This window comes from Sitophilus oryzae, unplaced genomic scaffold (genome assembly GCF_002938485.1).
Source record: "Sitophilus oryzae breed Bouriz unplaced genomic scaffold, Soryzae_2.0 scaffold_2014_pilon_pilon, whole genome shotgun sequence".
Classification (NCBI taxonomy): Eukaryota; Metazoa; Arthropoda; class Insecta; order Coleoptera; family Curculionidae; genus Sitophilus; species Sitophilus oryzae.
In genome coordinates, this window is record NW_022146741.1 from 1,085,971 (window position 1) to 1,143,770 (window position 57,800).

The 57,800-nt window shown below is 31.7% G+C and overlaps 4 protein-coding genes across 4 annotated transcripts; 3 read left to right on the plus strand and 1 right to left on the minus strand.

Annotated features, from left to right (window-relative positions):
• The first annotated feature begins 5,049 nt into the window (after window positions 1-5,049).
• LOC115884103 (D-3-phosphoglycerate dehydrogenase) lies at window positions 5,050-28,069 on the plus strand. The gene is made up of 5 exons (XM_030902592.1): window positions 5,050-5,466; window positions 5,682-5,692; window positions 22,975-23,242; window positions 26,277-26,409; window positions 27,514-28,069. Exons 1-5 carry the CDS (start codon window positions 5,269-5,271, stop codon window positions 27,855-27,857), a joined length of 954 nt encoding a protein of 317 aa, XP_030758452.1. The 5' UTR covers window positions 5,050-5,268; the 3' UTR covers window positions 27,858-28,069.
• An 803-nt stretch (window positions 28,070-28,872) lies between these two features.
• LOC115884096 (28S ribosomal protein S22, mitochondrial) lies at window positions 28,873-30,565 on the minus strand. The gene is made up of 3 exons (XM_030902583.1): window positions 30,292-30,565; window positions 29,934-30,209; window positions 28,873-29,701 (listed from the first exon to the last, which is right to left on the minus strand). The coding sequence occupies exons 1-3, from the start codon at window positions 30,386-30,388 to the stop codon at window positions 29,052-29,054; spliced, it is 1,023 nt and encodes a 340-aa protein (XP_030758443.1). The 5' UTR covers window positions 30,389-30,565; the 3' UTR covers window positions 28,873-29,051.
• Window positions 30,566-30,817: 252 nt separating this feature from the next.
• Window positions 30,818-40,075, plus strand: LOC115884085 (GPALPP motifs-containing protein 1). The gene is made up of 4 exons (XM_030902570.1): window positions 30,818-30,886; window positions 33,598-34,659; window positions 35,588-35,774; window positions 39,401-40,075. Exons 2-4 carry the CDS (start codon window positions 33,608-33,610, stop codon window positions 39,545-39,547), a joined length of 1,386 nt encoding a protein of 461 aa, XP_030758430.1. The 5' UTR covers window positions 30,818-30,886; window positions 33,598-33,607; the 3' UTR covers window positions 39,548-40,075.
• Window positions 30,893-33,589, plus strand: LOC115884086 (phosphatidate cytidylyltransferase, mitochondrial). The gene has a single exon (XM_030902571.1). It carries the CDS (start codon window positions 30,944-30,946, stop codon window positions 32,000-32,002), a length of 1,059 nt encoding a protein of 352 aa, XP_030758431.1. The 5' UTR covers window positions 30,893-30,943; the 3' UTR covers window positions 32,003-33,589.
• Window positions 40,076-57,800: the final 17,725 nt, after the last annotated feature.

Here is a 57,800-nt window from a genome sequence, read left to right on the forward strand (position 1 = left end):
TTGTCCAATTTGACCCAACCAGCTTTTAAAGGGAAACACCCTTTTCTATAGGAGATAGACGAAAACTAACATCGGTGTCTGGAGCTCAGTTTTTAATAAAAACATGATGGTGAAAACCGCACATCGATGGTGAAAACCGCACATCGATGGTGAAAACCGCACATCGATATTCAAAAATGTGCTTTTTTAACAAATCGCTGTAAATTTTTTGACATGGAAAATTTTGTATTTTTATGAAAACATTTCCAAAGCACCTTTTTAAGTATAATTTTTTTTAATTAATAATTTAAGAATTATCAACAGAAAATTTGATTTTTTAGATGGGACACCCTGTATATTTTTAATTCATTGAAAAGAATTTAAAATTACCTTTCCAAAAATATAGCATACTTGATATTTTGCTAGATTGCTCTTCGAGATATAGATTTTTTAAAAATTCGTCCACTTTGAATAAGTAGGCTTTGAACGGCGCGGCGCCGACTGTGAACAATGAAAAATTCTGGCTGTGAGCAGCAATTAAAACGAAAATAATATTTGCAATGAGAGAGACAGAATTTTTTAACAATTTAAACTTCTACTTAACAACATCAACACATTTAAATTATATCAATAAAAAATAAAATTAATAGCAAACCAAGACATGAGATTTTGCTACAGGTGTTCAAAATGTCGACCGTGTTCTATATCGTACACTTAAAACCCCCAAAAAATATAATTTTAATGTTTCTCGCAGGACTTGACAACTCGACTTTATTTTTATCAGATTTTTGATAAGTTTCGAAATAAATAAAAAAATATTATTTCAAACTTGATCAAAACAAGTCGTAATTGGTAATAGCGCGATAATTACACCATTTAGATATGAACGTAAATAGCACGAGCGCAACATCAGGGCGACATATTAATTTTAAGAAATAAAATTATTTAATACCAATTACTTTTTTCTCTATAAAATAAACATATTTTCTCTTTGCCATTTTTCAAATATGCCCAAAATAATCTTGTGAGGATAATCTGATCTCCCTCTAAAGGTTGCCTACTACTTATGTTGAGACAAGATATATTTTTAAACTGAAACTTCTTAACGCGCGATGAGAGTAAAAATTCAAGGCCGTGACACACAAGCGCGTAATTTGAAGTTAGTGACACATCTAGAAGTACCCTATAATTTTGATGACGGCGATTGAGTCACTGGCGAAGTTAAAGAAGTTTGACGAGAAAAAAAGCATAATCCTTTAATTATTGTTCGTACATTGATATACGTATGAAAACCCTAGGAAACGGGCAAAATAAAAATTTTTCATATTAACTCCTGTTCAAGATTCTTTAAAAGAAAAAAATCTTAAAGAAAAATAATCTTCAATAAAATTGAACAGGAAAGCATTGAAATGAAAATTAATAAATAAATATAAGTAGTAGTAGTAACTCATCTAAACATTCAAGTGATGCGAAAATTGATAAGGCAAATTTTGTTGATATAGCAACCAAAGAAGTGCTTGTTCTTAATTATATTTTTAATTTAAATGATATATTAGGGACGACACTTGAATTTTTCCAGTAACTTTATTGTTTAGTTATTTAGTATACTATGTGTACCGGTTGGGTCAAATTGGACGCTTTTAAAGGGAAACACCCTTTTCTATAGGAGATAGACGAGAACTAACATCGGTGTCTGGATCTCAGTTTTTAACAAAAACATGATGGTGAAAACCGCATATCGATGGTGAAAACCGCACATCGATATTCAAAAATGTGCTTTTTTAACAAATCGCTGTAACTTTTTTGATGTGGAAAATTTTGTATTTTTATGAAAACATTTCCAAAGCACCTTTTTACGTAGAATTAAATGATTTAAGTATAATTTTTTTTAATTAATAATTTAAGAATTATCAATAGAAAATTTGATTTTTTAGATGGGACACCCTGTATATTTTTAATTCATATTAAATAATTACCAGCTTTAAACGGCAATAACTTGTTTAATTTAAATGGAACCCCCTGTATATTTTACATGAATCATATGCACAATTTGATTGTCTATCAAATTTTATTATAGATTTTTTTCCCAATCCCTTCAATTTTTCGTAGAAAATGCATTTTCTTATAATTTAGACCTCATTTATCAATATAGCCATGGAATATTGACATTTCAGATTTTTTAAAGCAACATATATGTACAAAATGTACAGGTAGTAAATATTGCAAGCCCATTAGTATACAAAAAAAGTATTTAGTAATTTTTTTTAATTAATAATTTAAGAATTATCAATAGAAAATTTGATTTTTTAGATGGGACACCCTGTATATTTTTAATTCATTGAAAAGAATTTAAAATTACCTTTCCAAAAATATAGCATACTTGATATTTTGCTAGATTCCTCTTCGAGATATAGATTTTTTAAAAATTCGTCCACTTTGAATAAGTAGGCTTTGAACGGCACGGCGCCGGCTGTGAACAATGAAAAATTCTGGCTGTGAGCAGCAATTAAAACGAAAATAATATTTGCCATGAGAGAGACAGAATTTTTTAACAATTTAAACTTCTACTTAACAACATCAACACATTTAAATTATATCAATAAAAATTAAAATTAATAGCAAACCAAGACATGAGATTTTGCTACAGGTGTTCAAAATGTCGACCGTGTTCTATATCGTACACTTAAAACCCCCAAAAAATATAATTTTAATGTTTCTCGCAGGACTTGACAACTCGACTTTATTTTTATCAGATTTTTGATAAGTTTCGAAATAAATAAAAAAATATTATTTCAAACTTGATTTCAAAACAAGTCGTAATTGGTAATAGCGCGATAATTACACCATTTAGATATGAACGTAAATAGCACGAGCGCAACATCAGGGCGACATATTAATTTTAAGAAATAAAATTATTTAATACCAATTATTTTTTCTCTATAAAATAAATATATTTTCTCTTTGTCATTTTTCAAATATGCCCAAAATAATCTTGTGGGGATAATCTGATTTCCCTCAAGGTTACCTACTACTTATGTTGAGATAAGATATATTTTTAAAGTGAAACTTCTTAACGCGCGGTGAGAGTAAAAAATCAAGGCCGTGACACACAAGCGCGTAATTTGAAGTTAGTGACACATCTAGAAGTACCCTAGAATTTTGATGACGGCGATTGAGTCACTGGCGAAGTTAAAGAAGTTTGACGAGAAAAAAATCATAATCCTTTAATTATTGTTCGTACATTGATATACAAATAAAATCAGAAGAGACCGCTCCAATTAATGCTAGTTTTCGGTAGCGGCTAGACAGCTAAATTTAATCCATAAGGATATTTCGGAGATTTTTCATTTTTTCCTTCCATTATAAGCTTAAAGCTCCACGCACACTGGTGCGATCACGGCCGCGATCACGATCACGATCAGGGCAACGATAACATGAGCGATCATTCTGGCACACAACAACGCGTTCACGTTCACCGCCGTACCTATATGTAGTGAGCTATCCTGTAGGTATACATAGGTACAAATTAAAAATGTGAATTATGTATACCGAAAAAAAACATTCTGAAATATTTACCTACAATATTTAAACTTAAACAATAGAAATGTATACATATGCACTATCCGATCCAATTGCAACTCCAACTTTGTCTAAAACTTTTTATTTTTAATTCTATTATTTTTGTAACTTGGATCGGATAAATCATATAGAATTTTGTGTATTTTTACAGCCTTAATTAGCTGCTCTGTTAACTCCATTTCTAAATTGCAACAAGAAAAAACACACAAAATAACGGAAAATTCCTATCAGTTGGGTCGCGATCACGCGATCAAACTCGACAAGTTGAATCTGATCGCCACCGCAGAATAGAACGCCGCCAGGCCGCTTGGTCTCCAAAACTCGATCGCGCCAATGTGAAACGGCTCATATGTATTCTTCAGCAACTTTTGGCCGCGGCCGCGTGGAGATCGTGATCGCGGCCGTGATCGCCCAACTGATAGGAAGTTTCCGTTATTTTGTGTTTTTTCTTGTTGCAATTTGGAAAAAACCTACACAGAGCAGCTAATTAAGGCTGTAAAAAATTAAAATACACAAAATTCTATATGATTTATCCGATCCAAGTTACAAAAATAATAGAAGTAAAAATAAAAAGTTTGAGACAAAATTGGAGTTGCAATTGGATTGGATAGTACATTATATAGACATTTTATTGTTTAAGTTTTAATATTGTAGGTAAATATTTAAGAATGTTTTTATTTCGGTATACATAATTCACATTTTTAATCTGTACCTATGTATACCTACAGGATGGCGCACTACATATAGGTACGGCCGTGAACGTGAACGCGTTGGTGTGTGCTAGAATGATCGCTCATGTTATCGCTGCCCTGATCGTGATCGTGATCGCGGCTGTGATCGCACCAGTGTGCGTTTAGCTTAGCTACATAAAATTCGAAATTTGAAGTTTGTGACACATTTAGAAGTAGGTACCTTAGAATATTGATGATCTGTCAGTGAGTCAATGGCGAAATTAAAGAAATTTGACAAACGATAATTATTCAGAAGCTATGAGGTATAATTACTAGATATTTTGGCATCGTAGTCAGCTATAGTATGTCTTCATGTATAGTGAAAATTAATATTCGTTCTTATCCACAACGAAGTTACAGGGTGGTCAAAAGTGACGCTAATACCTTCGAGAAAAGTATGGTACGGCTGTGCCAGTGGCGTAACTTAACAACTGGGGGCCTCGGTGCAAGATATTTTTGGGGGCCCCTGAGTAAAAGACAAAACCAAATTAATGTATATTTTTCATTAAATATTTTTTTTGAATGGCTCTGCGGGGCCCCGGTGCTTTGCACCGAATTATCCTATGACAGCTACACCACTGAGCCGTGCCCCCCAGATAAGTTTTTTTCTTGTGCGGATTGTGCCCACTTTCTTTTAAAACTCACGAGCCGCTACTGATGGATGGACTTAACGACTTAACTATTATTTACTAATCAATATGAAATAACAGGCCTTTTTTATTTTTATAATTTATATTACCTACGCCACAGTCCTAAATATAGATTTATTCTCTGCTGGGGATCGCGTAAAACAAAAACTAATGATAACGCTGTGATATGGATGGTCTTTGACTTATTGCATTCTTCAAATTTATAAACAGGTTCCATTTACAGTTGCTTGTGGACCGACACAAACAGAACAGTAGACCGCAACCGCTAGGAGACGATACAGCGTTGGCCAGCCTTGTTAAACAATAATATAAATTTGAACGTAAATAATATGGATATCAAAAGAGTTTTGGTGGCCGATGCAGTAGATCCTGCTTGTACGGAACTTCTGAAGAAATATTCCATTCAAGTGGATTGTAAATATAAATTATCCAAAGAACAGCTTATTGCCGAAATTAAGGTAAAGACATTTAAAAAAAACATTCATTCGTTCTGTAGAAAACAAAATCGTAACCTAATCGTAAAACCTTAATATTTTTTAATGTGACTTAATATACCGTATGATTGAAAAAAACGGCGTCCAATTGGCTGGGAAATGACGATCGATGACATTTCCCATATAATTTTATATATAAAATGACAGCGACCTTCATTTCATAGCGATCGCTGACGCCGTTTATATTCGATTACCTAGTAGTTCATATAGCAATATTAATTATAATAAATGTTTATTTGACTTTTCAGACAAAATTAAGGTAAATACAAAAAGTATATTAATCTTTTTTGAAAGAAATGTTATTTATATATTTTTAAAACATAGTGCATATTGTAGAATTTATAATTCATTTAATTATCTATCAATATTTCAATATCTCATTGTTCATAAATTCATTTTTAAATGCCTTTTGTCCTTCTTGTATAAATTTATAAAAAAGTATTCATAGATTTAAAATCTGGTACTGTTTACTAACTTAATATTTCGATCATCCCATAGTTTTTAAATTTATTTTTAAATGTTCATTTGACCTTTAATCTAAATGGAGAAAAATAATGAAGCTATATCATTTACTGTCTTTTTTTAAGTAGGGTATTTGTATCGAAAATGGACGGTTATGATCAAAAAGTAATGCTTAATTATAATGTACCAGGCCTATTTTTATTACATTTTTTTATATTTACTTTTATTATCAGATCATCTATAAATGTTATACCTCATACAATAGAGTCATATCCACAACTAAACCATACGACTAAACTAACTGTGAGGCTAATTCTATACATATAGATCATTTTTGGTATTATAGATTTACCATTGATACTGTATCTGAATTATTGAAAAAGAGCGAGACAACTAAATGCAAAATTTATTCATGAAATAGAGTCGCATAATTATTATTTATTAAAATCGGTATTTTCAATTTCCTTTGTTAAAACAAAACGAAATGGCTTCTCTAATTTAGTTTTTCAAATAAATATTATCTACTTATAAAATGTTGGTTATAAAGTTCTTCGCATAACAACCCATTAAAAGTTCATTAAGTTAAAGTACCTACCTATTTATTTAGATTCAAATTAGAGAATATTTAGATTCAAATCTGAAAGTTTCTGGATATGTTCAGGTATACTTTCTTTCAGGTATACTTTCTTTATAAAATATTAATATACTTAATCCTTGACATTTCCTTGAAAAGATTTGCAATCTGAGTAACGTTTCACCGGAAGAGTGTCTACTATTTGCTTAATTTACTTCTTACTACCTATACATACAGGGTGGCGCACCTCATTCGCATCGGTTGATTATACGAAAACGGAAAGATGTAGAAACAAAATGTTTTATGGGTATATATAGAGAGGCCATGTTTGGGCAATGTGCATAATTTAAAATTATTATCAAATGTACAGAGTGTGTCAGAACCAAGATCCATACCAAAGTTATATTTTTTCTTATGAAACACACACATCCGGTATTATATTTCATTTTTTTACTCTTGGGCATAAATTATAAGTTTTTGAGATATTTATAGATATTTAAATGTGCATGCTATAAAAAAAAGTTTGTCAACACCCTGTACATTACTTCTCAAAGTTAATTCTTGTGCTGGCTTTGAAGCCAAAGAAATAAACTTTACTAAAAAATTGTATTGCTTCCTCAGATGTACAGGGGTATCAAAAATTGCTGGCCGATTTTAAATATTTATTATATTCGCGTCCAGTCCGAATGTATTATCTTGATTTTTCATATACGTAGTAACGTCCCTGCGTGCACAATTTTAAAGCTATAAACTAAATCCCCTCCCGTCGCTAGTCTAGGTGGCGGCGCCGGCCCTGGCGCGGCGGTCGGTATCATGTCGGTATTCCAGACGGTATTCCTCTGGTATGCATTCGTCTTTCGTGCACAGTGCAGTGCGGATCGCAGTTCTCTGATTTCTTCGTCGTTATATCGATGAAGCCATTTTGTTTATTCTCTACTTATTTTGAATATTACTTTGTAATATACGGATTTGTTTGCTTATGTTAGCCATGGAAACAAGTTCAATCGTCGTTGCTCTCAGAAATGTGAAATTGTCACATCCAATCTTTGTAAATTAACATAAACAAAAATTGTAAATAAGAGTTTTTTAAATGAAGAACAGCGTGTAGAATTATTGGTTCAACTTTTCTCGGCCATACAGTTTCGAGGATATGTTGACCGGTGAACGTTACGTTTTTTAGAAAACGGTTTTCAAGACATGTTAGAAAAGTTAAATTTAGATGCTCACACATTAATACAGTGGTTCCAACATGACTTTCATTATGACGTACCAACCCCCCCCCCCAACAATGAAAGAAATGTTATTTAAAAAATTATTTATATCATAATTATGTAGACTCAGGGAGGTGGACCAATTGCATGGGTCTCCTCGGTCACCTGACCTATCCATTTTAGATTTGTTTATGCGGTATGGTTAACAACAAGAGTTTTACAAAAAAATTTATAGGAATTAAAGAGAGGCACTCGAAGGAGGCGGAACAGGAGGAAGTTTAATTAAGGCGACCGGTCGTTCTGTGACAATAGCTAGAAATTCAGTTTTAAAAGATGCATTTATGTACTCAAAATAATTGCGGATTTTTTAAACATTTTCTAAAATAACTTAAAGTGTACGTAGTGATATTATTTTTTTGAGTTTTAGTTTGTGTAATCTAAATTGTAAAGAGCCGTTTAATAACATATTTTGTCTTTTTATAAGTTATAAATCACAACAAAATTTGAACACCATGGAAAAACCGTTCTCTAAAAAACGTAAGTAACTTTCACCGGTCAACGTATCCTGTATATCCAAGAAAAGTTGAACCAATAATCCTACACGCTTTTCTTCATTTGAAAAATTTTTATTTACAATTTTTGTTTATTTTAATTTACAAAGATTGGATGTGACACAATTTCACATTTCTGAGAGCAACGACGATTGAACTTGTTTCCATGGCTAACTAAGTGAAATTAGTCAAGAATTATAAGAATTGGCTATAACTGAGTAATTTTGTGAATGAAACATATTATAGCTTATATTGCTGAAAAGCTTAAAAAATGGCGCTTTTTATGAAGTCATGGCCAAATATGGTTTCAATTTAAAAAAACATATGTTTGTGTCATATGTCAAAAATGACAGGTTTTATGAAAAATCGAAGAACACAAACTCATTAGGAATATGATTATCTACAACTTTTATCTGAACACTTTTTGTCTAAAATAGATTGTAATGGAATTAGGGACAATTTTTAAAATAGCCAAAATTTGTTTTTTTCGCGCATATCTAGTAAGCCATGAACTTTTCTTAAAATCTGAAATGCTCGCATATTTATGACCCCACAAAACTGCAATTCTTTCCCCATTTAACCGACTCTCACTTTCTCCAATAGTTTCCTGAGATGCCCATAGAGAACATCGTAGGAAGCTCACCCTATATATATATATATATATATATATATATATATATATATATATATATATATATATATATACTTATATATATATATATATATATATATATATATATTTCCATTCAATATATATTATATATCTAAAAATAAATATTCTAACAATAATTTCCGAGATGCCCATAGAGAACATCGTAGGAAACTCACCTATATATATATATATATATATATATATATATATATATATATATATATATATATATATATATATATATATATATATATATATATATATATATATATATATATATATATATATATATATATATTTCCATTCAATATATATTATATATCTAAAAATAAATATTCTAAAACACTTACATGTGTGTAATTAATTTTTCGATAAGGCTATCGATAACGTATAAAATAAATCCCTCCCACACGGAGATGGGCATTCTCTAAAAGTACGAAATTTTGTCTCACTGGGAGATACAACCATTTGGCACCTAAATATATAAATAATATTCTCAAATTAATAAATAATATTTTCTTGCCTTTAGCTATGTATTTTTTCTAATTTCGAAAAATCGAAAGTAGAGAAAAAATAAAAAGTAAAAAGAAAATTGTTCATTAAATAATATTCTCTTGAGAGCGAGATCTAAAATCTCATAAAAAAAGAAATCCCTCTCACACAGAGATAGGCATTTTGTAAAAGTACAAAATTTTGTTTCACTAGGGAAACAAAAGTCTGTTACATATTATGACATTCCCTATACCATTGCCTCCAATTTTCATATTTCGAGATTTCAATTATTTGCATACATTATTTCATTGCTGGGAGATAACAAAACTTCGGCATTTATAGTACTCTGTTGATTGAGAGATCTAGAACCTCATATAATAGGAATCCCTCTCACAAAGAGAAGGGCATTCTCTGTAAGTACGAAACTTTGTCTCACGGAGAGGACACAGTTCGATATATATATATATATATATATGCTGCTATATATATATATATATATATATATATATATATATATATATACTATATATATATAACTATATATATATATATATACTCAACATATATATATATATATATATATATATATATATATATATATATATACTGCTAACTGCTATACTATATATCTAGTAAACCATGAACTTTTTCAAAAATCTGAAATATATATATATATATATATATATATATATATATATGCTGCTGTATATACTCTGCTATGCTCTCTCTGCTATATATATATATATATATATATACATATATATATATATCTAATTAAACCATGAACTTTTCAAAATCTGAAATGCGCATATTTATGACCCCCACAAAACTGCAATTCTTTCCCCATTTAACCAAACTCTCTATCTCCAATAGTTTCGAAGAGATGCCTATAGAGAACATCGTAGGAAACTCACCCTGCTATATATATATATATATATATATATATATATATATATATCTATATATATATATATATATATATATATATATATATATATATACAGTATGACCACTCAAGACCTCCATAAAATCTGTGTTTATAGTCCGATTTTTGATGATTTTTTCAAATATAAAGTTTCAAAAAATGTACTTTAGGGGTCAATGTCATGTTATTTCACAAAAAACAAGGATTTTCTTAATAAAGTTTTTGTGGTGAAAATTTGCAAAAAAATCATATTAGCGATTTTTTTCAAAAAATTTGAGTACACCTACATTCGGCATCCCCCCAAAACAGTTCCTTAGCACCATTTCGTTTAAAAATATTAATTATTAATAATTCTGCAGTTAAAATTAAATAATTCCCTATTTTTGCCAATTTAACGATGAGTTATAACGTAACCCTTGAAAAAAACAATCCACAACAATGGGTTTTATTAGCTGTCAATTCTTGCAGCGTAGAATTGAATATTAATTTAATAGCACGCAGAAAAGTGTTGTATCAAGAAATATTATTTGCATTATGGAACAATTAAATATTAGGGATAAAATTGAAATGATTCGTTTAGTGGGTGATAACTATCTTCAAGCAGGAGAAGCTGCCAGAGAATTTAACAACAGACATCCCGACAGACCTGCAGTAAGTAGAAGCACGGTTCAACGAATAAATAGAGTTTTTAATGAAACTGGTTGTGTGTCAAAATACTTACTAAAAAACAGAAGGCCGGAACATTGAATAAATAGGCGGAATGAGGAAATATTAGAATATTTTCGTAACAATCCTCGTGCAAGCATTAGAGGCGCCAGTGTTGATTTGGATATACCAAGGGAAAATATTAGGAGATGTTTGCGAACTAATAAAGTTAAACCCTTTAAACCAAAGATTTTACACACTTTGGAAAACGGAGATGATGTTAGACGATTAGAATTCTGCTTATGGGCTCAAGCAGAGTATTTAAATAATAGAAATTTCTTAAAAGAAATTTTATTTAGTGATGAGGCAACATTTAGTACAAACGGAGTAGTATCCTCTCAAAATTCGCGATTCTGGGCAGTCGAAAACCCTGAATGGGTGATCAATACAAGAAGACAGTATTCTCATTAAATGTGTGGTGTGGCATACTTGATAGAATCATTGGTCCATATTTTTTTGAGAGAAATTTGAATAGTCCAACGTTTTTGAATTTTCTGATTAATGACTTTTGGGATGCAATACATAATTTACCATGCCAAACCCGTTTGAATTTAAAATTTCAATTGGACGGATCACCTGTGCATAACGCGGCAGTTGTCAAGGAATGGTTAAATGAAAATTTTGAAAATCAGTGGATAGGCCGAAAATAGCCCGCTAATTGAGTGGCCACCGAGATCCCCACGGACCTAACACCTCTTGATTTCTTTCTTTGGGGGTTTCTTAAGCAGCAAGTTTACAAGTCTAGACCTCAATCACTTAGATGAATTACGTATTAAATTACAGAGGCTGCTGCAATATTACACCACAGCAGCTTAGGAATGCTAACTGTTAATCTAAGAAAAAGATACGACAAATGTATTATTGAACTGAATGGAGGGCTGGTAGAAGCAACTAGAATTATTTGAATATGTTTAACTTATTATTCGGTTATTGTGTTGCTTAGTAGTTTTTTATCATTGTTTGTAATAAAACTCGTTGTCGTGGATTGTTTTTTCAAGGGTTACTTGATAACTCATCGTTAAATTGGCAAAAATAGGGAATTATTTAATTTACTTTGCAGAATTATTAATAATTAATATTTTTAAACAGAAATTTGAGGTACTCAGAACTGTTAAGGATGGGATGCCGAATGTGAGGGGTGTACTCAAATTTTTGAAAAAAAAAAATCGCTAATATGATTTTGCAAATTTTTCACCACCAAATTTTTTGAGTGGGTCACACAGTATATATATATATATATATATATATATAAAAAAAAAAAATTTTCACCACCAAATTTTTTGAGTGGGTCACACAGTATATATATATATATATTTTTTGTTTTACTGTGGTCACACAGTATATATATATATATATATATATATATATATATATATATATATATATATATATATATATATATATGATATTGGTGGCTGTGGCATGTGATGATCTGAATCATTGGTCCATATTTTTTTGAGAAATTTGAATAATTTCAACGTTTTGAATTTTTCTGATTAATGACTTTTTTTTAGGTTAATACATAATTTACCATACTAACCCGTTTTAGTTAAATATATATATATATATACTGTGTGACCCACTCAAAACAATTGGGTGGTGAAAAATTTGCAAAATCATATTAGCGATTTTTTCAAAAATTTGAGTACACCCCTACATTCGGCATCCCCAAAAACAGTTCTGTACCAAATTTCCTTTAAAAATATTAATTATTAATAATTCTGCAGTTAAATTAAATAATTCCCTATTTTGCCAATTTAACGATGAGTTATCAAGTAACCCTTGAAAAAAACAATCCACGACAAAACGAGTTTCCAATTACAAACAATGATAAAAATCCACCTACAAGCTTAAACCGAATAATAAGTTAAACATATTCAAATAATTCTAGTTGCTTCTACCAGCATTCAGTTCAATACATTTGTCGCATCTTTTTCTTAGATTAACAGTTACTATTCCTTTAAGCTGCTGTGGTAATATTTGCAGAAGCCTCTGTAATTCTAATACGTAATTAATCTACAGATTGAGGAGTCAGACTTAGCAAACTTGTTGCTTTAAGAAACCCCAAAGAAAGAAATCAAGAGGTGTTGGGTCCAGGGATCTCGGTGGCCCTCAATTGGCGGGCTATTTCGACCTATCCACTTATTTTCAAAATTTTCATTTAACCATTCCCCTGACAACTGCCGCGTTATGGGAGGTGATCCGTCAATTGAAATTTTAAATTCAAACGGGTTTGGCATGGTAAATTATGTATTGCATCCCAAAGTCGTGTCAGAAAATTCAAAAACGTTGGACTATTCAAATTTCTCTCAAAAATATGGACCAATGATTCTATCATCAAGCATGCCACACCACACATTTAATTTCTGAGAATACTGTCTTCTTGTATTGATCCACCCATTCAGGGTTTTCGACTGCCCAGAATCACGCGAATTTTGAGAGGATACTACTCCGTTTGTACTAAATGTTGCCTCATCACTAAATAAAATTTCTTTTAAGAAATTTCTATTATTTAAATACTCTGCTTGAGCCCATAAGCAGAATTCTAATCGTCTAACATCATCTCCGTTTTCCAAAGTGTCGGTACACTTGTTCATCTAAGCGGTTCTGTGCCAGAGACTTCAAAAATGGTGATGGCAATTCTGCGGTTAGAACAAATAATTTCTATTTTTGCCGGACTGGCGATGAGGTTATCGAAGCAACCAGGCTGATCACGGCAACAGTACAAAACAATGACAAATAACCGGTAAGTTAAGCTATTCAAATAATTCTAGTTGCTTCCGCAGCATTCGGTCAGCCGCTTTCTTTAGTTAAGCTGCGGCAGCTACGGAAACCTGCGTAATTATGCAGATTGGTCTGGGCAACATTGCTAAACCAGGTATCGAGACCCAGCGAGCTATTCGACTATCGGCACTAATTTTGCAAACAGCTACCGCGTTACAGGCGTCGTCAATTGGTAAGCAGGCTGGCATGTGAAGGTATTGCGTCCCAAAGTCATTGTCGAAAATTCAAAAACGGACGACCAGGCTGGACCAGCCACATTTTACGGAGATACTATGTTCTTATTGATCATTCAGGTTTGCTGGCGCCCAATTCCGATTTGTACGCAAACATAAAATTTCTTTAAAATTTTGTGATTGCTCTGCGAGCAAAGCTGAAGATTGTCGTCTGGCATCATCTCAATTTCAAGTGATGGCAAAATCTTTGGTTTAAAGGGTTTAACTTTATTAGTTCGCAAACATCTCCTAATATTTTCCCTTGGTATATCCAAATCAACACTGGCGCCTCTAATGCTTGCACGAGGATTGTTACGAAAATATTCTAATATTTCCTCATTCCGCCTATTTATTCAATGTTCCGGCCTTCTGTTTTTTAGTAAGTATTTTGACACACAACCAGTTTCATTAAAAACTCTATTTATTCGTTGAACCGTGCTTCTACTTACTGCAGGTCTGTCGGGATGTCTGTTGTTAAATTCTCTGGCAGCTTCTCCTGCTTGAAGATAGTTATCACCCACTAAACGAATCATTTCAATTTTATCCCTAATATTTAATTGTTCCATAATGCAAATAATATTTCTTGATACAACACTTTTCTGCGTGCTATTAAATTAATATTCAATTCTACGCTGCAAGAATTGACAGCTAATAAAACCCATTGTTGTGGATTGTTTTTTTCAAGGGTTACGTTATAACTCATCGTTAAATTGGCAAAAATAGGGAATTATTTAATTTAACTGCAGAATTATTAATAATTAATATTTTTAAACGAAATTTGGTACAGAACTGTTTTGAGGGATGCCGAATGTAGGGGTGTACTCAAATTTTTTGAAAAAAAATCGCTAATATGATTTTGCAAATTTTTCACCACAAAAACTTTATTAAGTAGGCCTTGTTTTTTGTGAAATAACATGACATTGAGCTCTAAAGTACATTTTTTGAAACTTTATATTTGAAAAAAAAATCATCAAAATCGGACTATAAACACAGATTTTATGGAGGGTGCCGGTCTTGAGTGGGTCACACTGTATATATATATATATATATATATATATATATATATATATATATATATATATATATATATATATATATATATATATATATATATATATATATATATATATATATATATATATATATATATATATATATATACAGGGGTGAGTTTCCTGATGTTCTCTATAGGCATCTCGGAAACTATTGGAGATAGAGAGTCGGTTAAATGGGGAAAGAATTGCAGTTTGTGGGGGTCATAAATATGCGCATTTCAGATTTTTGAAAAAAGTTCATGGCTTACTAGATATATATATATATATATATATATATATATATATATATATATATATATATATATATATATATATATATACATATACATATATATATATATATATATATATATATATATATATATATATATATATATATATATATATATATATATATATATATCGAACTGTTGTCCTCTCCGTGAGACAAAGTTTCGTACTTACAGAGAATGCCCTTCTCTTTGTGAGAGGGATTCCTATTATATGAGGTTCTAGATCTCTCAATCAACAGAGTACTATAAATGCCGAAGTTTTGTTATCTCCCAGCAATGAAATAATGTATGCAAATAATTGAAATCTCGAAATATGAAAATTGGAGGCAATGGTATAGGGAATGTCATAATATGTAACAGACTTTTGTTTCCCTAGTGAAACAAAATTTTGTACTTTTACAAAATGCCTATCTCTGTGTGAGAGGGATTTCTTTTTTTATGAGATTTTAGATCTCGCTCTCAAGAGAATATTATTTAATGAACAATTTTCTTTTTACTTTTTATTTTTTCTCTACTTTCGATTTTTCGAAATTAGAAAAAATACATAGCTAAAGGCAAGAAAATATTATTTATTAATTTGAGAATATTATTTATATATTTAGGTGCCAAATGGTTGTATCTCCCAGTGAGACAAAATTTCGTACTTTTAGAGAATGCCCATCTCCGTGTGGGAGGGATTTATTTTATACGTTATCGATAGCCTTATCGAAAAATTAATTACACACATGTAAGTGTTTTAGAATATTTATTTTTAGATATATAATATATATTGAATGGAAATAAATAGAAGTACATCCCGAAATGTGGGGATTAGAATCAAGATAATACATTCGGACTGGACGCGAATATAATTATACGATCAAACGAACTTACCTGAAGTGAAGTTCGATCGTAATTATATGAGGCGTCCAGTCCGAATGTATTATCTTCCCACCCTTCCCGTTTTGCCCCATGGTCGCTTGAATTAATGAATAAATCTTTGAAAAATGAATACCGACCGCCGCGCCAGGGCCGGCGCCGCCTCCTAGACTAGCGACGGAAGGGGATTTAGCTTATAGCTTTAAAATTGTGCACGCAGGGACGTTACTACGTATATGAAAAATCAAGATAATACATTCGGACTGGACGCCTCATATAATTACGATCGAACTTCACTTCAGGTAAGTTCGTTTGATCGTATAATTTTACATAAAAACTTCATTATTTCAAATACAACACTATGTATTTTTCAAAATAAGTAGAAGCAGATTTAAATGCTCTTTCAAACTATATTGGTTTCCTATACCTATCTGGCTCAGATTTTGAATAAAAAACGATTTTTCAATAAAATGGGAACCCAGATGGCTGATGGTCAAGTCTCTAGTGACAGTTAGCTATTTTTTCAAAATCGACATTAATTGACTTAGAAATAAAAATTGCATTTGAAATAACGAAGTTTTTATGTAAAATAAAAAAATATTAAACCCTTATAATAATGCCTTATTTTAGCCCAAGAATCCAAAAATGAAATAAAATACCGGGTGTTCCATAAGAAAAAATATAACTTTGGTATGGATCTTAGTTCTGACACACCCTGTACATTTAAAAATAATTTTAAATTATGCATATTGCTTTCCCACATATACCCATAAAATATTTTATTTCTACATCTTTCCGTTTTCGTATAATCAACCGAGGTGAATGAGGTGCGCTCTGTATATATATATTTTATACATTTTGAAGTCAATATGAAAATCTAAATACATATTGTGTATAATGTTCTGTAAAGTCTGTCCAACATTTTAATTCACAGGAAAATTGAATTTTTTGGATGTGTCTCCTGTCAAAATTTTCCTTAACTTGTTCTACAGACAATACCCAACTTTAACCGTTTTTGAAGTACTCTCAATTTTTTTTTATCGCAAATGACATTTGAAGAGCAGGAGATAATTAAATATGTTTCGGCATGTGTATGTGTGATGTATTTTGTATTAATTTACTTTGTCTATTTTTTTGAATAGCTTTTACTGTATTTAAATTTTGATAGTATAATTATTGATTAAATATTACAAGTGCTCATAAAAACGTTATAGAAATTACACAGGGTGTTCATAAAAATATTATTAAAATTAAAATAAAAAATTCGAAAACGTCGACTATTTTAAATGAAAACCTCGATGTTGATTATTTTAGTTTTGTTTTTGGTCATAAACTAAGGAAACTTTATAAAGAGTTATCTATACTGAAATCAACAGTTTTACAATTGCAAGTTGCTTTTTCTCTTTGCTAAAAGGATATCTGTAGACATATCAACAGAATATACTTTACCGTCTCGACCTGTGTTAAGAAAACGTCAGCAAAAGTAAAATATAATTTATTGACAATAATAATTGTTGTCAAATAAACAAGAAAATTTTAGATATTGTATGTCAATCAACGATTGTTTACAATAATTGTATCATCGTGCTAGGCTTATAAAATTATTCAAATAAGGATGTTTCTACTACTACTACTACTGCCCCATTACTCACTGACGGTTATTTGACACGCATCAAAAGATGGTTAGGCAAGGCGATTTCTTTAGGTTAGGCAAGACGAAAAATCCGACACGTGATGTTGAATTTGTTATCTCTCTTCCGAACTCCGTACATTCAAAAATCTCATTACTTTGTTTCCTCTTTCCTTTTTGGTTGTTGTTGTTAACTGAGTTTACAGTTCTTCTCCATTGCGTTTTATTGTGCGCTGCTTCGTCCCACTGATTCTGCGTGCTTATCCCCTTTAAATTTTCGTATCCTTGTACCTTTTGAGTTGTCCACCCAATTTCCTCTTACCGACTACAAGCTCACCGTAAAAAAGAGATTTCAGTAGGCGGTTTTCTTTCATCTTGCATACGTGACCAGCCCATCTTAAGCGGAATTTAGTAATCATGACTTCAGTGCTCTCGCAAGTAGCTTTTTCAAGATACGCTTAAGACATGGTGGAACCATTTGATTCTTAACAGTTATCTAAGGTATTTGCAACTTGTTTAATACGTCCATGTGCGGGTGCACAGTGGTTTCCAGATAGGTCATTACTTAGAAATATTAATTTCAAATTGTTTGCATGAAACTGTTGCTAATACTTTTCTTATATTCCCCTGTAAACGATACATAATAAATAACAAAATCAAGTAAGCCTAGTGTAGCGCTTTTTTTTATTAGAAATGTCACATTTTTGCTACTGGTATCAAGCTGACATAAACAGTTTTCAGATAACGCTAATTAATTACTTATTTTATTAAAATTGATAAAAGCTGTTGCCTTTTCTGTAATGGATGTTCGAAAAGAAGGTAAAAAGAACTGTTTTTTTCTTTTTCGCGCTTAATTAAACCTAAGTAATATTAGTTTATGGCAATTTATTTGAAGGCAACAATAATAGTATTTTTACATTTTTGCTTGTCACTCTTTAAGACTTTTAACTACTTTCCCTTTCAAATCCTTTCAAACGGCATGAGAATACTTGTTGCTTAAAGTATATTGCACATAAATTAATTGTCACTGGCTGCCGCGAATTGCCGCCGGATCTTATACCGGGGGGTTAAATATTGATTTTTTGTCTTAAAATAAAAGCAACTCATTTTTTTCCTCTTGGTGTCAACTTATTTCGTGGACACACTGTATATCAATTGACAATAAAATTGTATTTATAAAATGAAACAACTGTCTCTTTTATTTTTTCAACATTTAAAATAAATTTGACCTCTTCAATATGAAAAAACATGTACATATTATGTGCAAACATAATCTGTATACTTTTCCGAATAGTTAGAACTTAAAATGCAAATCACACGAACTGGGCCCAATTTGTTTAATACATATTACATTAAGTTTTTTATATACATTTATTTAGCATTTGTTATCAATTTCTGTTAAAAAGGTGCAGTCAAGCTATATCTAGATATCTAACAGTTATGACCGCGCAGCTAATTAAGGGGAACCACTGTGGGGTGGTACGATACCCAGATTTCGCCTCGATATAACGTGGAGGGGATTATTACTGCTCGGTACACCGCAAGTTTCGTTTTTGCGCTCAAGTCATGATTGTAGAAACCCCTGTCTTTTAATTTCCAAAAAAGTTAAAAATATATATTTTTCAAAAATAAAGACATTTCCAAATATTCAAAACCTAAAACCCTTTAGATTTTTATCTAAATTTTATCCTAAATACCATTACTTAATGAACCGTTGTTCTAAATTTCAAATACTGGATTGTAATTAGGGTTCAGAACCAGGAAATCCCAGAAATTCCCGGTTCTTTTGAGACATCAAAGAACTGGGACTCGAAATTATTAATTCCCGGTACTTTAGGGACTCCGTAATAAAAGTTAAAAACATATGTTTTGTTACATGCGAAAGACTATTGATACTTTCTAGCGGTCGAAATCAAACTCTTCTAAATAAGTAGTAATGCTATCTCTTACTCTTCTTACTTCTGAAGTTTCTATAATGTTTATTAGCTATTATTGTAGTTTAAATATGTTATTTTATTATTTAGTATAAAATTGCTAAATGTATTAGTTATATTTTTTGTTTTGTTTTTATAGGCATCTTTAATTGAAAATGTAAGTTTTTTTTTCAAATTTAGCTAAGTTGGTTTCGAGGTCGGTTGATGTTATTTGATGTAATTTTTAAGCTACCTAGGTGTGTTTTCGTTTTTTACGCTTGTGTGTATTTGTATTCACGTCTACTTTCTCATGACTTAATAATTTGATTTTATTTTCATCTGAAACTCAATTTTTTATCGGTTTTACATTTGAGATCGGTTTTACATTGATATTTGCATTTTTAATTCAATATTTTAGGGCATTTGTCTCAAATTCAGTTAAATTGGTTTATGTTGTTTGATGTGAAATTCAAGTTACCTATACTTTTTTCTTTACTTGTGTTCATGTTAATTTTCTCATGACTGATGATGACTTAATAATTTGATATTATTTTCATTAAAAATATCAATTTTTTGCCATTTTACTTTCAAAAACCATCCCTTGCGTTCTGATTGATGAACTGCACTACTAGTGAAAAAAAATTAGTCAGTACTGAAAGTACCGAAAAAAACCGGGAAGTCCCGTTTCCTAAGAGGCACGGTACCGAAATTCCCGGTTCCGAAAATCAGCGCCGTTCCGGAAACCCTAATTGTAATGCGTACCAACACTTTGATGCTAGGCTAAATACTATGCATAATTTTAAATTACGGTCACCTGCATCCGCTTTATTATTTGGGTTTTAGCATGCTGTATATATTCGTGCAGAACACTAAAACCATGCACGATTATACCAGAAATGCTAATAAAGTATATTTTAAATAGAGATAATTTAGTATTATCCAATACCCAAAATGGACTTGATTTTATTGTTGTTATATATCATATTCAAAGATAAAGACTAGCCATAACAATAAGTGATACACTCATATCTATACAGAATGCAGATATATCTATGTAATTTAATGACTCTTGCATTCTTGCATTGATTATGTTTACAATGGTTAATAACTAACCTTTCTTTAAAGTTTTATTTTTTTAACACTAGTCGTTCTATGACTAATAAGTATTTTTAAATGGAATGTTTTTCGCTGAGTGGAATTGTCATATCGAGCCCATTCCATAACACCATCATATCATAATCTATATTATTCTACACCAAGTGATTTTTGAAATATCATCATTTTCCACGTCATTTCCACAATTTTTTGTATTTCATCACGAGGTAATAACTCAAAAACATAAAATATGATATTTTATGTTTTTGAGCCATTAGTTCGTGATAAAATATGATAGTTTATATTCATGAGCGAATATCTCGAGATAAAATATAAATAATTGTGGAAGTTATCATATACGATTTGAAGTTGAACTTTAACCTTCAATAACTTTCAAACAACTCGATTAAATGTAAATTCATATGAGACCTTTTTTGAAGACCGTTCAATTTCCTACAAGAATATGTATTGATTTTTACAAAACGCTGATTTGTTAGAACGCAATAAAATTCCAAATAAAAATAATTTGTTTCCCCATGTTGCCACTTGTGGAGGATGATCCCAAGCAAGTGTCAGCCGCCCCTCCTATAGTCTCTTATAGATCCACATTTCAAAAGTTTGCAATCGTCTTAAGTAGCAAAATAAGCGTTCGGCATTTAACGTTTTATGTAAAACTGGCTAGGTATTTGTACATAAATGAAGAAGGAAATTAAAGATAAAGGATTATACTACATCCGTATGGTAGTACATTTTTAGACAACTTCTTTATTTTTAAGATTTGGATGGCCAATCATCGACAAAATATTCCTTATGTTTGGACTAAATCTTCTCGAAAATAAAGACAATGTAAAATTCTGTTACAATACGGAAATAGATTGATGTTTTGTGATTACAGTGATACAGTGATTAATATGGTTTTGTAACAAATTGCTCGCTATTTTATGGCAAATGCTGAAGCTCTGCAAACCTTAATCACAGCACGTGTGTTTGGAATTTTGGGTGTGACCTAACACGACAGGATCGGGCTAAGCGTTAGGCATATTTCTGAAATATATTATACCGTATGATCGAGAAAAAACGACGTCAACGATGGCTATGACGAGAAGATCGCTGTCATTTTATATGTAAATTTATATGAGAAATGTCATCGATCGTCATTTCCCAGCCAACTTGCCGTTTTTTTTTCGATCATACATCTTATAATCAATTATATTTCCTTCGGCCACACACCCGCTTTACACGACCTTTGAGAGCGATCCGAAAGTACAGCGTAATGACTCTTAAGGTATGTTACCACAGATTATACAGGTTATAAACTTATCGTCAAAAGCATTGTTTCTCGTGGTTCCAATTTTTGGAGTCGCGCACTAGTTAGGTTACTAGTTTGCGCACAAGCACGCCCACTTATGGCCTCTAAAATTGTGCACAGCGCCTGACCGGCCCAGTTATTACGCTGTTTAAACGGGAGTTTATTTTTGCGCACAAGAAAATTTACTCGTTTGCTCATCGTCATAAAAAACAATTTTCGTACCACGTATTAGGGACAAGATTTTTATCTGTATACTTATAGGATACCTAATTTGTTGTATGAATTACTAGCAGACCCGGCTACGCATTGCTGTGGCTAAGGTATACGTTAAATTATATTATAGTAAACTAATTCAATACAGTGAAATTATTAATTAATATATATGTATATTTTTCTAGAATGAAATAAAAATATAGGTAAAAAAACATGAAGTACTGTGACTAACGAACCACCTAATTAACGAAGTAACGAACTACGAACTATCGAAGTACCGTACTATCAAACTACAAAGTACCGAACTACCCGTAATTTATAGCCTATGTGTTATACTGATGTATAAGCTATATTATTGTAAAGTTTCATTAAAATCCATTCAGTAGTTTTTGCGTGAAAGAGTAACAAAGATCTATACATCCATACATCCAAACAAACTTTCGCGTTTATATTAGTAAGGATTCGCGTTAACGAAGTTTATAATCAAATATGCAAAAACTAAAAAAGAAAGACAAAGAAGAAACCAATATAATTTTAAAAAAAATCCAGACATGTTTTATTCTTTTTGAAATCCGTTTTTGGTTACCGTTCTCACGCTGTGCATAAAAAAATAAAAATAATTTTTGAGAAATGAACAATTTGACACATATGTATATATTCCTCATATTAATTTCAGTACACCTGGAGGAAACTCTATAAGCGCTTGTGAACTGACTTGTGCTTTAATAACCGACTTAGCCAGAAACATATCAACCGCAAATGCCTCCTTGAAAGCAGGACGATGGGATAGAAAAATCTACGCCGGTCATGAACTGTATGGTAAAACTTTAGCCATTATTGGTTTAGGCAGAATTGGAAGAGAAGTTGCCATTCGAATGCAGTCCTGGGGAATGACGGTAAGTTTAGACAGTTAAAAATGTTTAAGTTATTTTGGGGCCCCACAGGCGCACGGTGGGGTATTACCATGAAAAAGGTGATCGAAATTCGAAAAAGCAAATGTGTTTAAGATTTCCCAAAAAAAGATAAATGATAAGTTAAATAATCCCTAGCATGAATGTCGTTGCTATGGGTGTGTTTAGTTTAGTTGCATTCATTTGTTTCAACGAAACGTCAAAGTTGTTACTTCTCACAGATAAGAGGTAAATGGCTAAATTTTATGTTTAAAATTATAAATTGTTGTTGTTCTTGTGCTCTTTTTATGTTTATATTATTGTTTTGATTGAAAATGGCTCAGCAAGCTGCAGGTATGTATTCTACAAAAACGTATTATTTATTGTGATATTCTCTATACTAACGATTTTTTTTGCAACTAAAAGTTAGGCGTTCAGAAAATTTGATTAAATTTGTGACATTTTTATTATACTTAAACATTTAGTTGCGCATTTCGAAGAATTCAGCATATTGTCTATATACGTTTTACTTAGTAAACATTGGGCTTTCATACAGTAAAATAAAATACTGCGACTTTTTGCGACTTTGCTGATAAAATGAGAAAAACATTCTTGGTTTCCTCTAATTTGCCAATCAGTGATATACTAATGCGAGGTGTAAACCGCGATGGCATTGTTGTGTGCAAAGCGATCGCATTAGTGCTATTAGCAGTATAGCACAATTTGGCATTAGTAGCGACATTAGTGGTATGGGCATTGCTCGCGGATCAGTCGTAGCATTAGTAGTATTAGTTGCGATATTACTACTAGCATTAGTGACATTGACCGTGGAAACACTGGAACAGTGATTTTTCTTTCTTTTTTTAGAATCGACGAATTATCCTTTATTTTGTTCATATTATTTCCTCTTTAATTGAAAATAGCAATAATTTATATAAGGTCTACATAAAAAAATTTCGATCAACTATCTGTGTCAAATACCCCACTGTGAGGCGCTTTGTTCTTTAGCACAGGGTACCGATTTTTGACATTATTCGTAACTTTGCGTATACGCATTACATATTTCTTGTAATGTAACCTAGCAAGAAAATATAAGCTAAAAACAAAGTAGGGTTCTATATAAAACAAAAATAGTATACAGAAAAGTAAACAGGCTTTAACCCCTACAAGTATGCTAATTTCTGCATTAAGTTCATCAGACCGAAGGAACCAGCCATCTGTCGACCGGTTACGGGGATTTATCCCCATCATCGGACCGACTTGGCCGGATGTTTCTATCTGACAAAAAAAATGCAAAAATGGCACTTGGGTACCAAAGGTACCGTATGATCGAAAAAAAAACGGCGTCCAGTTGGCTGGGAAATGACGATCGATGACATTTCCCATATAAATTTACATATAAAATGACAGCGATCTTCATTTCATAGCCATCGTTGACGCCGTTTTTTCTCGATCATACGGTACTACTACAATGACGAGGTCTTTAACGAGGTCTAAATGATCACGCCATCTAGTGGCAGTCACACACATCGTACGAATCGTACAACCGTTGATTGAAAGAATTGAGGGAAGATACGCAACCTAATTCAATGTCAACGCAAATTCGTGACAAGGCTGAGTTGAGTTCCCCTTAGTCTCAAGTGCTGTACGGTGGAGATACCAATCGTTCTGCAGTCAACGCTTAAAACACTTATTTTCTTAAATTCGGCCAGCGAAGGCATATCTAAGACGGTGTGGATCTACATATCAAAGACAGTGTCGTCATATTAAAATGCTTAATATCTGTAATACGTTTGACGAAAATATCTTTAGATAAAAAAAATCCGCGTTTATGTATTGAACATTTATTCCTGTTAAACATAGAATAAACAACAAAAATAAAAATTCTTTTTTTCAGTAGTTCTGGCAACACTGTCTCTAGCAACCACTCACTCTGTCAGCTGAAAGCAGAACTACGGTACTTCTTCTTAGGCCGCCGTCTCCCTTCGGAGGTTGGCGATCCAACTGGCTATGATGGTGCGTGAAACCGCACCTCTGAAAATTTCAATTGATGTTCTTCCGAACCAACGACGCAGATCCTTAAGCAAGGAGTTTTTCCTTCTTCCCACTGATCTCCTGCCCTCAATTTTGCCTTCGATGACCAGTCTGAGCGCCTCGTATCGATCACCCCTCATGATGGGACCGACGTACTATAACTTCCTTTCCTTCACTGTTGATAGGAGCTCTTTATCTTTGCCCATCCGGCTGAGCACCTCCTCATTTGTCACTCTATCCATCCAGGATATACGCAGCATACAACGATACAAGTACATATCAAAAGCGTTAATGCGGTTTTCCAATGTCTGATTGAGTGTCCAACTCTCAGAGCCGTAGAGAAATACTGGAAAGATGTAGCAACGCAGTATACGTATGCGCAGTTCGAGGCTTAGATCTTGGCTGGAGAAGAGGGTTTTCATGGAAGCAAAAGTACGTCTGGTTTGTTCGATCTTAGCTAAAATTTCAATTTTCGGGTCGCAAGCGTCGTTAACTACGGTACAGTAATCTTTATCCGCTGCACTGTAAACGACTATCAGCGCGCAGCGGCGCAGAGCTAAACTAAATCTCGGAATTCTCGGACAGACTGACGGTAACCCCAGTTACATCTCGGACAGGTTTTGTGCCACGAAATCTCCAATAAGGTTGCGCATCTTCTTATTTCATGCCTACAACTGTGCTAATTTCTGCATTAAGTTCATTAGACCGAAGGAACCAGCTATCCGACAACCGGTTTCGAAAATTTATCCCCATCATCAGGCCGACTTTGTCGGATCCTTCTATGGTTGGATCCTTCGATCTGACAAACCAGGATGGTGATAAATCCCCGAAACCGGTCGTCGGATAGCTGGTTCCGTCAGGCTGATGAACTTAATGCAGAAATTACCACATTATTGGGGTTAAGACCGTTTTACGTTTCTGTATACTATTTTTGTTATAATAATTTTTATTCAATGGTTTAAACAGATAGCATAATAATATAGTATATAAGTATGTTATTTTTTAGACGATTGGATACGATCCCATTGTAACAGCAGAGGAATCAAAGAAGTTTAATGTGGAGTTTATGCCGTTGGAGGCAATATGGGCTCGAGCTGACTACATAACCGTACATACCCCTCTAATCGATGCTACAAGGAGTAAGTTTAGCTTATCTACTATTGACAATTCGTGGGTATTAGAAATACTCAAACGAGACCAATGACTAAAGAATCCAAGGACAAATAACACCCGAGAGCAAATTGTGACGATGCCATCAAACAGTGCCGTGGCACATATTTTTCTTAACCTAGCTGTTTGAAGCAATATTTATATTTTTGATAATTGTTTTGACTACGCCTATGGTGTATCATCCTAATTAATTACGAAAAAAACGTATTAAAATGTTAACAAAAGGCACAAAACTAGTATCGACGTATAGCACATATCAAGTACTTATAGATATTAACTGAAATTGAAGAATAATTATCGAATTCAATAAGAAAACGCTAAAAGGTGGAGTGGACTGTTTATTTACCTATGAAACGTAACTCCTGACTCTTTCTTATTGCTGCTGCTTTTACACTTGAAAGCTGAACAACTAATCACCATTATAATAAAGTTTATACAAAGTTTACTACACACAAACTATTAAAAATCGCTAAAATTGTCGCTGGTGACCAAATGATGACTCATTGTTTGCCACCAAAACAAAAAAAAGGTCACAAATTCTGCTGCAGCCCGTATAGGGGCGTTACATGTCCTTATATTCTTTAGTCATTGAACGAGACAATTATATTTTGTGCGACCGACGTTTCGCGATTTTATTTTCGCTTTTTCGAGCACTATAGGAGAATCACGTTTTAATAAAACTTTTTTGGCTCTGAAATATCAGAATTCCACTCCGGTCAATACCACGTTAAACTGACAGCGGTTTACATTAGAGATGAGCAAAACTGCGATTCTCCAATCGCAATTGAAACTGCAATTGCGATTTTTAAATCACAACGACTGTAACCTGCGATTGCGATATAGGATCTTGTTTGTTAGAAGATTAATAGAAATTTTTTATTCCGATTTTAATAGCTTCCAAAGTCCCAAAACGAATGATGTTCCTCCCTTCTATCTTCACTAATAACGGAGATACCATATAATTTCAACTAAAATGGGACACTCTATACGTATCACACAACGCACGGATAGTACTTCAAAACAAATACGATTTTCATTATTTTTTTAACTGAAATATATTTCATTATTTTTAGATTTAATAAATGGAAAAGTATTAAATGCATGTAAGAAAGGTGTCCGAATCATAAACGTAGCAAGAGGCGGAATAGTCAACGAGGCAGATTTGCTCGCAGCTTTGAAGTCAGGACAATGTGGCGGAGCTGGAATAGATGTTTTTGAGCAGGAACCCCCTACGAATGCTATTACTCTTGAAGTAATAGCACACGATAAAGTCGTGGCAACACCGCATTTGGGTGCTAGTACAGCTGAAGCACAAATTCGCGTGGCAGTTGAAGTTTCTGAACAAATTATTGCTTTAACCGGAAAAAGTACAGAATACACATCAGCGCCTGGTATCATAAATCGCAGTGTATTGTAATGGATAATTTAAAAGTGTGAACTTTTTCTGCGCGTTCAGGAACGGTCTACGGTTTTGCTGAGCGGCTGACTGTTTTTGTGTGTAAAAATAGACCATTTAGAGAACTTGCTTACTCAGCCACTTAGCCGCTGCCTTCCCTGAACGCGCACATTAATTTTATCAGAGAATATCAATGTGTAAACTCACTAATTAATAAATTTTTACAAAAAATACTTTATTTTTTATTCACTATATATTTAAAGAACACTATTTGTCAGTCTATTAATCAGTCTATAACTGAAAATACTTTATATTTTAAAATGTTAAAAGCATGACCGCCACTGATCACCCGTAATAAAAAGTAAGCTATAATAAAACCCTCTCAGGGTATTGCCAAGTTATGGATGACATTAAAGCCGGAGTCCCATGCATCCGAAATCCGATGACACGACGATCCGACGGAGCTCCTATTGGTCGAAATATTTTGACACCAATTTTTATCCGATATTTTTAACTAATGTCCGATGTCGTATAAAGTTAAATTTTGTTTAACTTTTGTATGATATCGTGTTTTTTAACCTCACGTTTTTTGAAAACATTGGTTTTTAAAATCAAGTTTAGTGGGAAGTGGGCAATTTCGGGATATTTGGCGAGAAAGTTATTTTTATAAGTGTTTCTCCAATAATACATGGAATAATACATAATAATAATACATAGGAATGACAAGTCTAAATGTCAAAACTGTCAAATTTCGGAACGAACTTTTGGATGTATGTGACAGGCTTTTTTTATTTCACACGATAACTTCAAATTTCGGATGTCGTACCATCGGATTTCGGATGCATGAGACTCCGGCTTAAGTCTGACCCAAGTGTCTGACCATCAAGACAAGAGATTTTGATACACAACCTCCAAAAATTGCCAAAAAAACTACTATTGTTCTTGTTGGACGGATTTTACATACCCCTTTTTTCATCAAATTAAAAATATGTTTTATTGTCCACCTTAATAAAAATTAAGAATAAAAGCAATTTTAAACAAAAATCAAAAGCTTTATTAGAACTATAGAATTCAGAATAAGTTGACATGTAGCATTCAGTATGTTGACATCAATATTAAGTCAATTGATTTTAATATTTGATTAGTATGCTTTATATTTATTTGCCTTAAAAATTGTATTAACATTTAAAAGTACAAGTATGAGCACTTACTTAATCAGCATTCTGTAATTCCATGTGCTGCATTTACACCTTTTTCTAATTGTTCTTTGCTCTTTGCTACTTCTTTGTAAGCTTGTATCGCCAACTCTAAAGCACCTTTTTTATTTGAGGCAGATTTTGTAAAGGATTCAACTTTCTCTAGAACAGTATCACCATCAAACTCAGTATTGTGAATTTTTGAATATAAAGCAATTAATTGTGCGGCTTCATTTACATTTGACGTTTCTATAAGGTCTAACAACAAATTATCAATATTCTTGTTCCACACTAAAAAGAAAACTAAAGATCCAAAATGTCGTGTCGACCTAAGCAGGTGGAACAGATTTTTTTCATTAATATGTTGATAGGTTATTGAACTTATTCTCTGGTATTCTGGCTCATCTGGATCAAATTGTATACAAGCTCTGTCAAGAACAAATTCGTGTTCTTCACGATCTAATAAATTTTCAAGGTATGTATCTTGAAACATAGTTGGAGGTTTTAAAAGTCTTCCATTTTCAGGAAAATATGTTTGATTTATTCTTTTTCTTAATTGCCAATCAGCCTCTTGTAACGTGCCATCGGTTTCACGTACAACAATTATTCGATCTGCATTTTGAACACCAAATGTTATGTCAGTAAAAACAATTTTAGAAGTAAGCAATCCTAAAGTGAGAAAAATAAAAATTAGTATATTACTAATGTATGATAATTATGATTGTATGTATAATTAAGTTTATAATAATAATGTTTATTAAAATATCATTCTTTACATCAACTAGATATCCTGTTATTTTATTATTATAAATTACTATTTTAATTAAAAAAAAACTACTAAAAGATATTTTAGAACACTAGTTACTGTTCTTTTTAGCATATTGTATTTTTAAAACTGTACCTTTTAAAGCAGAATCTTTCGAAAGAATTGTGGGGTTTATTTCCTTAACTTTCACAACTGGTGGTATTTGTAGTAACACGTCAGCCTTTTTTCTTGCCCGATTTATTGATTCTTTCAACTGTTCATCAGTCATAAACTGATAATCAGGCTTAGTAAGAAGTTTAGTTCCCAATTTCCTCTTCCTAAATACTTTGTTATAATCTATACGTGTTAATAATTTGAGTAGAGACTGAACCTCCTCATTAAAAAATAAGGGTCCAGGATCACTTTTACCATCTAAAATTTTTCAAATTCCTTTAACTATTGTATATAATGTCGTTTTTTTTTTCTAATCAGCTGCTATTTTACAAAAGCTCACCATAATGAATTGACGAATACACCAAAGACCGATAAATGTAATTATGAGTTAACTTTTTAGTATTAATATTTCTAAATACCAATGGTAAACTACACATTTTTATAGTAACGAATAAACGAGAATGAGTAAAATTAAAAATTTGGATTATATGATTTCAATTTTCATGTGTTTATCTTTGCATAATAGTAAAATAGGTCTTGAATAGGTTAAAGTTAATTAGTTATCAAAGTTATCATGAGTTATCAAATGGTTATCAACTGTTGTCAAAATCTTTATTTTATGGTCTATGGTCTCTACTGAGCGCTATATGCCAGTATCACGGCCAGTCAAAGCGGCCAGTATGCTACAAAAAGCAACAAACTTGCCCTAAAGCCTGTTAGGCCATCTTATATATAGGCGGTAGGATAGTTCTGGCAGCTGAAGCCGTAAAACTAAACAAGACTAACGTCTCTCATCATAACAAAAATGAGGATCATATATTATTTTACCGTATATCATATCTACTATTTTTTTTTGTTTTTGACATACTTGTAACTTTTATCTTATCTGTGGTGGACAGTGAACAGATGTAAACAACTGCTTAACCTATATTTTCGTAAGTAAATTAAGGCAATTTTATATTTTTTTTTTGTAGTATTAGTAGTTTATTAATATGATTCCTACTAAATTAGTAATTGTACCTCCCATATATAAAAGAATAATGGCAAAGTTCCCACAAAATTTTACTTTCTGTTTTGCCTATGGGTCTGGTGTAAAAAAACAACTTCTAAATGGTGATAAACAAAATATGATTGATTTAATATTTGCTGTAAAAGACCCGGTAACTTGGCATGAAGCCAATATGAATTTAAATCCTTCGCATTACAGTGGTATAAAATACTTAGGACATGAGTTTATTTCTCAATATCAAAGAAATTTTGGAGCAAAAGTTTACTTCAATACATTAGTGCCTATGGACGAGTATTGGATAAAATACGGTGTCGTGGCAAATAGTGATTTAGTTACAGACTTACTAGAGTGGTCCTATTTATATTTAGCGGGAAGGCTTCACAAACCTGTAGAAATTGTAAAAAAACCTCTCGACACAGAATTAGAAACAGCATTGCAATTAAATTTACAATCTGCTGTACATGCAGCATTACTAATACTTCCAGATACATTCACCGAATATGAATTTTACCATACAATATCTAATTTGAGTTACTTGGGTGATTTTCGAATGGTTTTTGGGGAACAAAAGAATAAAGTAGAAAATATAGTCAAAGCACAAATGCTGGGGTTTAGAAATTTATATAAACCTTTTCTAACAAATTTACAAGACTATGTTGATTTTCCTATGATAAAAGATGTAAATATAAACCAACAGAATAATTTAGAAAATACTTCAAATCTAGTTGAAAATTGTATATCGGATTTTAATTGTGCACAAGACGTAAGTCCTTTGGCAAAACTACACCATCTAAATCAATTGCCCAGGTGGCCACAAAAAGCGCTAACCAGGTATTGGAATAAAGGAAATTTTCGTCAAGATACCGAAGATGTTTTACGAGCTATAGCATATGATCCTGACTGTGGAACAATAGTTAGCCAACGTATTAATGAAATTGTTTGGAAATCATCAGTAAGACAAAGTATAAAAGGAATATTAACCGCTGGTTTATTCAAGAGCATAAAATACAGTAGTAGGAAAGTGAAAAAAATGTTAAACTAAAAAAATGACAACAGAAAAGAAAAAGACAAATAGATACAATCAATTTTCAGAATGTGTTCATCAAATGTAAGATGTATTTGCATTTTGCTAACTCATTTAGTTTATATTAAAACTGTATGTAATTATTTATTGTATATTTTAGTAAACATGTGTATTATAATGAACTGTAAATATAAACAATATAAGACATGCATATGTACAAGTTATTTTTAGAATATTATAAATCCATTAAAAAATGCTATAAAGTTGAAATTGGAGCGTTTCAAAGGTGTGTGCCAGTAAAGACTTCCAAAAAAATATCAAAACATCAATACAAAAGAGCGCGGATTTATAATCGTAATTGTTCTACGTATGGGATTATGGTTGGTTAAGTGGAACAATGACCATAGGCCATAGGTCGCATTCGGTGTTTTATGAAAATATATCAGGAATTTTAAAAATATTTTCCAGTTAACTATAATATTGTTTGATTTTAAATATATATACATTTTGTTTAGTGATTTTCTACACATAGTAATATTAGTTGGAAAGCGTGTATAATTATAACATGCCTAAACAAAGTTAAAGGTATACAGTACGTCTATCCGTTCTGTAGCTACGGGGCATCCGTAAGAGAGGAAACGATATTCTCTCGATGTTTCTCGTAAAAAATTAGACGACGCGTTCCATCAATAAAAATTCGACAAATTTGCAAGTAGCCAATGAAATGAGTGGGCGGAGTGTTTTGCGGTGACATACTCGTCAAGTTCACGTGGACTCTGCCGCTTCTATTTACGATTAGGTATAGGTAGGGATTTATAAAATATATTGCTGTTTATTTAAATGTTTTTTGTCCGCATTCCTTTCATATACAAAGATCCAGTAGACGTACTTTACACAATACAATAACACCACCACTAGATTTGTTAATACTTACTAGTCAATATTTCTATTTCCGGGGAGGAGCATCAAATTGGGGGTAGCACTGGCCAGTAATAATACACACTTACCACTAGGTTTCTGTTATTCACTCACGCTCTCAATTGCTCCCTATAAGTAGAAATCCTTTCCTCTCAATCTCATACATCAGGTAAAATTTTACTGCAAAAAAACTGTAAAATGTTCCATATTCTAGAGATATTTGGCAAAACTCTTATAAATCGGTACAATTTTCACTCTAATATGAAATTAATATTTGTTATAGTCCCTTGTCACGTGAGGTAACTTTATATTTAGTATGGAGATACAGAAAAATTGATGAAGTTCTGATCTAATGGTTTGTTATTTAAGAAAATATTTTATTCTTATTGACTATAATCCCAGAACATCAGGTGGAGTACATTACCTGCTTTCTTTCGACCTGGTTATATTCCCTGTAACTTTAAACATCAGCACTGCTATTTAGCAGTATTTGCTGAAAACAAACTTCCATTTGAGAACTAGAATTCTTATGAAATATTGAAAAATGAGTAATTAATCAATATAATTACTAATTATATCATTAAAAAGGGAGCAGAGAGGAATAGAATGATTGACAATAGGCGTATTTTAATAAAGTTATAATAATTTATCCTCGAATTTATCATAAGTTTATCTATCATTATTATTAATTGTAGCATCCGCATTATGTCGGATAGTGATTCTAGAGATTCAGAGGATGGAGTTAGATATAAAACAGAAAATGTGAGAAGTAATTTAAATATCAATATTGATAGCTATGAATTAAAATCTAATAAACGGAAAGACAAAGCCAGCAGATATTTATCTGAAGACGATGAAAATGAAAATATGCATAAAAAAATTAAAAACAACCCCGATTGTGATGCAGCTTTGAGACTTAATGTTAATCATAAAACTATTTCATCACGAAAAGAAATGGCCATTGGTCCAGTTCTACCTGACCATCTACTTAGAAAACCAAATCCAGATGAGACTTTCAACACAGATCCGCCAGAAGAATCATTTGTAGGACCAAAATTACCACCCCATTTATTAGAAAAGAAGAAAAACGACATGGTTGTAGGACCAGAATTACCCTCAACACTATCTGAATCTAACACCGACAGAAAAATAGATTCAACTTTTAGGACAGATAGACTTGATCCGCCAAAAGAATCAGTTGTTGGACCGAAATTGCCACCCCATTTATTAGAGAGAAAGAAAAACGATATGGTTATAGGACCTGCACTACCCTCGACATTTAGCACGACATCTGAAACTACTACCGACAGAAAAATAGCTCCATCTTCAGATTCGCCAGAAGAGTCATTTGTTGGACCAAAATTACCACCCCATTTATTAGATAAAAAGAAAAATGACGTTATAGGACCTGAACTACCCCCAACAATTAATTTATCGTCTGAAACTACCACGAACAAAAATATAGGACCCAGTTTACCACCACATTTAAGAGAAGGGAAAACGGAAGACGTTGCTTCAAGTAGTGAAGATGAAGATACTTATGGTCCTCTACCTAGTGGTATAAAAATTCATTCTAAGGTTCATAAAGCTTTAGAAGAGCGTGCATTACAAATGAAAATAGATCAACTTGATCCGAGAGCAACGAAGGAACCCGTACGAGAAACGTGGATGTTAGAATTACCTGAGGCAAAAGCTGCTCATCTTGGTTTGGGTGCAAGACAATTCAGAAGTAAAGCGGGGCCTGACTTATCTGATAGGTATGTATAATTTATTTAAAAGTACTTTTGTCTTTATTTTACCGATTTCTGGGTGGAAAACATTTAGATCATCACACAATACAAGTTATCTCTTTTTTATAATATATAAGTTTTTTAAGAGGTGGTAAATGTTGAAAAAAGATATATTTTTGCATTTTCTAATTAAAAAAATAAAATGGCTTTTTAACTTTGAAGTTATTTAACTTGAAAAATAAATTTCGAATACCGCCGGTATCAATTGGGTAGCAGCCTGCTTGCTTTCAACTAATCCACGCCGTGTGTTGCAACATAGATTTTAAAGTTAAAAATAAAACTGGTGGTCATTAGCTTAGACTAGGGTCACCAGTAGCACTGTTATACTACCAAATAAATTAAAGTAAAAAATTAATCTACAACATTAAAAAAGGATACCGATGGCAAATCAAAGTAACGGTTGTTACCGTTCTTTTTTACATTTTTTACCAACATTATAATACATTAAAATACAATTATAATTACATTTTGCAAATGATCCGGCAACACTATAACGCTGACAATTTGACGCTTCTTCCTACGTGGGCGACAAAAGCGCGCGATTCGGGCGATTCGAACGACACGTGTAACGTTTTTGATAACGTCGCGTCGCCCGTGTCGCCCATGGAGGACGAAGCGTTAGATCGACTGTCGCCAGCGACACGTCCACGACACGTCAAAAGAACCAATCAGATTTTAACAAAATTCAAACAGCTGCCAATTTTGAATTATGTGCAAATCTCATTGGTTCTTTTGATGTGTCGCTCGACAATACGAAGATCTGAGAACAGAGGGCTTATCACCGGCTCTCTCTCATAAACGTCTAAGGTACCATTGCCGTGAATCACCCTATATAAACCAGGGTTGAAATAACCTAATATCAAACAGTTTGAAGCTAATAAACGACATTTTTCAGATCTTCTTGGACTGATGTAGCCGGCCATAAAAATAAAAAAGAGAAAAAAGTTGATCTCAAAGCTGAAGCTATTTCTAGAGAAATTCAAAAGCGAGATAACGAACAAGATCTAATGGCAAAGAAACACAAGAAGAAAGAAAAAAGCCTAGTCGATATACATAAAGAAAAATTGGACCAGCAAAAACAGGTAATAATAAATCAGTATTAACAAATTTTTAAATTAAATTGCTATGAAATGAACATTGCTGTCATTTTATATGTAAAATTATATGGGGAATGTCATCGATCGTCATTTTGAAGCCAACTTGACGCAGGTAATAATAAATCAGTATTAACAAATTTTTAAATTAAATGGCTATGAAATGAACATTGCTGTCATTTTAAATGTAAAATTATATGGGGAATGTCATCGATCGTCATTTTGAAGCCAACTTGACGCAGTTTTTTTTTCGATCATACGGTACATTTTATGTTGGATATTTACTATTTACGTTACGTCATAGTTTTACGCACGTTTTAATCATATGCTGAGTAATGCTAACATTAAAGAAGCGTACATATTATCAGTTATAGGCTTGGCGCATTCTCTACCGGTGTTGCGACCATCGGAGAATACCGTAAACAGCCGACTAAACAAATACACGGGTTTAAAAAGCGAATACACGAACAATTTGTTATAATAGTTTCGTTCCAACTCCACGTTTTCGTACTGTCACGAAACGGTTTCGGAACCCCTAGAATTGATTGCAGTCCCAGGCGTTGTCTTCGTACGGTCCTATTTCGGCACACAAACATCAGGCATAGGCATAGATAAAGGAAATAAATTTAGATTGGAATGCCCGTCAAAATTTTGGGTCACGACCGTTGTACGCGATCCGGCGCTGCTATAAAAAAAGAAAAGTGTTTAAAACGTCCATTTTCAAAGTAATTATTGCTATCTTGTGAGTTTATTTTAAGTTTTATTTACTCAAACCCGTGATAATTGTGAAAAAGTGGCATTAAAAACTTAAAAAGTTGTGTTGTGAACTGTGAACTCCAAAAACCATCGTGGATCGTGGCATAACGCCGGTTTCCAATGTTTCATAGGTATTTCATTCATGTCCTTATAAAATAAAGTTTCTTGTATTTTATTTATGAAATTAAAAGAAAATAATAATAAATTTGAAGAAAATATTTCTTCAGGCTTCTTTGGCGATATAATTCCGGAAAAGGCCGAACCGCTCCGTAATTTTCAAAAGCTTTGGGTCGCGACCGTTGCAAGAATAGCGCCAAATAGTGTTTACATTTACATTGTCCTTATGGGCACTTTCCAATCTAAACTTATTTCATTTATCAATTGCTGTCCTCCATTCGCCAATTTCAAGTTCCAGAGCTTTAAGCCCTGGGCTACTCGAGAACGGTTCTGAAAGGAGCTGTGCACGATAGACTGGTGCCTCCGAGCAGGACGATAGAAAGGTGCTCGAGGGGAAAGGGGATCTCGGCGCGGAATAATTCTGAACTTTATGACTGAATTGAATGGAGGAGAGTATCGCGTTCTTCAACAGTCGGTGAAAATCGAAAAAATTGTGATTTTGTGCGTTATCTTGCTCTTTAGTGAAAATTACTACTTCTATAAATTCTTCAATAAGTAATTGATAATTTACGACTTGGCAGCTATAAATATTGTTCAAAACATCGAAAATGCTGAGAAGCGTCTTCAGCACTTCCCTCGTATAATAAGAATAATGACATATCCATAGAAAAATAGCTTGACATAACTCAACAATAAGTTATGAAATTCACGTAAGATTGACATTTTTCATTGTTACATCCGTCAGTTATCAACTTTTGACTATTACCTACATTAGAAATTGCGATGTTGCCAATATGTGCTCAACGCGCAAATTCTGGAACTTTGACATAAAAACGTTACGCTTTCAAAGCGGTAAGCGAAAGTATTTGATTAGCGGAACGCCAAGTAGTCGATTTTGGTATTCTCGTTGCCGTGCGAATCGTGTTCTGGATACGCGTTGAGCACATATTGACAGCATCGCAATTTCTCAGGTATCTAACAGTCATATGTGGATGAAACAATGAAAAATGTCAATGTTACCTGAATTTCATAACCTATTGTTGAGTTATGTCAACCTATTTTTCTATGGATGTGTCATTATTCTTATTATACGAGGGAAATGATGAAGATGTTTCTCAGCATTTTCGATGTTTTGAACGATGTTTATAGCTGCCAAGTCGTAAAGTATCAATTACTTATTGAGGAATTTATAGAAGAAGAAGTAGTTTTCGCTAAAGAGTAAGAAAGCACAAAATCACAATTTTTTCTACTTTTATTGACAGTTCGACAGGCAAAACGATCCTTTAGGTTAGCCGTTTTCGACTTTAGTTTTCGAATCGCTTAACGCAATCAGTAAAGACGCTAAGCGCGTCAGATGAGAATACCCAAATCGGCAGTTAAGTGCGCGCTAAACAAAAATTAACGTCATATACGCTGAGTGTCTGAAAGCGCTTAGCGTTTTCTAAGTTACAGAATTCGGGGCCTGGGCTTCTATGACGATAATTTTCACTGAGCATGCACTTAACTGCCGATTTGGGTATTCTCATCTGACGCGTTTGGCGTCTTTACTGATTGCGCTAAGCGCTTTGAAAACGGTTGCCTTAAACAGCCTTGTCAGTGAAAATCGAAAAAATTGTGATTTTGTGCGTTATCTTGCTCTTTAATGAAAATTACTACTTCTTCTGTAAATTCCTCAATAAGTAATTGATAGTTTACGACTTGGCAGCTAACATCGAAAATGCTGAGAAGCGTTTTCAAGATTTCCCTCGTATAATAAGAATAATGACATATCCATAGAAAAATAGGTTAACATAACTCAACAATAGGTTATGAAATTCGCATAACGTTGACATTTTTCATTGTTTTATTCACATTTGACTATTAGATACCTGCGAAATTGCGATGCTGTCAATATGTGCTCAACGCGCATCCAGAAAACGATTCGCACGGTAACGAGAATACCAAAATCGACTGCTTGGCGTTCCGCTAATCGCATACTTTCGCTCACAGCTTGGAAAGCGTAACGTTTTTATGTCAAAGTTATAGAATTCGGGGAACTGTACAACTGCGTGAATGGAGGACAGTATATGACATCAGGTTGGAACGGTTTTAGAACCGTCTTAAGGGGGGGGGGGGTTGATTCTCACTATACCTTCCATATCAGCTCCCTTCCATTTCCCTTCCGTTTACATAAACTATTATATCATGTAAATGAATAGGACAATGCACACTATCCGTTCGGTTTCCCTTTTGTTCCAATCCTTTCTTCCCATACATTTGCGGACGGACTGAAGCGTATCGGAAACAGCGTTGTGACCTTACATTTGTACCAGCTCTGTTAAAATTTTGCTGATATTTATTCATCCTTTCACCTCTTAATTAAATCTATTATACCTACTTTTTTCAAATGATACAAATTATTAAAATAAAACTTTCGTGATATAAATTGTACAATAAAAAGTATGGAACTGATACGGAACGGAAGCTTACATATAGCGTTAATACAATAAAAATACGGAACGAATATGGAATGGAAACGGAAGGTATAGTGAGAATCAACCTTTATAAGACGTCATTTGTCATTCCTCGTTTCACATAGAGAAGAAAAAGAAGACTAGCAGGTCTAACCTAAATACCGTACCTTTACGCTACGTACTTACGGTACCGTACCGAATGCTGTCGGAATTCTGAAATGTACCAAGCCTATAAACGAGCGTAGTAGTGTAGCGCGGTTTAATTTTATAATTACCTACATTTTACAGGCAGCAGGTCCGAGCGAGCGAAAACCATTCAACAGGGAAACCGATTTGCAAGTGAATCGATTCGACGAAGCCCAAAAGAAAGCAGTTTTAAAAAAGGCTCAATTGTTGGACGATCGGTTTTCAGCTGGAAAGGCTAAATATCTATAATATTTCTCACTCATTGTTACAAAGGAAATTTGAACAATAAAGTAAAATTATACCTAACACTGTATGATCGAAACAAAACGCCGCCTGGGAAATGACAATCGATAATAATTTTGGCGGGGTCAATCTTTAAACGTCATTTACTAAAAATTGACCTAAAACTTGTCAAAAATTGACACTTTTTTAATAGCAAGATTAAAAAAGGATAAACCGTTTCCACACACAAATCTATTTCCAAAAAATAAGTTTTTCTCGAATTTTAAACTACACCATTTAAAAATCATTTTTACTCAATATAAAAATCAATTACAACCTTAACGCCAACTAGCAGTAAGCGCCATTAAAAAAAATAAAATGTACGGTCCAAGTAATTGACGCCTAGGTCTTTTGGCTTAACCTCGCCAAAATTATTATCGATTGTGATTCCCCAGCCGTCTTTGACGCCGTTTTTTTTTTCGATAATATGGTATCTACATTATGGTCCACTAAATTAATTTAGGCATAAATACCAATAAATATTTATCGTAACAGTATTAGTTTTTTTTTATAAATATAACTTGTTTTAATTATTTAAAAACTAAATATATAATACCTTACACACCTTACTGTAAAGGTGAACGCGCAGTGAATCGACTCCAGCCGGTCCACACAGTAAAGAGCTATCGGCAGTCACTTTACATATAGAGCTATCACTTTACATATAGTCGAGTAAAAACGATATAACAATCTGTCAAAATATTTTTTGGAGGTATAACTACATGCTATCTATACAGGATTATCATTTAGGGCTTTGTGCATGTGAAATGACTAATTACGACCTTTTTGGAGGGGTCAGACATTTTTTATCCCGGAATATGTCAAAAATCTGTCATAAATGTATAACCATGTTTTTTTACCTTTCCTACGCGATAACTCCTAAACTAATCAACTTATTCACATACTCTTTTTTTTAATCGATTGGGAACATATAGGCGCTGATAGCTTAGGTAATTAAAGTTCCATAATGAGTGTATTTTTTTTTTTGGAAAATGGATTATACTTCAAACATTAACTTTATTGTATCATGGTTTTCGGTAAGCAAGAAACTTTTTTATTTGAAGGAATTTTTACATAATATCTGCGTATGAAATAAAGAAAAAATATTGAAAAAGTTTTTAAAACTTGTTACAACCTTCTATTACTAATAGTTTTATAGTTATCCTAAATAGCCGCGTAGCGTGAGCATCAAGCGTGTTGCAAAAAAATGTTGTTTACAAAAATAGTATACTTGCCAAGTACGCAAATATTGGCGTACTTGCCAAGTACACGAGTCGTCAGAATCCGACTTTATATACTTTATTTTGTACGGAAAGCTTTCTGGATATGACGATTTATTTGCATATGATGCTAATAATAATAATGATAAAATATAACGTTTGTTTATATAAATAATCCCAAACAAATCAAGGCTAAATTAACAACATTTTTAATTAAGAAAGCATACTATCCATTGGATGAATTTTTCACTGACATAGATAAGCATTTTTTATAATTTCTCTTCCCGCTTTTATTGTTTGTGAAAAAAATGTTGTACTGTTTTCTTGGGTGCTTTTTTTAAATAATTATAGTTTTTGTGTTATAGATAGCATTTATAGCATATTTCACATGTAGGTACTTTAATTTCTAATTCTATGTTAAAATTACTTTTAGTAAAGTTTTACGCATTTTAATTGAAAATTTATTTTTAGTAAATATTTATTTAATATTAAATGCGATATACATACCTATGCATATATTTTTATTCAAATGTAGTCATATAATGTAAGTATTATTGGTTTTTAGACTTAAGTTAATTCAATTTTAACAATGTCCCATGCTTATTAGGCTTTGTAACAATACTTTGTTATAGTTAGAGATCAAATAAATATTATTTAGCCTAACATCCTTCATTAAAATCTATAACGTTGGATAGAAAAGTATCTGAAAAAAAGATTCGAAGAAGAGAAAAATCTAAAAAAGAATCCAGCATGGCAAATTGGTAAGTAATCTAGCATGGCAAGTAAAGTAACTTTTTTAAACCGGACTGATTTTAACAACACTTTGTTGACAACGAAATTTTTGTTTCTAAAATATTATACTTGCCATTTATAAACAATTCACCTACCGAATGTGATACCATATATACTTCGATGGTGAGATTAGTAGATTTATTAGCTCAAACTTTAAAACAAAATATTTATATAACAGCACACTTGGTCATTTATACAAAAGCTCGCGAAATATTACAGAATAATCCTAAATTATTACATGGGAAATTAACATTTATGCTAGGCGGAATGCATCTTAATCTGGCGTTTTTTGTCAGTATTGAGTATATTCTTGGAGATGGAGGCCTTTTTTCCATTTTTACGGAAATAGATAATTACGTCGAAAATACTTGTAAAATGATGTAGGATAAAAAATAATATACCAGGGCTAGTCGAGGACTAACTTTAGTTGCCGATGCTCTTTTTAGGCTTTTGTAATCTTTATGTAAGTGGTATAAAGAGCAAAAGCAGAAAACACAGATGATAAGACCTACATATATATATATATATATATATATATATATATATATATATATATATATATATATATATATATATATATATATATATATATATATATATATATATATATATATATATATATATATAAAAAAAGAAATTCGTAGTTTACTAAAAGAGTTTCAATCCTATGCAAACTTCAAGATATGTCCTTATTATGTAATAAAAATAATGTAATCATATTTTCATAAAAAATATTACAAAAATATGTTATATTAAATCGACACCTACAGATATGTGCTGGTCAGATATTAAATAATTACTTTAAAGAATTAATTTCTTTAAAGTAATCATAAATCTTACTTCTTTTACTTACTAAAATAATTTTCTACATTTACTCTAAAACATAAATTAATGCCACATCTAGCACGCCGTACAACGTGATGCAGGCCGGGCGGTATAGCACAGCGTCTCTAACTACAGCGCGCGCACGGGTACTGATAACTTTAAAACAGAATAACTATAAAACTATTAGTAATAGAAGGTTTGGTTGTTTACTATTTTTGTAAACAACATTTTTTTTGCAACAAGCTTGATTTAGGATATTTAGGATAACTATAAAACTATTAGTAATAGAAGGTTGTAACAAGTTTTAAAAACTTTTTCAATATTTTTTCTTTATTTCGTACACAGATACTATGTAAAAATTCCTTCAAATAAAAAAGTTTCTCGCTTACCGAAAACCATGATACAATAAAGTTAATGTTTGAAGTTTAATCCATTTTCCAAAAAAAAATACCCTTACTATGGAACTTTAATTACTTCAGTTATCACCGCCTATGTGTTCCCAATCGATTAAAAAAAAAAGAGTATGTGAATAAGTTGATTAGTTTAGGAGTTGTCGCTTAGGAAAGGTAAAAAACATGGTTATACATTTTTGACAGATTTTTGACATATTCCGGGATAAAAAATGTCTGACCCCTCCAAAAAGGTCGTAATTAGTCATTTCACATGCACAAAGTTTATGTGGTTATAACTTAATTTTTTTTTTCGAGAAGAAAGCGACTTTTCTCAGTGATTTTACTCCACTAATAGAAATAAATGTAACTCCGCGCATTGAATCGACTCCGGCCCGGCCCAACGGTGACTGCGACCGTCGCACACTGGTCAATTTTTACGAAGACATGGCCTTAATTAGATAAGAAAAAATCTTTAAGTGAAAAGTTATATATTTTACTTATTTGACCTAAAAACATTGTTACACGTGACAATAGAGCTAACAGTTATGCTATACAGTATACAGGGTGAGTTATTTTTGTGTTAATAAAAAATAAACTTATTATATATTTTTAAAAATAATTTTTTAAAGCAATTTCTACCATTTTTGTGATTAAGAGTCCATTTCACTAGTCCGAAAAAGTAGCAAAATAAGCGTTCGGCATTTAACGTTTTATGTCAAACTGGCTAGGTATTTTTACACAAACGAAGAAGAAAATTAAAGATAAAGGATTATACTAAATCCGTCGTGTGGCACATTTTTAGATAACTTGTTCATTTTTAAGATTTTGATGGTCAAACATCAACAAAATAAACCTTATGTTTGGACTAAATTTTCTCGAAAATAAAAATATAATTTAAAATTCTGTTACAGGAGGGATATAGATTGAAGTTTTGTGATTACAGTGATATATAATTTATATGGTTTTGTAACAAATTGCTCGCTATTTTATGGCAAATGCTGAAGCTCTGCAAGCCCTAATCTAAGGAATTTAAAAATTATATTTTTTCGCTGAAAGCACGTGCGTTTGGAATTATGGGTGTGGCTTAACGCGACAGGATCGGGCTAAGGTTTAGGCAGATTTCTGAAATCTAATACATATAAAAAATTGTCTTGTCACAGTTTTAGATACCGTACTCCTCCATAACGCCTTAACCGATTTTGATGAAATTTTATATGTATATTCAGTAGGTCTGAGAATAGGTTGTTATCTATTTTTTATACCCTAAGTGACAAAGGGGGCCCACCCCATTTTTTTAAATTTTTTTGGACAAAATTTTTAATATTTGTTTTTTTTACGATGTGGCATTAAAAAATACATACAACACTAAATTTTCACTTTCAAATAGTTTTTTTTTTTAATTTTTTGTTACGTACTTCTCCGTAACGGCTTGACCGATTTTGATGAAATTTTATATGTATATTCAGTAGGTTTGAAAATAGGTTGTTATCTATTTTTTTATACCCTTAAGTGGCAAGGGGGGCCCACCCCAATTTTTTTTATTTTTTGGATAAAATATTTAATTTTTGTTTTTTTACGATGTGGCATTAAAAAATACATTTAACACTAAATTTTCACTTTCAAATAGGTTTTTTTTTTTAATTTTTTGTTACGTACTTCTCCGTAACGGCTTAACCGATTTTGATGAAATTTTATATGTATATTCAGTAGGTTTGAAAATAGGTTGTTATCTATTTTTTTATACCCTTAAGTGGCAAGGGGGGGCCCACCCCAATTTTTTTTATTTTTTGGACAAAATATTTAATTTTAGTTTTTTTACGATGTGGCATTAAAAAATACATTTAACACTAAATTTTCACATTCAAATAGGGGTTGTTTTTTTTTTAATTTTTTGTTACCATACTTCTCCCGAATATCCGGACGGCTTGACCGATTTTGATGAAATTTAATATGTATATTCAGTAGGTCTGAGAATAGGTTGTTATCTATTTTTTATACCCTTAAGTGACAAAGGGGGGCCCACCCCAATTCTTTTTATTTTTTTGGACAAAATTTTTAATTTTTGTTTTTTGTTACGATGTGGCATTAAAAAATACATACAACACTAAATTTTCACTTTCAAATAGGGTTTTTTTTAATTTTTTGTTACGTACTTCTCCGTAACGGCTTGACCGATTTTGATGAAATTTTATATGTATATTCAGTAGGTCTGAAAATAGGTTGTTATCTATTTTTTTATACCCTTAAGTGACAAGGGGGGCCTACCCCAATTTTTTTTATTTTTTGGGTAAAATATTTAATTTTTGTTTTTTTACGATGTGGCATTAAAAAATACATTTAACACTAAATTTTCACGTTCAAATAGGGGTTGTTTTTTTTTAATTTTTTGTTACCATACTTCTCCCGACTTCTCCGTAACGGCTTGACCGATTTTGATGAAATTTAATATGTATATGCAGTAGGTCTGAGAATTGGTTGTTATCTATTTTTTATACCCTTAAGTGACAAGGGGGGCCCACCCCAATTTTTTTTATTTTTTTGGACAAAATTTTTAATTTTTGTTTTTTTACGATGTGGCAATAAAAAATACATACAACACTAAATTTTCACTTTCAAATAGGGGTTGTTTTTTTGTTACCATACTTCTCCCGACTTCACCGTAACGGCTTGACCGATTTTGATGAAATTTTATATGTATATTCAGTGGGTCTGAGAATAGGCTGTTATCTATTTTTTATACCCTTAAGTGACAAGGGGGGCCCACCCCAATTTTTTTATTTTTTTGGACAAAATTTTTAATTTTTGTTTTTTTACGATGTGGCATTAAAAAATACATACGACACTAAATTTTCACTTTCAAATAGGGGTTGTTTTTTAATTTTTTTGTTACCATACTTCTCCGTAACGGCTTGACCGATTTTGATTAAATTTTATATGTCTATTCAATAGGTCTGAGAATAGGTTGTTATCTACCATTTTTGAGATTTTGATGGTCAAACAAAGTTGTATTTATTATACTTAAAAAATATTGATTGAAATAAATTTAATAGTTAATTTAATTATAAGCGATACTTTCTTATAATTTAAAAATAAATTTTAATTTAAGTTCAGGGTTTAATATTTTTTTCTTCAAAATTAATCGGTACCCCACATCGTTCAACACGTCATTTAAAAATATAAGGTTTATAAGACATGTCTATATTGGAAAGAGTATTATAAGTTAAAATTCCGTTACAATACAGACATAAATTAAGGTTTTCTGATTACAGTTATATTTAATTTATTTTTTTAATAAATATTTTTTATGCTGAATTGTGAAGCTCTGCAATTTGTTGTCTGTGGTCATATCGTCAGTTTCGCGTAAATTATATGTTACTTGTTCTATTTAAGCAAACTGATGGCATATTTAGTTTTTTCGGTATTTTTTTACTTTATTCGATAGAAAATGACACTCTGAATAGAATGACATATCATATGTCAACTTTTGACATTTTCGCATATGGTTTATTTGAAATTATAAAGGAAATTATAACATGCGGTTCATAACGATAATTTGACTCGAAATACCAGTGTGAGGTATCAAATTATTCGTAAAAAATGCTTTTTCCAAATATGCTAATTAGCCACCCTCGTTCTATTTGAAAAAATTGAGATATGATTAAAAATACGATTTGAGCATTTTCTAACTGGCCAGGACAAGGCACTAAAAACATTAGACGATCAAATCTATTTTTCCAAGGCTACTTGATTGAAATTTAAAATTCAATTTCGTTTTAAGCGAAAATTTCAAAAGTTGACATATGATATATGATATGTCATTATATTCAGAATGTCATTTTCTATCGAATAAAGTAAACAAATACCGGGGGTGCCATTTAAGAATCAAAAGTTGTAGTCATTTCCGGTGAAACAAGAAGTGACCAAAAACAATTGAATACGTCAATCAATCCTAATTTATGTCATATACTAACATACCAAATCTCGTTTTTTATCTGAAAAAATAAGAAAGTTATAGGGGTGAGCCACTTTTGAGACGCACCCGGTGTAGAAATTAAAATAGACAAAAATTTCTTTGAAAGTCAAATGTTGCCAAAGCTGGAGAATTTTTATTTTAATTGTCTTTATCGGAAATGAATAAAAATTCTTTTTTTTTGAAACCTTTGAGCACACTTTCCTGATTAAATAAACGAATTGGTAGCTTTATGTTGGTAGTCATGGCAAATATTACCGATTGCATTGAGATTTTTCTTTAAAAATCGGATATTTTATCACTTTCGACTGTAATATTTTTTTTCTATTTGACATATGACATTTTAAATTTTGCTCTGAGTTTTTAAAAAAAATTTAAATTAAATCTGCGTTTTGTGTACGTAAAACTGCGATTTTCATTGCAATAAAATATGAAAACCACTAAATAGTAACACTAACAGGTAAAAGGATTACAGGGAGCCCCTTTTGTCATTAAACCACGCTAGATCGAAAACATTGTTGCCTAAGTATTGTCGCTTTTATTGAAATACATAATATACCGTATGATCGAAAAAAAAAACGGCGTCCAGTTGACTGGGAAATGACGATCAACAATATTTCCCATGCATATATAAATTTACATATAATAAAACAATAATTAATAATAACCGTCTATCAAAGAATATAATCGAAATTATATTACCATAGAAACGCCCCTTGATTTTTAAGACTGAAAAAATTCAACAATATACAAACGGTATGGAAATTTGGAAAAGTATAAACGGGATTAACCATTTTAGAACAAGCAAAATTTTTTATGAAGAATACATTTTTCTCAAAATGTCAATAATAAAAAAGTTTTTCCACTTGTTTTTCCACTTGTTTTTCCACAATCCGGGGACATTCTGTAGAATTATATAGAATTATTTATGTAATGGAATTATATTATTATTATTATTATTATTTTTATATTTACGGTAAATAAGAATAATTAAAATTATTCTGGTTTATGATAAATTATTCAGCTCTATTGGCAAAAAAAATACTGACTATGGAATTTTAGCGATCATATCAATTTTATTATCAATGAATTTATTAAAAACCTTATTAAAATAGGTTACAACATAAGATACCTGTTTGTCTAGATGTTAATTTGTGATGTTTGCCCTTTTTTCCTATTTTATCACATATCAAAAATATTATAATATCAAAACCGTTCTATTTAACTAGTTTTCTTTTTGTTAATATAATATATTAATAATTGTTAATATAATATATATACAATTATTAATTAATATATTAAGCATACATCATTTTGCCTTTTTCCGCAGCATTTATGATTATGATAGTTTTTAGGTTTCGTTATAATAGGATTTAAAAAAACCTATCATTTTTGTTTATAGTTTTTCTGCAAATTAAAGAGTCGATAACTAAATAATTTATAACGTACTGAATTAACTAAATTTCAAACTGCAGGTACAATACAAATAATCAGAAATAGGCCTACGGAACATCGCGTCCGCCGTGTCGCCATATAAAATCAAAGTCTCGGGCGGCGAGGCCCGAGTGGTCTCGCGCGCGGCCTATTCGTAAACTTAATTTAGGATAACAAGAAAAGTATTAGCATTAGAAAATTGTACCAAGTTTCAAAAACTTTTTCAATATTTTTACTTTATTTCATACGCAGATACTATGTAAAAATTCCTTCAAATAAAAAAGTTTCTCGCTTACCGAAAATCATGATACAATAAAGTTAATGTTTGAAGTTTAATCCATTTTCCAAAAAATACACTCACTATGGAATTTTAATTACCTCAGCTATCACCGCCTATGCGTTCTCAATCGATTAAAAAAAGAGTTTGTGAATAAGTTGATTAGTTTAGGAGTTATCGCGTAGGAAAGATAAAAAACATGGTTATACATTTTTGACATTTTGCTAGTTAAAAATTTCTGACACCCCCAAAAAGGTCGTAATTAGTTATTTCACATGCACAAAGGCCTAACTGATAATCCTGTATAGATATCATGTAGTTATACCTCCAAAAATTTTTGACACATTTTGATATCGTTTTTACTCCACTGAAATAAATATGGGAAATATTCAGATGTGATTTACACTGAATGCGTCCGACCAAAAATCAGGCGGTGGGGGATCGTGAACGGACCGCCTTCCACAGCACACCCGCTCTACCCGACCCCTGAGACCGACCCGAGCGGTGTAGCGCAAATGGACTCTTAAGATGGCGACATTATTGAAAAGAATTAAAGTAGGTAACATGAAAATTATAAAATTATGGGCAGCTTAAGAAATTGCGATATGCGGTGTAAGATGCGATATACGGGCTGCATAAGCTAATTCTTGAGAAGAAGCACTATTTCTCAAATGTGTCGTTTTAAATCGCTTTGTTCGCTCACTACATTGTTCAAATTCGGTTTGTTTCCTACCCTTATTACCAGGTTTCTTTGTAAAGCTTAATTTTACATTGAGCCAAGAGGTATTGTTTTCTACAAATCTACTTCTAATTCTTTGAGCTGGTTCCCATCTTGCTTTAAAACTACTAAAGAATCTGGAAAGGTTGACTTTACTTTCTTTGGGCAAATTCTTAAACCCGTCATTTCAGATATTTTGAATTGAAGCTCAACATATTTATTGTAAATATTCTTTTCATTAGCACTTTGAAATATTTCTAAGAGTTCGCCGTGACTTAATACCAAGATGTGTTCATTTTCGTCTAAAAAAGTAGAAAGGAGAGAACCTATAAGAATATTACACACACCTTTATAAGAATTAATATATTAGTTGGATAAAAGAGGCAAAATCAATTTTTAGTTGTAACACTAAAAATATTTTCAAAGAATGGTGCAAATATGTGCAAGATTTTTTTTGCACAGGCGTTACAAGAAGGCATTGGTGTATAGAAAAAAAATATTCGAACTAAGATCTACAACGGAACATAAACCAAAAGTTTGTCGAAAAACCGCTAGCAACAGGAAAGCGCATATTGTTTTTTCGCTGCTTCTAACTTCCATCAAAATTAATAAAAATAATATACAGAGAAGACCAGGCTACTAGTAGCATAGCAAGTTGCCGGACGAATTTACGTTTACCCGTTTTGCGTTCGTACTCGAGATTCAGCCGGCTAGTCGGCTGGTCAGGCAGTACGCAGTTGCAGTTGTACTTGGACGGGTCGGTCGTGACAGACTAGGAATACGACGCGAGGAGTGCCCAGTATTTATTATTTTCATTTTAAGTGTTTACCGTCACTGAAGGTAACATTTAGAATGAAAATACTTAAATATTTATTATTTGGCCATCTTATTGTGCTAGACAGAAGCCTAGGCGGTCGTAAAATCCCCCTCTGACATTAGCTAACATATTAGGGCTAATAGTTTGGAAAGCCTCTCGTATTTTTACTTGAAGCTCATCCAGAGTATTAGCCCTATTATGACCATACACTTTGGATTTTACATAACCCCACAAAAATAAGTCATTGGGAGAAAGATCTGGTGATCTAGCGGGCCACAAAATAGTTCCATATCCACTAATTAAACGGTTGGGAAAAGTATTGTTCAAATATTCTTGAACAATACGGGCGTTGTGGGCAGGGCAACCCCCTCAGCAATTTGATTACTTGAAAACGTGGGATTTTGATCCGCGGTAGCACAAATGAACACTTGCTTTAACTCCTGGTCTTCATTAATCAATACATCAGGCTTTTTGTGTTTTTGTGGGAACACGCACCCATGTGTTTCAAAATTATTAATAACTCTTGATACAGTAAGTAAAGATGGAATTGGCCTGTTTACAAAAGTTTGTGGAAAAATTGTTTGTATATTCCGATGAGACCTATTTTGGAAATACCATTTTACAATTTGAATTTTCTCACGAACTTCGTAAACATCCATTATTTTACTTAAAAAATAAATTTTACACGAGAACTGTCCCGAGAATCTATGTATTCGTTTTGGCTATTGAAACACGAATAAGTACAAATTCTGAAACATTCTTATCACATATCTACCTATTTTTATTTTATCCCATTTTTTCGCCTGCTTTTTATCCGGCGGACGGGTATACGCTAATTCGTCCGGTTCTGCCTATGTTACTACTACGGTGGTCCGGTCTGTATAAATACGTGAAAACTAACAACTTACCTGCCATATTATTATTTATAAAGAATCAAAACCAAAAAACTTAAACAGGCGGAGTATTTAAAAAAATAAATTGCTAAAAATAATTTCTATTTCACATATATAAAACTTTCCGCTACTTTGACAACTGCTGTCAGTGAATCATAGCAGTGAATCGACGTCATTCAATTTATCAAATCCATGGCCAACTAATTGTATGGAGTATTAGGTTTACTGTAAGCGTCATCTTATTTCGAAATATTAAATAATAAAAATATTAATTATTGCCATGTTTTCGTAAAAATTGACCAGTGTGCGTCGTAGATATAGACAAAATATAGACGGTATCCACTAAAAAATTTCGGCCGGTAGACGCCGCACGGTGCCGCGGATGGTAATTCTAGCGGGACAAAACCGTTTTTTTTTAAATAAACCAAAAAATGTGTACTGATAAGAATAAATAGTAGACATTCCAATTGATATAAAAATGCAACAATTTTATTTTTGGTCGTATCGTATATCTTTCGTCGTATATCTTTGTATTTAGATACATTTATATCAACCAAATTTAGTCGTTTTCTGTTCAGCAAGGTAGAGGTCATACGAAAACAAGATATTTACAAGTGCTTATACATTCTATTCCAAAACCAAATTATTTTGAAGATTACCAAGAGTATGTACTATTATACTGTACAGGGTGTCCCACTAAGAATAGCTCTCGGCTGTATCTCGGAAACTATTAGTCATAGGGCTTGCGGAAAAAAATATAACTAAAGAGACCATGTTAAATTGCTGGAAATGATTTTCAAGTTTGTAAAACGGCCGCTAGAGGGCGCAATTGCTAAACAAAAATAAGAAGATGGAATTTTTACGGTTTTGCCTAGCTGTATTATAAATAAAAGCTTTAACATCTTCAGTAAATTTTGGATCTATTTTGTTAGAACCATTTTCGCCTATCTGCTAAAATAAAGTGGTGGGGGAAGGTAAGATCTGTTATTATTTAAATGTTGATAACTCCGGACTGGATGATCGGAATCCAACAAATAAAAGCTCGTTTAAAAGAACGTTTATATTAGCTCTATATTATACCACATAAACAATCAAAATAAGCTTATGTATGTAGATGCTAGAGGGCGCTGTCTTATAACTTAACAAACATTACACGTTTTTTCAAAAAAAAATAAATGCGATAGAATATGTAATTTCAGCTGATGCTAAAGAGTAATAAAATCTTAAAAAGTCAGCGAAAATTGCATCTTGATATCTTTTTTCAAACCGAAATTATTAGCAAAATGATAATAAATACACCCTTAATTACCTTATTTTTCTAATACGGTATTGCTAGCCCTCTTGTTTATCACCATTCCAATAAAAAAAAAAACAAAATAAAAAATATTATTTTATTCAAAAAATCGACAATGTACCAGAATACCATAATTACTAAATGTTTTAATATCTAATAATTAAGATATCAATGACAGTCGACAAGAAACGACGCCTCAGTGAATTCATGGTAGGATTTGGAAAAAAGCTGCTTTTAAAGAGATAGTTTAAACATCAAAAAAAAATTATATCAACATTTTGATAGTTCCAGCAGCGTTTTTTATCTTTTGGTTGCTTTTTTAAAAATGCCTTTTTTGAAGAGAGAAAAAACGCTGCTAAGACTATCAAAATGTTGATCTAATAACACTTTGACGTTTTACTATTACGTCAAAAACAACTTTTTTCCAAACCAAACCATGACTTCACTGAGGCATCGTTTCTTATTCACTGTCTTAATTATTAGATATTAATACATCTGGTATTATGCATGGTATTCTGGTATATTGTCGATTTTAGAATAAACTAATCGTTTATATTTTATTTTTTATTAGAATGGTCATAATCAAGGGGGCTACTATAACTAAGTTATAAAAAGAAGGTACTTAAGGGCTTTTTTTTCGTATTTATTATAATTAGGAGTTATTAATATTTAAATAAAAACAGATCTAATCGTTCCCCACCACTTTATTTTGGCAGATATGGGAAAATGGTTCTAACAATAAAAAGATCCAAAATTTACTGAAGATTATGAAGCTATTTTATTTATAGTACATCGTATCCTTGTATATAAGTAGCTCAACCTAAGACGTTTATGGATGTAAAGCACCAGATGGCGGGGCGTATTTCACAGTCTTTTACTACAGAAAAATATTTTTTGTTACGCTGAAATATGAAGCGACCAATAAAAACAGAGAAAATAAAAATCGATAATTTTCGGACTGTGCCAATTGGTTACTAATCGACCAGATACTTTTTGTCTATTAGATATGCTATAAAAGCTGGTAATTATACAATTCGACCATTGTAAATACCCGACAAATTTCGCAAGGCCGACGAGGCCGATGCTTTTCACTGATAAGAAAAAAAAATGTTTGTTTAGATAATTTTCAAGATATTTGTTCATTCTGAATGCACATTTTTAAAGTATTTTATATTCTTTGTCCGCTTGATCTATTATACTGGTTGCACGTATCGAGGTTCTGTTTTTCTAGTTTTAAAAAATGTTCTTATTTCTTTGTAGTTGTAGTGGTTGTAGTGTAAAATTAGATTAATTTTATTATGTTTAATTATAATGTTTAGTGTAGAATACCAGAAATAGTTTAGTAGTGTTTTTATAGTTTATTTTGCAGTTAAGTAGTAGGTGAAGGGATAATTTGGTTATTTTTTCTTTTTGTTTGATTAATTAGTGTTTGATAATTTTTTCAGTGTAGAAGTGGTTGAAGTAGTGAAGAAGTAGTTGTGTAGTGTTTTTATAAGAGATTATATTAGTTTATTTTGTAGATGAGTAGTAGGTGAAGGTATTTGGGTATTTTTTCTTTTTGTTTTTCTTCTAATTGTAGTAATTCTATTAAGTATTGTGATAGATACACTATATCTTCCTTCAACTTCGTTGAAAAGTGCGTTATCATATAATTTTGGTTTTCTCGTAGTAGAATATACGAAAAAAAAATCTAATCAAATTTATTTTAAATTAAATTAATCGAGTTTTATTAATCAAATTAATCTAGTCAAATAATAATAATAGTTAGTTTCTAAATACTATACAGGGTGAGTTTCCTACGAGATAGAGAGTAGGTTAAATGGGGAAAAAATTGCAGTTTTGTGGGGTTATAAATATGCGCCTTTCGGATTTTTCGGAGAAATTCAAGGCTTACTAGATATTTCGAAAAAAAAAACAAATTTTAAAACTTTGTCTCTAATTCCATTATAATCTACCGTATGATCGAATAAAAACGGCGTCAACGATGGCTATGAAATGAAGATCGCTGTCATTTTATACCTATGTAAAATTATATGGGAAATATCATCGATCGTCATTTCATAGCCATCGCTGAAGCCGTTTTTATTAGATCATACGGTATTTTAGACAAAAAGTTTTTTTTATAAAAGTTGTAGATAATCACATACCTAATGAGTTTGTGTTTTCTGTTTTTTTTTCTAAAACCTGTCATTTTTGACATATGACACAAACATTATGTTTTTTTTAAATAGAAACCATAGTTGGCCATGACTTCATAAAAAGCGCCATTTTTTAAGCTTTTCAGCGATATAGGTATAATATGTTTTTTTTCCAAAAATGACAAGTTATAGCCAATTCTTGTCTTTCTTGGCTAATTTCCATACTAATAATACCATGCCAATTAGTTGGCATCAAAAATGTAAAAAGTTTCATGTTTTCAAAAAAAATAACATAAAATTCGTAAAGCACTCAATTTAGAATAAAATAATCTAAGAATGAAATGATTCTTTTATAAACCTGCATTAAATCAAATTAAAATAGGTATGTAACTTTTTTTAAATATTAATTAACAGCAATTAGCATTATTATAAATTATAAATAATGTACCAACATATCGAAATTATGAAAGAAATCATTATTTCGATATGTTGTACTGGTTAATATGTTAATACGGTTTAGAATTCTTAAAATAACAGGCAAAAATAATCCACAATTTACAATAAAATAAAAGTTTCGTTTAAATTTCTTAATCAGCTGATCACTATTAAAGTTCGCAGAAACCCTGGGCTATATTATTACATTACTCTGAGGAAAATAACGAAAATAATCGATATTTTTGACTCCGCCCCGAAAGGTTCACGATTTGTCCTCCAGTTGGCAGCACATTTTGTCTAGTCGGTTGGGCAACTCAATGCCTTCTATAAAAGATCAGCCTACGGGCGGACTTTTGTTTACTTCATCAGCTGTACATACTTAGATATTGGGTTAGATCTGTGGTTAGATTCTGTATTCATATTTTGTCGGTTGATTTTTGGTATTATTTGTTAATGTAGTGCAAAAAACTAATTATTTTGGTGTTTAAGTGACATAAAGTACTACCAGATATATGGTCACTATGATGGTCACTCTGTTTCTCATAAAAAAACACGAAATATTACACGTTTTGTTAAGCGCTTTAACCTAAAAGTGCCCATAAATTTTTTATTTATCGTGATTTTTGTATGTGTTTTTTAATACTGTTCAACAATTCATCAATAAAGCTTAAGTGGAGTGTGTTTTTGGTGCTATGCCTCATCTTTGTTGTGTTCCTGGTGGAAAGGATAGTTATGGGATAGTTATACTAGGCAGCCTAAAGTAAGATAAGTTATAAATCAAGACAATTCTATTGAAAATATCTTTAATAAATTTAAAAATAATATTCTCCCAGGATGGTATGAAAGAAAACTGGACAATTATGTTTATTTTATTCATATTGTGGAATCTCCACTCCAAGTGTTGTATATAGCTTCAGCTACGATAGATTCAAACACGTAAGATAAACACGTAAGTAGGTATTATGAAAAATAAAGAATATGTGTATTAAAGATCATGAAAAAGATTATTATTTTGAGTTCAAAATTAAAAAAGATTTTAGTAAAGACAAGAATGATAAAGTTTAAAAGAAGAATGTGTTTTTGTTTGATAATATAATGTATGTAAAGCATAACATATATTTGCTCAGTAATTTTTACTGAATAGTGTTGATTATTTCTAATACCAAATTAATATCAAATATTTAAGTGATGGCTGAATACAATATGAATAAAATGACAATAAAATTGGTATATTTGCAATTCAAAATTAAGTTTTAAGAATAAAGGTGTTACTAAAAATACTAAGAAATTCATATTTCTTTGTTTTAATTGGTCTAATGTTATTTACATTTTATGTAAGAATTATACCGTATCATCGACAAAATCGGCGTCTTGTTGGCTTGGAAATGAACATCGATGACATTCCCTAAATAATTGTACACATAAAATGATTAACTACAATTTTACAATATTGGAAAATTTGATGAACCTTGTTTCTAAATATTCTAAATTTTTTGGTTCGGGAATTATTCACACCACGCACCACATAATGTTTACTGCGTACTCCATAGTCAATGTAGATAGTTTTAGTGTTAAGAATAATAATTTTAAAAAATATGTAGTCATCTTTTGATAAGTTTATATTAGTTTATTAATTGCAGTAAACATTATGTTGTGTGAATATTTTATATGTAATTTTTTGGATTATATTCGACACTATTTTTTTCATATGACACAACACTGATGAAGGCTATAGTTAGCCGAAACGTTTTTTTTTAAACCAAATAAAAATAATGAAAATCCAAATGAAAACTTATATCAGCGTTTTTCCCGAACCTAAAAATCCCAAGAAAATCAAAAATTTTAGAATAATTTTACATATAAACTGCCAGCGATCTTCATTTCATAGCCATCGCTGACGCCTTTTGTTAGATGATATTGTATTATTTGTAAATATAATTTTTCGAACATTGATACTTGCAAAATATACATATAAATTTTGTGAATGCAAATAATAATACATCACTATTAGTAGATATTGAATGTTTTTTGTTAAATTAGATCGATTTTCAAACCCCAAAATTTAAAATATATTTACATTTTACCCAATATCTTATGTACCTATACATTATTTGTATATTGTAAAACATTTGCTGCATTTGTATGGTTCATAGTTTATTTGCCAAAGTATTTATTACTATAAATAGGTATATATGTTGTAGTTATTAACTGTATATTTTGTATACTATAAAGTATACTTCATGTAAACTATATCATTTTTAAAATACAAACCAAAAATCTGAGGAATAATTATGTTTTCCATGTATTTCTACAACATATTTATTAATCCGTAGTATCTAACTAGCGTGACGTCATAAATCTCGTCCCAAGGCTGTTCTATTAGAGACGGCATTGGGCAACTCTAATAATATAATAAAGGATCGTATCTAGGCAAAATTTCTTAAAAATTCCATTTTGTTATTTTCCAAAGGAGTTACGCCCTCTAGAGGCCGTTCTACAAACTTGAAAATAATTTCAAGCAATTTCTCATAGTTTCTTTAGTTATATCTATATATTTTTTCCGCAAACCCTACGACTAATACTTTCCGAGATACAGCCGAGAGCTATTCTTAGTGACACCCTGTACATATATTATTCGTTGAAATCCTCCGTGCCTTTGTTCTGCAGATATCAAACTTGTACTTTTTTTCAAATATCGATATATTGAATGATGTAGATCTTTTGAGTTACCAATAGCTGCGAAAATTAAAGTACCTAGTAAGCAATTTTGATGCTAGAATGTTTGTAGTTTCCATGCTCATATTTACTTTTACCGCCCATCGCCAGACTGCTGAAAAAAACATAATTTTTAGGAGTTTGCCGATTCAGCCGGCAAAATTTTTTGAAACACTCAAGAAAAATGGTGTTTTAAAACCAATATCTAAGACCAGTTTAACCGTTTTGTGGGATGTTGTGATGTAATTCTTGCGATTATTTTTCATTGTTTTATATCGAAAGTGGAAAAAAATGCTTTTC

Excerpts from the sequence above, each read along its gene's own strand:
- LOC115884103 (XM_030902592.1), top strand. The coding sequence starts at position 5,269 with ATGGATATCAAAAGAGTTTTGGTGGCCGATGCAGTAGATCCTGCTTGT. Across the intron at positions 23,243-26,276 it reads TGCAGTCCTGGGGAATGACG|ACGATTGGATACGATCCCAT; the intron begins GTAAGTTTAGAC and ends GTTATTTTTTAG. Across the intron at positions 26,410-27,513 it reads TCTAATCGATGCTACAAGGA|ATTTAATAAATGGAAAAGTA; the intron begins GTAAGTTTAGCT and ends CATTATTTTTAG.
- LOC115884096 (XM_030902583.1), bottom strand. The coding sequence starts at position 30,388 with ATGTGTAGTTTACCATTGGTATTTAGAAATATTAATACTAAAAAGTTA. Across the intron at positions 30,210-30,291 it reads GTATTCGTCAATTCATTATG|ATGGTAAAAGTGATCCTGGA; the intron begins GTGAGCTTTTGT and ends GAAAAATTTTAG. Across the intron at positions 29,702-29,933 it reads GAAAGATTCTGCTTTAAAAG|GATTGCTTACTTCTAAAATT; the intron begins GTACAGTTTTAA and ends TTCTCACTTTAG.
- LOC115884086 (XM_030902571.1), top strand. The coding sequence starts at position 30,944 with ATGATTCCTACTAAATTAGTAATTGTACCTCCCATATATAAAAGAATA.
- LOC115884085 (XM_030902570.1), top strand. The coding sequence starts at position 33,608 with ATGTCGGATAGTGATTCTAGAGATTCAGAGGATGGAGTTAGATATAAA. Across the intron at positions 34,660-35,587 it reads GGGCCTGACTTATCTGATAG|ATCTTCTTGGACTGATGTAG; the intron begins GTATGTATAATT and ends GACATTTTTCAG. Across the intron at positions 35,775-39,400 it reads AATTGGACCAGCAAAAACAG|GCAGCAGGTCCGAGCGAGCG; the intron begins GTAATAATAAAT and ends TACATTTTACAG.